This window comes from Desmodus rotundus, chromosome 2, assembly GCF_022682495.2.
Source record: "Desmodus rotundus isolate HL8 chromosome 2, HLdesRot8A.1, whole genome shotgun sequence".
In the NCBI taxonomy this organism is placed as follows: domain Eukaryota; kingdom Metazoa; phylum Chordata; class Mammalia; order Chiroptera; family Phyllostomidae; genus Desmodus; species Desmodus rotundus.
Window position 1 is genome coordinate 72,453,786 of NC_071388.1, and position 72,089 is coordinate 72,525,874.

Consider the following 72,089-nt stretch of genomic DNA (forward strand, 5'->3'; position numbering starts at 1 on the left):
TTTAAGAAGAAGAAAAAAAACAGAGGGACATAGTTATAAAGCATAAAATAGCAATAAATATGTGGCTATCAATAATCACTTTAAATGTAAATGGTTTAAATGCTCCAATCAAAAGACATAGGTAGCCGAATGGATAAGAAAACACCCACATACATGCTGTCTACAAGAGATCTACTTCAGAACCAAAGATACACACAAACTAAAAGTAAAGGGATGAGAAAAGGTAGTTTATGTAAAAGGAAATTAAAAAAAAAGAGGCTGGGATGGCAATATTTGTGTCTGAAAAGTCTGAAAAGTCGACTTTAAAACAAAAGCAGTAGTAAGAGACAAAGAAGAACACTGCATAATGACAAAGGCAGCAATCCAACAAGAGAATATAACACTTGTAAATGTCTATGCACCCAATTTAAGAAGACTGAAATAATACCAAGCATCTTCTATGACCATAATGATATAAAACTGGAACTCAATCACAAGAAAAAAGCCTGAAAAACACACAAAGCCATAAAGCCTAAATAACATGTTACTAAACGATGAATTGTTTAACAATTATATCAAGGAAGAAACAAATCAAAAGGTACCTTGGAAAAGATGAAAATGAGAAGACAACAATCCCGAATATATGGGACACAGTGAAAGCAGTCCTAAGAAGGAGATTCATAGAATTACAGGCTTATCTGAGGAAACAAGAAAAACTTTGAATAAAACTTCGAATGAGCAGAATAAAATCTACTCATTTAACTTAACACTTAAAAGAACTTGAAAAAGAACAACAAACAAAACCCAAATGAGTAGATGGAGGAAATAATAAAGATCACAGGAGAAATAAACAAAATAGAGTATAAGAAAATCCAAAATATCACTGAAACCAACAGCAGGATCTTTGAAAAGATAAATGAAATGGACAAACATTTAACCAGACTCATCAAGAAAAAAAGAGAGAGAACCACAATAAATAAAATCAGAAATGAAAGAGGAGAGTAAAAACCAACATCAAAGAAATGCAAAAGTTTGTAAGAAAATATTACCAAGAACATATGACAACAAATTTAAAAATCTGGGCAAAATGGATAAATTCCTGCAAACATATAATCTTTTAATACTGAATCAGGAAGAAACAGAAAATCTGAATAAACAGGTTAAAATTAGTGAAATTGAAGCAGTAATCAAAAACTCTCAGCAAACAAATGTCCCGGACTGGATTGCTACACAGGTGAATTTTAAAATCATTCAAAGAAGAACTAACACCTATCCTTCTCTATTCTAAAAAATTCAAGAGTAGGAAAGACTTGCAAGCTCATTTCACAAGGCCAGCATTAACCTAATTCCAAAACCAGATAGAGATACAACAAAGAAAGAAAATTATAGGCCAATACCCCTGATGAGTATAGATGCTAAAATCCTCAACAAAATATTAGCAAACTAGATACAACAATACATTAAAAAGACCATCCACCATGATAAGTGGGGTTTATTTTGAGGATGCCAGTTTGGTACAATATCTGCAAATCAAAAATGTGATGCACAACATAACAAAATGAAGGATAAAAATCACATGATTATATAAATAATTGTAGAGAAAGCATGATAAAATCTAGCATCCATTTATGATAAAAACTCTGTGCAAAATGGGAATAGAGAAAACATACCTCAATGTAATAAATAAATGGTGTTGGGAAAACTGGAGAGGTACGTGCAAAAAAATGAAACTAGACAACTTTCTAACACCATAAACAAGAATAAACTCAAAATGTATTAAAGGCTTAAAAGGTGGACTCAAAACCGTGAAAGTCCTTGAAGAAAACGTAGGCAGTAAAATCTCAGATATTTCTTGTAGCAATATATTTTTTGATATACCTCCTCAAGCAAGGGAAACAAAAGAAAAAATAAACAAATGGGACCACATCAAACCAAAAAGGTTTTCACAGTAAAGGAAACCATCAACAAAATGGTAAGACAATCCACTGAATGGGAAAACGTGTTCACCAATGATACATCTGATAAGGGTTTAATATCCAAATTTTGTAAAGAACTTATAAAAATCAACACCAAAAAATTAATCCAATTAAAACATGGGCAAAGGACACTTCTCCCAAGAGGACGTACAGATGGCCAATAGATATATGAAAAGATGGTCAATGTCACTAATCATCAGAGAAATGCAAGTTAAAACTACATTGACATATAATTTCACACCTATCAGAATGGCTCTCATCAATAAATCAACAAACAACAAGTGCTGGCGAGGATGTGGATAAAAGGGAACCCTAGTGCACTGTTGGTGGGCATGCAGATTGGTGCAGCCACTGTGGAAAGCAGTGTGGAGTTACCTCAAAAAATTAGAAATGGAACTGTCTTATGACCCAGCGATTCCACTTCTGGGAATATATCTGAAGAAACCCAAAACACTAACTTTAAAGAGTATGAGCACCCCTGTGTTCATTTAGTGTTATTTACAATACCCAAGATTTGGAAGCAGCCCAAGTGTCCATCAGTAGATGAGTGGGTAAAAAAGCTGTAGTACATTTACACAACAGAATACTACTCAGTATAACAAAAAAAGGCAACCTTACCCTTTGTGACAGCACGGATGGACCTGGAGAGAATTATGTTAAGTGAAATAAGCCAATCAGAGAAAGACAAGTACCATATGATTTCACTCATATGTAGAATCTAATGAACAAACTGAACAAACAAGCAAAATAGAGACGGACTCATAATTAAAGAACTGACTGACAGCTGTTAGAGGGGAGGGGTTTGTGGGGCTGGGTGAAAAAGGTGAGGGATGAAGTAAAAAAAAAATACAGACAACAGCATGGTGATTACCAGTGGGGAGGAGAGATGGGGAGAGCTGGAAGAGGGTAGAGGGGAGATAAATGGTGATGGAAATAGATGACTTGGTGTGGTGGACACACAATACAATAGACAGGTAACTTATTATAGGACTGTACACCTGAAATCTATATAATGTTATTAGACAATGTTACCCCAATAAATTCAATAAAAAACACAAACAAACAGAAACAAGTACAAGGGAAACACACACACACTATGCCAACTAAATAAAAGGTATTTGAAGACTGACTTTTCCATGTAAGTTCCTTATTTGAGACTCTTTTTGGACATTGAAAAAACACAAAAACAAATATTCTTCCTATTAAATGTTTTTCACATTATTTGAAAAACATACAAATTATTATACTAATTATAGAAAAGACAGAATTCTGAGAGTAGCTCTGGTCATATGATTGAGGGAAAGTGTCATGAAGGTAGTGACCTTGAAATCATTCTTTTTTTTTTTTTTTAAAGACAGAATAGGAGACGTGTATATACATAAAACACAAAAAAAATCTTGTTGGACTGTGTTCATGTGATTTTAAAGAGGTGCCTTAAGATGTAATTTTTTTGCCAAATTCTCAATAATGGGGGTAATAAAATCAATAATTTTCCAAGGCCAATATCAAGTGCAAATATCACCATGATAAAATTAACTTATGAAATATAAAAACAGATCTGAAATTTTACTTAAAATTTGTTAAATATTATGAATATTAAAATGTTTGGGAGTCAAATTTTATTTTATTTTATGTATTTTTTAAAAGATTTTATTTATTTATTTTTTAGAGAGGGGAAGGGAGGGAGAAAGAGAGGGAGACAAACATCCATGTGTGGTTGCCTCTCATGTGCCCACACTGGGGACCTGGTTCTAAATGAACTTAAGGCAAATTTTTAAAAAGCTTTTTCTTCAATATATGTATAGCAATAATTTAAATTACTTTTTAAAAATTTTTAAATAAACCTTTTAAAAATGTTTTATTGATTATGCTATTACAGTTGTCCTGATATTTTCCCCTTTGCCCCCCCTTCACCCAGCACCCCCAACTCCCTCAGGCAATCCCCCCACCATTGTTCATGTCCATGAGTCATACATATAAGTTCTTTGGCTACTACATTTCCTGGACTGTACTTTACATCCCCGTGGCTATTCTGTAACTACCTATCTGTATTTCTTAATCCCTTCACCTCTTCCACCATTCTCCCACACTGCCCTCCCATCTGGCACCAACAAAATGCTCTCCATATCCGTGATTCTGTCTCTGTTCTTGTTTGCTTAGTTTGTTTTTTAGATTCAATTGTTGATAGATTTGTATTCATTGCCATTTTATTGTTCAGAGTTTTGATCTTTTTCTTGAATAAATCCCTTTAATATTTCATATAATAATGGTTTGGTGATGATGAACTCCTTTAGTTTTTTCTTATCTGGGAAGCTCTTTATTTGCCCTTTACATGTAAATGATATCTTTGCTGCGTAGAGCAGTCTTGGCTATAGGTCCTCGCTTTTCATGACTTTGAATATTTCTTGCCAATGTGTTCTAGCCTGCAAAGTTTCTTTTGAGAAATCAGCTGACAGTCTTATGGGACCTACCCTGTAGATAACTGTTTTTCTCTTGCTGCTTGTAAGATTCTCTCTTTATCTTTAATCTTTGGCATTTTAATTATGATGTGTCTTGGAGAGGGCCTCTTTGCATCTATCTTGTTTGTGACTTTCTGGGCTTCCTGGACTTGCATGTCTATTTTCTTCATCAAAGTAGGGAATTTTTCTTTCATTATTTTTCAAATAGATTTCCAATTTCTTGTTTTTTCTCTTCTTCTTCTAGCACCCCTATGATGTGAATGTTGGACCCAATGAAGTTGTCCCAGGGGCTGTTTATACTATCCTTTTTCTTTTGGATTCTTTTTCTTCTTATTGTTCTGATTGGTTGTTTTTTGCTCCCTTATGTTCCACATCACTGAATTGATTCTTGGCTTCATCCACTCTACTGCTGTTTCCCTGTAAATTGTTATTTATTTCAGTTAGTGTATCCTTCATTTCTGACTGGGTCTTTTTAATGCTGCTGAGGCCCTCACTAAGTTCCTTGAGCATCCTTATAACCAGTGTGTTGAACTCTGCATCTGATAGATTGCTTATCTTCATTTTGTTTAACAATTTTTCTGGAGTCTTGATCTGTTACTTCACTTAGGCCATGTTTCTTTGTCTCCACATTTTGGCAGCCTTTCTGTCTATATCTATGTATTAGGTAGAGCTGCTTTGATTCTGTATCTTGGTAGTGTGGCCTAATGTAGTAGGTGTCCTGTAGGGTCCAGTGGCACAGCTTCTCCTATCACTCAAGCTGGGTACTCAGGGTGCACCTTTTGAGGAGGCTGAGTACACCCTCCTCTCCTGTAGTTGAGCCTTGGTTGCTGTTGGCAGATCAATGGGAGGGATTTACCCAGGCCAGTCAGCTGCAAGGACTGGCTGTGACCACTGACCACCAACCTCTGCCTGCCGTGGAGGATCAGCTGTGCAGGGGCAGAGGGCAGGGGCAGCTGTGGTTGTGCTCTGACATGGTCTGTAGCTGTCTATTGGGTGTGTTGGCCCTGGGGTTTCCCGGGTGGTACAGGCTAAGTTTGGCCCCCACCTGTGTTTTGCCTGTTGCTGCCCTGCCTGAGCTATAAAGCAATCTGAAGCTACTTATGCTGGGCTTGGAGATTCCCAGGTGAAGCAAAATTGTGAAGCCAGACTGGTTGCTTCTGTTGCCGGGCCTGGGGCTCAGTGAAGCCAACTGTTGCTTATTTGAGAGGATTTAGGAAGTTGTGAAGTATGAGCCAAGAGCAGCCATTCATAAGGAAAAGCAACTTGGGTGGGTCCATAAGTTAGGTGGGGCAGAGTCTCTGGGAATCTCCAAGGTGGGTCAAACAGTATTAGTCAGGTCGATGAAGTCTCAGATGTGGCACCACCTTGCCAGCTCAGTCTGGATGGATGTGGTTTCTTTAATTCGGTAGTTGTCAGATCTCCTAAACAAATCTTAAAACATTCTTATTATCATTTTAAAGTTTTGTCAGTGAGAATGAAATATAATTTGGGAAGTCTTTTTAACACTTTCCTCTTTTTTAAAAAAAATTTATATTCTTTATTTTGGATTTTTTTCTCTTTGTGCAATGTCTGTGTGGCAAAATTTACATTCTGATTTTAATTTATCCTCATTAACTAAAACATTTTCAAGAACATCTTCTTAAAATGTTTAAGGCTTCCTGGAATTAGGCAACCTGATAATTTTATACAATTCTTCCAGTTTAATTGATTTCATTTTAAAACTGCGTATACAATGAGCAATTCTACTAAGATTAGATAGGTTATGGGGGATGGTTCTTCCCTGACTCCAAGACTCTACCACCTAAGGCTGAAGATCAAGCTTTTCAGAATCCCCTTTGCTCTATGGTTTTGGTTAGAGTCTCAACAAGTAATTTGCATGAGAGTGGAGAAAGGAAGTTGAGTGGAAACCATGTTCTTGAGAAGTTGCTGTGTTCAGACGGATTGCTTTGCAGAACACTTTATAACCCCTCGCATCGTGGTCGTGGTCATAGTGGTTTCTCAAACTTCTGTGCAAGCTGCAGCTTCTCCACAGTCCAGCGCCTCAGGTTGACATCATTGGTAACTGTTCCTGAGCTCTTGGCTTCATCCTTCCAGACCTTCACTCCCCAGAAACCACTACAATCACGTAAATCCTGATTCCTACACTACACTCCTTATTTCCATAATTCTTGTAGTGACTCTCACTTTATGATCAAACTTAGATGGATATAGCGTTATTCTAATCTCTATTAATAAACTCTGTATTATTATTTATCTTTTATGAGCATTTTTATCTCCAAAGGAATATGTTTTTCCTAAATGTATTTAAGTAGTGAACTCTCTCAATATTAGTTTAGCTATCAGTCTATTTTCTATTCAAGTACTGGAAATGTCTTACATTTTAACCAGTTTCCCAGCTTTTATTGTCTATCACTGATTATTCTATCTGCAATTACTTTGATAATAATAATGAATGGTACTCCGGCTGAGTGACAGAATTTCAACGTATAAAGCCCACCAGGTTTTCTTTTGTTGTTGTTCAGGTTACTTCTAGAATGCTTTTATCTATATTTGAATGTAAATTCTGAGAACATGACAATAAATCTGAATGACATCTTATTTATAATACTGACATTGTTAAACTGATTAGATATGTTGGGAACTTATCAAACACCTGTAATTAATTATGCACAGCTTCAGGAATGTCAATAGTCCTTTAGTTCTATGATGGTCCGAGTGCCAAGGCTGAAGCTGAAATCAAAGAGAAGATTTTGGCAATATTCTGGGGAGAAGATGAATGGCGTGAGAGTGCTCTGCACAGAGGGGAACTCAAGAAATATTCACTTTTTGACTAGTTGAGGATATTAATTATGATTTACAAAAGCAGCTCAAAGACATAGAACATATATCGCCAACTATAAAAGTTAAAAATAGGAGGGTTTACTTCATTTTAGTCTTATTTAGAGAAAACTTACTTTAGTTTCCTTCTGAAGTTCATTGAAAAGGCTGTTTGGGAAACTTTCATAATTGGCTCAGCATTTCCTCAGCAATTACAATGCTAAGGAAGCACTTGTCACTTCATGTGGAAAACAACAGACATTTGAAAAAATAATGTTCTCTCATAATTTCAAGGTCACTCAATGATATGTAGAAAATTACATAATAAGTAAAGTACATTTTCATTTATAAAATGCCAGAAATGATTCATTTTTCTTTTCAGTTTTTGAGTCATCTCTGTGTAAACCTTCTGTAAGTATCCAGAGAAGTGAATTGTAATCATTTGGCAATACAAGTACTGTTTAGAACAGCCTATGATGTTACAATGGAACCTGAGAGAAAAAAGGTGTTTGAAGTAGAAGCATATAATCATGTATATAGAAATATATCAAAAGTGTACACTTTTCAAACCCCTAGGAGAAAATTCTGTTAATCTGCTTCTTTCCAGAATGTATTTAAGATAACGAGAATAGCCTTCTTTGACTTTGGTCTGCTGAAAATGGGTCTAAAATGTGACAGCTGATGCGCTCAGTAAGAGAACAGAAATATCAGTGTGGTTATTTACGGAAGTGTTTGTACCCAGGCATGTTGGGGACAGCAGGGCCCTACTGCCAAGGATTGTTTTCCTCAAGGACCTAAGTACTAATAAAAATTGGTCAAGACACATTAATCAAAAAGGAAAAGTTTTTAAAGAGTTTAATTTTGAGGTTTATTGTCACTGTTCTCAGGGAATTGATAATCTTAATTGAATATATTTGGAAATGGTCCAAATTCTTATTTGAAGATTGAATTGGTTTAGTGATTAAACAAAGTAACTGAGGTCACCACCCTATTCAATAAGATATTTTTTGGCATGTAATTAATTATAATCTCATTGTAAATCCTTTTGATTTAAAGATTAATGTTGATTCTTTGCTCCAATTATGCTATTCATTTGTATTTTTTAATTAAAATAAGGCACGCAACAGATCTCTGTAGAAGTTCTTCAGGATTTTGATACTACTCATTTAAAAAGCCTGTTTTATTCTTTTGTCAAAAGGCAATGGGTTTGGCATAACAATATTGATTCAGTTATATTGTATAGGGAAGATGAATAGGGATTACATAGTTAGTAATAATGCTTTTCATTCATAAACATTAGTTCTATTCTTTTAATATATAAAATATGATCAGTTCCTCTAAGTTTTTCTCCTAGTGCATACGAATCTTTATTTCATTTACTCGTCTACACGTCCTGTTCATGTGCGCACACTCACTCACACACACACAGACACCTGAAAGGACAAGGACAGTTGACTTCATTATTCCTCGGGCTCAGGTTAAGCCCTTAAGGCAAGCTCTTCCATGGTGTGAGGAACCAAATGAAACGAATGATTTTAAATATTTTCTTAGGCTCAAAGGTTTTATTCCATTTAGCAGCTTGCAACTCTTATTTTTGTATAAGATTTTTTCATAAACATCAAGAGGAATAATCCTAGAAATTAGAGATATAAATTAAGACTTTTTCAATATATGGGTATTATAGATTTTAATGTTTTATGTATTTGCTAAATGTAGAAATCTTGTAATTTAATATTTTCATGTATAAAATGAAAAGTTATATATAAGAAAACCAGTCTTATTCTTAGGACTGGTATACAGTATCTATAATTCTATGTAATACATATGTATAATAATATTTTTGAGATTATTTAAATATCATGTAGTCATAAGGTAACCCCTTGACCTGCCTCGGACCAGATGGAAGAGGCGGTGCTGGTGGTGAGCTTTAAGACACTAGTCATTGAAGGGCCATAAAAATCACTTGTACTTTGCTCATTGGAATGGGCTGTTTAATTTTCAACAGAGTGAATGCTAGAGACAAAGTAAGGCCAAGAGACTAAGGGGGAAGAGGTGCCAAACCACTGAGTAGAAAGATGAAAAGTAAATGACCAATTATGTGGATTTCAGAGTCAGTGGCACTAAAATTGAATCTCAGGGCGAGGCAAGTTCTGACCAGTAGGGCTTTGACCCAGGAATCTGGAGGTGCTTCTAAACCTTGATCTTTTTATTCTTAGCTAATGTCTCCCCTGTCCTGGGGGTCAAAGTAAAGTGTGGGCATTACTCTTGCCTCTATCCCCAGACAGAGCTCTTACATTGGTCTTTATTACAGGGGACCTGGGTCAAGTATAAAGGTTTAAATTAAGTCAATAGAACATAGATTATTGCAGAGTAAATAGGGTTTTGTTAGGTGACTTATGAAGGTGCATTTTAAATATGGAATGGTTTGTCAGTGAGGAAGAGAGCAGAACTTCAGGACTCTGTGAACGATTTAATCAGCAATCTATTTAAACCCTGGATGTAGCCCCCTCTGCCTGAGGCCTGAGAAGTGTCCACCTGATGAGGTTCTCTGGGGGCTTGTACACCTCCTTGCTAACCTTTCTGTCTACCTTAGGGCTCTCGGGCTCACCCAGTTTCTACAGATGTTGATTATGCGGAATAAACCCACTGTGAAGGTGCCAACACAGTTTACGTGGGATGTGACATCCTCACATCCACATCACAGGGTCTTCCATCTGCCCTGCACAGAGACATTTTCCAAACTGGTGCCTGAAGTGGGAACTAGACCTCAAACATACTCTTCAACGTTAGAATTTAGAACTAAACTTATAATTTACTCCCTTCAATGTTAAATCTTCTGCCTCAAAGGTATATAAAGAACTAAAAAGAAATCTTTTATTATGTCCATTTTACTTTAGGTTAAAATTTGCAGCTGCTATTATCCAGGCAAGGTACTCAATTCTTAAATAAGCTACTAAAACCAATTATCTGCTAATCTAGTGCTGTATTCTCCTTCTTATATAAGGTTACCACAGTGTTCACGAAGGTCTCAGTTTTAATGAGAAGTTAAGGAGAAAAGAGTATCATATTCACCAAACAGACATTTTTCTGGTTCTTAACATTCTAAAGTAATTTGACGATATTTGGGATCCTGAAAGTGGCCCAGAGAAGTCTGTTTTGTCAATTTTCTAGTTATTTAACTGAAGTCCGATCCTTTAGTGGAAATGGAATTGCCTATTTCTATGCGGCACGGTCTCGTGACAGTTAAAATTAAACAGAAATCACCATTGATCTTCCTCGGATGTGATCCTTCCTCCTTCACAAAGGCAGGATGTTTTGTAACGCCGCACATATACTGAAATTCCTAAACTCATCACGGGGTATGGTGTATGTCTCTTGTTTAGTTAGACACGTGACTGATAATGAGGTGAAAGACTATATAATATGAGGGAGAGTGTAAGTAGGAGAAGGGACCATGATCTCGGCTAATGTTAACCTATACAAACCATTGAGTGGGACATTAATTCTAAGTGTACTTATGTCTAAATTTACTTATGGGAAATATATCATTTGATTATGTTCTACTAGTAGTGGAGAAAGTCAACTAATTGTAATGATGAAACATTATTTATCAAGGTTTTTTTTCTAGGTTTTGAAAAACATTTTATTGTGGATGGACATAAAAAACCTTATTATTCCATCAACCATCCACCTACCCACACACGCTTGATACGTACATGCTGTAACACATACCTGGAGGGCCTGCAGAGTCACGTGCTCTGTATATGATCTGGAAACATGATAGTGAATTAGACAAGTACCTGCTCTCAAGGTGCTTATAGCCTAAATTTAGGAAATATTCGAGTAGCAGACATTATTTGATTGTCTCCCTAGCATCCAATTGTTTCCTCTTTTCTTTTTATACTGTTTTTCACAACCATGATGGTTGAAGCTGATGTTAAACTAACCATCAAGTTTCATTGCTCTTGTTCAGTTGTGGGCATGAGACCTAAGCTGGAAAAATCAGAGTCAATGTCTGGATGTTTGCTAGGAATTCAATTAATGGTGACATCCCTCCTAACATAATCCTCTAGGGTAGACAGGATGACAGGGTAGAAAACAGGTAAGACACAGGTGACTCCACCCAATGAGTGAACCAGATACCCTAGCACATTTGGTCAACCTTTCATGAGGTCACCCCATAAAATGGACACTAGACATTCTGCAATTGACTTCACTTACTTTTTAAAACACAAGAAGATGGAGGTCAGTGTGCCTTGTTTATTAGATTTAAAGAGATCCATTTATCTTAAAAATAACATGATCTGCTAATGGATTCTTGTTAATAAAATCTGGAGCAATAGTTCAACGTAAAATCACTGATTAGAGCAGGGCAGGAATTCATATCTTTGAGTTAACAGAAAGATAGTTTCATTCATTTATTTACAAATAAAGTTGTAACATATTTAAAGTGTACAATGTGACAATCTGATATATGTATATATTGTGAAAGGATTTCCACAATCGGGTTAATTAACACATTCAACACCTCACATATGTACTTTATTTTTTTCTTGTGAGAGCACAAGTTTTACCCTCTCATCAAATTTTAGTTGTACAATAGATTTTTATCGATTATGTTATAAATTAGATCCTCAGATGTTATTCATTTTATAACTGAAAGTTTTTATTCTTTTATCCACTTTTCCCAATGTGCCCTCCAGCTGCTGCCAAACCACCATTCTACGGTATGAGATTTGACATATAAGTGATATTATGTAGTATTTGTCTTCCTCTGTTTGACTTATTTCACTTAGCACAATGCTTTCTAGCTCCCTCCATATTATAAAAAATTGCAGCATTTCTTTCCTTTTTAAGACCAAATAATATTCCATTGCAGACAAATACCACATTTTCTTTATCCAATTCCTTTGTTTACAGATACTTAGATTGTTTCCTTACCTTGGCTATCGTGAATAATGCTTCAATGAAAAAGGGAGTAAAGATACTTTTTTAAGATAGTGATTTTTGTTTTCCCCAAAGTAGAATTGCTAGATCATATGGTAGTTTTTCTTTTTCTTAATTTTTTGAAGAACCTCCATACTGTTTTCCATAATAGCTGTCCCCGTTTACATTCCACCCACAGTGCACAAGGATTCCCTTCACTCCACATTCTCGCCAGCATTCGTTATTTCTCCTCTTTTTAACGATAGACCTACCAATAGGTGTGACGTGGTATCTCATCGTACTTCTGATTGATTTGCAATTTCCCTTATGATTAGTGACGTTAAACATCTTTTTATACATCTGTTGGCCATTTGGATGTGTTCTTTAGAAAAATGTCTATTAAGATAACTTGCCCATTTATAAATTGGGTTATTTATTTATTTTTGATATTGATTTGTATGAGTTTCTTTTTTAAAATTGTTATATTTATTTTATATTATTTTTTATTAAATGTATCAGGGTGACATGGTGAGTTTTGTACAGTTTAGATATTAACGTAACCCCTTTTGGTTACGTTACATGGTTACATGGTTTGCAAATATTTTCTCTCATTCCTTTCAGTTTGTTGATTGGTTTGAATAGTCCCACTTGTTTATCTTTGCTTTTGTTGTTGACTTTGCTTTTGGTGTCAAGTAAAAATAATAATATTGCCAAGACTGATATCAAGCAGATTATCACTTATATTTTCTTCTAAGAGTTTTAAGGTTTCAGGTCTTTGTTCAAGTGTTAAATCTATTTTGAGTTGATGTGAATGGGGTCAGATAGGCATTCAGTTTTGTTAATTTATTTTTTGCATGTGGATATCCAGTTTGCCCAACACTATTTATTGGAGAGACAATTCTATCTTTACTGTATTGTACATTCTTGGCTGCTTTGTCACCAACTGACCAATAAGCATGGGCATGTTTCTGGGCCTTTTCTCTTCTACTGACCTATGTGTCTGTTTTTATTATATACTAGTTTGATTATATAGCTTTGTAACATCATACAAAATGAGGAAGTGTGATGTCTTCAGTTTTGTTCTTATTTCTCAGGATTGTTTTGGCTATTAAGGAGCATCTGTGGTTCCATATGAACTTTTGGATTTTTTTCTGTTTTTGTGAAAAATGCCATTGGAGTTTTCATTGAGATTGCATTAAATCAGTAGATCACTCTTGGTAGTAGGAACCCAATATTTTAATAATATTAATTCTTCCAATCCATGAACCTGGATTCATGGATCAATTTATTTGTGTTTTCTTCAATTTCTTTCATCAATACTCTATAGTTTTCCATGTACAGATCTTTCATCTCCTTGGTCAAATATATTCCTATTTATTGTTGTAGATACTACTGTATATGAGATTGTTTTCTTAGTTTTTCTTTTTACCAATTAGCTGTTAGTGTATAGAAATTCGACTGATTTTTGTATATTGATTTTGCTTCTGGAGGATTACTAATTTCCTCTCCTTTCAACCTTCTGATGCAGGCTAATTGGAAGCCCAACATTTAGGTAGCAGCTGGGAAAGTCAAAATGTTACATATATACTCTACTTCCTATTAGGGAGAAGGGAGAAGCTGGCTGTTTCGCTTATTCTCTCTGTGCTGAGCCAGAGGGATTAGCTGCTCAGTGTGCTTGTGTGACTGAAAGAACTGCCTCTTCACCTTGTGTGGTCCCAGGGTGATTTGTAAATTCCAAGGCCTATTAGCTCCCAGAGCTAGGTTATTTGGGAGTCAGTCCCTGGGGTGGCAGCTCTAACAGTTGAGTGCTAAATGTGTGGACAAGCTTCTTCCAGGGAGAAGCTTGGTTTTATCATTGGAGTTAGTAAGGAAGAGAGAGATTGGAGTGCCCATCAGCTCTCTCCTGGGAGGATCCCTGTCAGCTTCCATGTGCAGGCTGATTAGAAGTCAGGACCTCGGGCAACAGCTGGGAATGTATGCAGTCAAATCCCTTCCGGAGAAAAACGGGGAGATGGGCTTTTTTTCTGCTTCCTCTGCTTCCTCCAGGGGAGATATCTGTAGGAAGTGCTTGAATGCCTGTTTGACAACTGTTGTTTTTTTGTTTATTTAATTAATATGGTCCTGTGGGACTCTTGAACGCTGGGTCCTGTTGCTTATTAGAACTTGGTGATTTGAAGGCCTCTCCCTCAGGTGACAGCTGTCAAAGTTGAGGGACTAGGCATATGAACAAGCTCCTTCCAAAGAGAAACTGGAGACTGGGATTTATCGCTGGAGTGAGCAGAGGGAGAGAGCAGGAAAAGTGCCCACTGCTATGCAGGAAGCAGCTGGCAGAGTATGCAGTCCAGTCCCTCCAGGAAAAAACTAGGAGGTGGGTGTTTTTGCCTGTTTTCTCTATGCTGAGCCCAGGGCAAATAGCCATTGACAGTATCCCTTAACAACGGCTTCTTTGTTTGCTGTGGTCCTTTAGGACTTGTGAATGCAAGCCCCATCGGCTATCAGAGCTAGGTGATATGAGGGCCCATCCCTCAGGTGGCAACTATAAAAGTTGGGGTGCTAAATGTATAGACAAGCTCCTTTCTTCTAGGATGAAGCTTGTGACTTGGTTTTACTGAGAAAGTGAGCCAGAGGAAGAAGGTGGGGGGAGTGACCTGCTCTTTTGGGCTCCAGGGAGGATCTCAGTCAGCTTCTAGAAGTGGGCTAATTAACAGCCAGACCCTCAGGCAGCAGCTGGTGACTTTTCAACAAACCTCTTTTAGGGAAACACCAAGAGAGGGAGCTTTTGTCTGCTCCCTCTGCAGGGAGCCTGGTGGCGATAGCCAGGAGGAGTGCTCAGGTGTCTGTTAACTACTTCTTTGTTTGCTAAAGTCAGGTGGGACTTGTGATTGCAAGCTCCATTAGCTCTAAGAGCTAGGTGATTTGGGGCCATTCCTCAGGGTACTTAACAGTTGGGGCACTGGATGTGTGGTCCAAATCCCTTGTGCCTCAGGGAGAAGCTGAAAGTTCTGGGTCCTGCCCTGACTGTTGTGGCTCAGTGGATTGGGTATTTTTCTGCAAACTAAAAGGTTACCAATTCAATTGACAGGGCACACGCCTGGGGTACAGGCTAGGACACGGTTGGGGGTGTGCGAGAGGCAACCAACTGATATTTGTCTCACGCATTGATGTTTCTTTTCCTCTCCTTCTCCTTCTTTCCTCCCTCCTCTTCTCTCTAAATATAAATAAATAAAAATCTTAAAAGAAAAGAAAGCTGGGGGTCCTTCCTATGGAAAGGCACTGTGGCAAGGGTGGGGCTTATGATGAGAGTGTGTATTAGCCTTTCCTCCCCATTTTGATGTTGGTATTTTCTCAGTCCCCCGATGTATAGGAACCACTAGTTCTGGGTTTCTCTGAGGAAATTGATCTATGTGTATTGGTATGCATCCATTCAAAGAGGTAAATTCTGGGGCCTCCTATGTCACCATCTCGGTGACCTCTTCAGAAAGGTTGAATACACATAGAAATCATCTTTAATCTACTTGTTTTTTATTATTATTCTGTTACAGTAGAATGAGCAGTCAGAAGGGAAATAAAGGCAGGAAGGAGGGAAGCCCTTGAAATTCTATGTATGGTCTCCACTATCTGAGAAAGAAAGCCTTTGAAACTGTGCTTTCATCCCAAGGCCTGAAAGGCCAGAAAGGGCTCATAGTCCCTAAAGGAAAAAGCCCATTAACACTTTTGGGCATTCACACCCTGCCGCCCATGAAAGCTGGCATCATCTTTACCTGTCAATCAATATGGTAACTTCTTCACCCCATCCCACCAACTATATAAGTCTTCAGAACAAAGGACTCAGGGGCTTGGCGCTCTTGAGTCTCTGGCCACCTGGCCTCTGGCCACTCATGTGCTTGCCACCCTGGCTTTTGGCTGTCCTTCCCCTGCTTTGCCCTGAACTTATGTCTCCACCACCCCCGACCCCCAACCTCCACAAGGCCCATTCTCTTCCATGTGAACATATCACCAGTGAAATCTGCTTGCACACTAATGGATTTGCTGATCAGTAACTTTGTATGACATTGGCAAGAAGAACCAGGTCTCTCCCAGCAACAATTCTATTACAGTTGTCCCAGTTTTTCCCCTTTTGCTTTCTTCCACCGCCCCCCAACAATGCTCCCACAGTCAAATCCCTCACACCATTGTCCATGTCTATGGGTCATTCATACAAGTTCTTTGACTAGTCCCTTCCCCTTCCTCCCAATATCCTCCTTCCTCCTCCCCTCTGGCTACTGTCAGTCTGTTCCATGTTTTCATGTCTCTGGTTCTATTTTTCTTATTAGTTTATTTTGTTCATTAGAATCTACTTGAGAGGTTTTGATGCAGGTGTTGTGGTGGTTTGTGGATCCGAGGGCCTGAGATCCACTGTGGGTACTTGGCTTTGTGTGGGAAAGAATTCTAAGATGAGCCGCTGGAATTTAAAGTGAAAGAGAGTTTATTAGTGAAGCAGTGAGAAAAAGAGTGGAGTACCACAGACAGAGCAGCCCCTTCCAGTGGGATTTACTTTTTTATTGAGGCTAAGTTAATGAAGGGTAGGGTATTCAATAAAGGGGAGGAATATTCAGGATCTTTCTGAGGAAAGGGGTGAAGACTTCTCAGAAGAGCCCCCTTGGCCATTTTCTGCCATTATATGGGCTTTCTGTTTCTGAATAGGGCAGGCAGGGGTGGTTCATTTAGAATGCTAATGTATTACAACGAATGTATAATGAGTCCAGGGGATACTATAAGGTGAAATTAGTCACCATATTTGACTGAGCTGGTCTTCTGCTGGTTCTAAGCCATAAATTCACTGGGAGTTGACCTTACTATGTCCTTGAAAGTTTTTGTTTATGTCACCACATACTCTGTCTCAGTTTAACTACCTGGGAGGAAAGACAGAAGAGGGAGAAATGGAGGCAAAAGACTCAAGCAGTATGGAATAGGAAGCTAAGAGGGTAAGTGAGAATTATAAGACTCAGCAGTTATTTAAAATTAAAAGAAATTTAACTGCTTTTTTTAAAGACTAGGTCCCATAATTTTATTATTTGTGATGATAACTGTTGCTTTTCAGGGCTAGAGTTACACTTCTTTTCAACAAATTGTCCCTGCTGGTGGTACATGGGATTTGGAATGTAATGTCATTCCTCTTGGTGTGGCGAACTGACACACCTCACCACATGCTTGGTAAGCTCCTCTGCAGTTGTGGGGGGCAGCGTGAATAACACTGGTCCCCCTTTCTGAGATGGGTTGTATGTGGAGACCAAGACTGGACTTGAGTAACTCATAGCACTAATAGGACACATGGAGAGCATCAGTGGTGCACACTGGGCCACATGGAGTTGCACTCACTTATGGAAGAGATCATCCTGGAGAAGTTTATTAGTAGATTAAAACCAATCCTAATGATAATTGGATTTTATTATCAGTTTGTATAGAACAAAGCTAAACTCTAGGTGTTTATGTTACAATGGCTATAGGCCCCTGGCTGTTGAAACCTTATGTACTTATTTTTCCATTTCAGTTATAGAAAAACAAAAAAGAAGAAAGAAGGCTAGAATAACAAAAACTGACCAGAACTGGACTGAATAAAGATGGCACTAAATCTGACCTCCAGGAGACCCTGAACCTCATTATATCTTGATTACAATATATTAGCATGCTAGCCCACACACCCACCTGTACTGTGACAGATGTGACTCAGACCATATAAGGGGAGGAAAGGGGTGATGCCCCAATTGAGGGAAGAGACCAGTTCATTCCCTGAAAATTAATGCATATGCCTCTCCCTTATTATGTTTCTCCCATAATAACCTCCCCCAGACCTCTCTAGAAGGAGACGCTAATCTGTGATTTTGACTCCTGCTTCTCTATTCTCTGGCCATTGAATAAAGCATGTGCTGCTAAATGCTCAGCTTTGGCTTTGTTTTTGGCTTGGTGACACCAAATGGAGAAAGAACCTTGAAAGGACAGAGGGTATCTTCTGGGGGCCAGGTCCCCTTAGTGGGGGTCTGGGTGATATAAATTGGTAACATTTGGTCTCTTGGCAAAGTTGAAACATATTTTAGAATAGAACTTCTTAAACTATCTTTGTGAAGTCCAGATCTTTGCTTTTTTTATGTCTATGTGTCTATTTTATTTTGGATTGATACTTTTGTAAAATACAGTACAAATTAAATATAAGTCATGACACCATAAAAGTCCTAGAGGAAAACATCAGCGGGAAAATCTCAGACATACCACATAGCAACATCTTCACTGATATGTCCCCTAAAGCAAAGGACACAAAGGAAAGAATAAACAAGTGGGACCTCATCAAATTAAAAAGCTTCTGCTAAAGAAAACAGCATTAAAATGAAAAGAGAACCAACTATATGGGAAAATATATTTGCCAATGATACCTTGGACAAGGGTTTGATCTCCAAACTATATAAAGAACTCACATGACTCCACTCCAGGTAGACAAAAAACCCAATTTAAAAATGGAAAAGGGACCTGAACAGACACTTTTCCAAGAAGGAGATACAGAAGGCCCCGAGACATATGAAAGGATGCTCAGCATCACTAGCCATCGGAGATGCAAGTTAAAACCACAATGAGATACCACTTCACACTGGTCAGAATGGCCAATTTAAACAAATCAACAAACAACAAGGGCTGGTGAGGTTGTGCAGAAAAGGGAACCCTAGTGCACTGTCAGTGGGAATGTGGACTGGTGCAGCCACTGTGGAAGACAGTATGTAATTTCCTCAGAAAACTAAAAATGGAACTGCCTTTTGACCTGGCAATTGCACTGCTGGAACTATACCCTAAGAACCCCAAATCACCAATTCAGAAGAACCTATGCACCTCAATGTTCATAGCAGCATAATTTACAATAGCCAAGTTCTGGAAGCAAACTAAGTGCCCATCAGTAAATGAGTGGATTAAAAAACTGTGGTACATTTATACAATGGAACACTACACAGCAGAGAGAAAGAAGGAGTTCCTACCCTTTGCAACAGCATGGATGGAACTGGAGAGCATCATGCTAAGTGAAGTAAGCCAGGTGGTAAGGGACAAATACCATAAAATCTCACCTTTAACTGGAACATAATCAACAAAAGAAAAAAGCAAACAAAATATAACCAGAAACATTGAAATTAAGAACAATCTAACAATAACCAGAGGGGAGGGGGGAGGGGACAGTGGGGAGAAGAGTTTTCAGGAACTACTATAAAGGACACATGGAAAAAACCAAGGGGGAGGGTGGAAGCAAAGGAGGGAGGTGGGTTTGGCTGGGATGGGGGAAGTGGAGGGGGGTGAAATACAGACAACTGTAATTGAACAACAATAAAATAATTTTTAAAAAATTCCAGGAAAAAAAAGAAAATTTAAAAACAACCCTGTACTTTTAAAATTATATGCAACAGACAGAAAATACTTTATCACCTTGCTATAAAAGTTTCTAAATATCAAGTTAATATATATATAAATACATGTCACATGTATATATAATTCTCAAGTGTAAATTAAATGTTTTTTTATTAACAAGATGAAATAATTCCATGTGGTGGTGGTAGTATGAGAGAATCTCAAATAAATTTTTTAAAAATATCTCAGCTCTGGGGCTCTATTACTTCTCAAGGAAATTGGTATAGTACATGGAGAAAATTCACTTAGAACCTTTTTGGGGGCAATACCCAGGTGAAGAATATATCTTTGTTTAAGGGGGTCATGGAGAGCCTGTGACTGCCTATTGACCTACAAGCTGGACCTGAGTAATAAACACTCCTCACCCCCCTCTCTGTCCTTTGGAATGTATGCTCTTCACACCATGTCACACAGTGGGAGTCATTTTCAAGGCCAAAGCCTTGAAGAGAGTATTGTGTTGCTGGGTCGATATGGTCTTTACACTGACTGAACCCAGTGAAGGTCTCTATATAAACTTTTCATGCTATTCCTTTCTCGTCTGAAATGTTCTTGTTGAGAAATTAAATGACATTCCAATCAGAGCTCCCCTGAAGGTAACTAATTACTTTTCTCTTGTGGCTTTTAAGATTCTCTCCTTATCGTAAAGCTTTGCCATTTTAATTATATTGTATTTTGGCATGAGCTTCTTTGGATTCACCTTGTTTGAGATTCTCTGCACTCCCTGGACCTGTGTGTCTTTTTCCTTCACCAGGTTAGAGAATATTTCATTCATTATTTCTTCAAATGGGTTCTCAGTCCCTTGCTAACTCTCTTCTCCTTCTGGTATCCCTATGATGCAGATGTTATTACGCTCCATGTTGTCCCAAAAGGTCCCTTAAACTCTCCTCATTTTTTAAATGTATTTTTTCTTTTTACTGTTCTGCTTGGGTATTTTTTCCTACCTTGTATTCTAAATCACTGATTTGATCCTCTGCTTCATCTAACCTACTGTTTATTCTTACCAGTGTATTATTTATTTCAGATATGGTATTTTTTTTTCTGACTGGTCTTTTTTATGGTTTCTATGTCTTTTTTCATGCTGTTGAACATCCTTATGATCACTACTTTACACTCTATATCTGATAAATTGCTTGCCTCCATTTCATTTAGCTCTTCTCAAGAATCTGCTTGTTCTTTCATTTGGGGACTGTTTCTCTGTCTTCCAACTTTGGCTGTCTCTTTGTGTTTATTTCTATGTATTAGGAAGATCTGCAAAGACTCTGCTTCATGTCCATGTCAGACACCACCTGTGACTGGTCTGGAGCAACCTATTTGGAGCTACCAGCAATCCATTGCTTGTGGCTCCCTCTGCTGGAACTCCTGGGTGTATGCAGAATGAAATAAACCACACCAAGGCAGGCTTTTACCAGGAATACACACACACACACACACACACACAGTCACACACATAACTGAAATAAGGTCCTTATCACATTTTATTTTGTGCTTATTCTAATAGTATGTGGCTGTTTCCTCCACTAGAGAATTCTACAAATTGCCATTTTGCTTTTCATGGAAAGCCTATTTGTGTGCCCCAAGATATCGGTGAATCTGAATTTACTTCCAGCTCTAATTTTGTTCTAATAGTGAATTTGATGAAAGATCATCTTGCCCTTTCACACATGATCTCTCAAATTATAATGGGCACAGAGCTGTGTCTCTGTATCTCCTCTATTTCATACGGTATTTGGCACACAGCAGTGTTTCAATTTGTGTTGCCTGGACAATAGTCACTGGAGTCAAGTGCTTAGTCTATGGAGCCCATCCTTACTCATCTGGTCATAGCTATGTCGTTCTTCCTTTGCCTGAACCCCCCAAACAGATTTAGAATAGGCTTTTAAGTATAATAGTATAAGCACATCACCAAGAAAATTTTAAGTGTAGTTACAATTTGATGCTTTAAATAATTCATACTTATTAAGAATGAGTATAAGTGTTAATACTATGTCCTCAACATTGATATTTTTGAAGGAATTGATACTTTCTCTTATCTTCCTAGTGTGCGATTCATTTTGCAACACACTTAGAATTGTTCCATCTGTATTAAGTTTAACTTCAAAAATATTTGGGATCTGTTCTGTATCCAACTCCAAGAGAAAACTGCTCTGGCCTTCTGCTATTATCTATTATTATTATGTTTTCTGCAATGCATTACACCATGTGTAACTAATACTTTAAAATTACAGAGAAGCATCTGCTTCTGTTTTAATGTCTTGATAAAAGTGTTGTAAATATTGTAGATGTATAAGATGCCTTTCCTTCAAGAATCTGTTTTATTTCACCTGGAAACTATCTTAATTCTTAAATCCTTCACCCAGATGCTACATCTAGTAGATGAAGTTCATAGCTTTTAATCAACTTCTTTGTTACTTAGTAATGGAAAATATTCAGCTTTACATTTTCAAGAAGTGGTGTTAAAAGTCCAAGATAATCAAAGAGCCAGTAATATAACATGTATTCCTGTACTATGCAATTAACCTTTAGAACATAGTTTTTATATTCATTTAATTACTCAAGGCATGAAAATTATACTTTCAAGGCATAAATAACTGGTTAGGGCCAGCACAGAGTGCTGACCACATAGCCAGTGACTTTGTTCAGAGCGTCTTGTCTTTTGGAGAGCCACCCTCCATGTGACTGCCTCCTGATGCCCCTTGGACTCAGTAATGATCATTCCAAACAAGCCCATGGGGACAGCTGGAGGGTTGCCCTTTCTCCATTAAGGCATACATCCCAGCGGGAACAGAGGGCAGTTAAGCATGTAGCAATGAAACCCAGTTGGGCTGTACTCAGTTTGTTGCTTTTCAGTTGGGGGTAAAGGAGCAGAGGTTAATTTACTGTGTTCTTCCGGGAAAGCCTTCATTTCACAGAATGTTCAAGCTTAAAGAGCACCTAGATATCATCTAGTTTAATAACTTTCATTTTGTGAGAAAAAATGAGAGTTTCATAAGTGTTAATCATGTAACTCCAAGGAAAAATAATGTTATTCTAGGTTAAGATTAACAGAAACTGCCATTTTACTCTTTATAAAAAGACTGTAGGGGTGCCCGAGATTTTTGTAAATTATCAAATTTATCTTTAGCCCCAACTTTCTGCCCATACTGACTTCGATAAGAGATCACCCGGCTCTCTCAGAGGTGTGTTCCTAACTCACACAAGAATTAATCACTTTTCTTAATTTTTCCACACAATGTAGTTTCTCTAACCTCCTGCCATTCAGTTGGCCCTGTTGTGTCCTTTGTCTGAAAATTCTTTTTTTTTTAAGATCCAATACAAATATTTTATTTTTATCATCAATTAAAAACAATTACATACGAACAATGAGTAGAGGTACGGCAGATCTGGGTGCAGTACCCTGAGTTCTCAATTAGCCTTGAACATCCTAATTTCTGGAATTTGATAAACTTGAAAATCTGGAAAAATCTGAAGTAGTATTTTGAGGCTCAGTTGGGCTCAATTTTCTTTATTTCTATCTATGTCTAAACATTATAATTCGATTTTCATGTGGAGAACTTTATTTCTTCTTGTAGTTGCCTTCCTCCTTAAGTGGCTTATTAAATTTTTTATTTTACTAGACAATGTCCCCTTGTACAATAGAAGGTGCCAGATGTCAACTATGTATAATGTTAAATTAATAAAAGCCAATAAATAACTATAACTACAAATAGAAAATAAATTTATTTTAGTAAAATTTTATTGTTGAGTAAAGTTATACATAACGTTAGAACTATTCCTTTCCATTTAAGAGATTGTTTTTGTTGTTGTCGTTACACACTGACTGTTTGCTCTTCCCTTTATCTGTGGTATTTGTCTGGTAAAACCAAAATTTTGGCTCAGTATGACTCTCTGGCTCTCTATACCTGCCCCTAAACAACTGAATGTGGCTGGAAGAAAGTCACCAACCATGTTGAGTGATTTTTCATTAGTTCAGGACTCCGTGGGCCCTTGGCAGTTGGACTTCATGTCCTACCCATTGACTCTCCCACTCTCGGAGATGGCTATTTCATAGTTTCTTCTTTCTCCTCAAACATCCATTACTTTCTTCTCTCTTGTTCTCTTAGCTGATGAGTCTGCTTCCTATTTCTTCGCTGAAAATATAGCCCTTGTGCACCTGTACCCACAAACCCTGCCAACTCTGTTGTCAATATGGATGTTTGCACCTAAGGCTAGCCTTCCACTTATGCACTGTTGTGTCCCCAGTGCTTAGAGTTGAGCTCAGTACATGACGGTTTTGCAATAAATACTTATACATGAATGAATGCCACACTTTCTTCATTGAGATAGATTCAAGGGCTGTCCAATGAGTAAAAGGCTGACCTTTATTTAAGTATTGCTTCTGTAATCTTTTCCGTTGCACTGAGGCCTCCATGCTTCTTCTCTGGGTGCAGATGGGATGTGGTGCCAAAAAACTGAATTCTCTTTGGTGGCAACAGAAGTTCCAAGGGCTGCACTAGGGGATGAGGACAGGATAGGTAGCACGGCAGTGTCTCTGTTGTCAAAAAGTTTACATTCTAGTGAAAAGAAACATCATTCAACTTCAAAATTAGTTAAGAAGCTTTAAGATATTTTGAGTCTTTCCCTAAGTTTGTTAATTAATTATAATATCAAATTAATCCAGAATAGATGAATATTCTCTTTCTCTACTTGTCTATGAGCTTACTTATTTGTTTCATGAATATTGTTTTTCTGTAATGTCTTTATTGCATTTTTTTTCTACTTGAATTCCAACCACTGCAGCTACTTTCCCACTGTACTTTTTACCCCATGATGTGTAATCAAGCTGCCTATCTTCCTGTAATTAAAAAGGTTAAATAATTGATTTTAATCATCACTCTCTGAGGAAAAGCAGCAGGAATAAAATTACAGATGAGTTTTTTTTTAAGCAAACATGTTTAATATGTTTCTTTTAAGTGAATTTCAAGATTTGTGGAAGAGACCATCTTACTCATCTCCAGGTTTTACAGTAGAATGGTAAAATACTTTGTTCAGTACATAGTTTTCTTCAATAGTTTTAAAATAGAAGAATCTTTGTTTATTTTTCTCTTGGTTTTATGTTTATACATTTTTACCTTTATAAATTATTTTTCATATGTATTATGTGGCTCTTTTCAGCAAAAATTTAAGCTCAAGTTTTTTTTTTCTATGTTTTAAAGGCCATTACTTGTGTTTAGTTTTTTTATTGTTATTATATATAGTTGTCCTAATTTCCTCCCTTTGCCCTCCTCCACCCAGCCCACCCCAAGCTCCCACAGTCAATCCCCACACCTTAGTTCATTTCCATGGGTCCTTCATGCATGTTCTTTGACTAATCCCTTCCCCTTGTTTCCACCATTATTCCCCTACCTCTCCCCTCTGGTCACTGTCAGTCTGTTCTATGTTTCCATGCCTGTGGTTCTCTTTGCTTGTTAGTTTATTTTGTTCATTAGATTCCTCTTATAGGTGAAACATTATGGTATTTTTCTTTCACTGGCTGGCTTATTTCCCTTAGCATAATATTCTCCATTTCAATCCACACTGTCGCAAAAGGCAGAAGTTCCTCCTTTCTTTCTGCTGTGTAGTATTCCATTGTGTAAATGTACCACAGTTTTTTTATCCATTCATTTACTGACAGTCACTTCACTGTTGTAAATGATGCTGCTATGTACATAGGGGTACTTAAGTTCTTTTGAATTGGTGACTCAGGATTCTTAGAGTATGTCCCAGCTGTGGAATTGCCACGTCAAAAGGCAGTTCCATTTTTAACTCATGGTGGTTTTAATTTGCATCTATCTTATGGCTAGTGATGTTGAACACTTTTTCATATGTCTCTGGACCATCCGTATATCCTCCTGGAGATTAAACCCTTGTCCAATGTATTATTGGCAAATGTTCTCCCATATAGTCAGTTCCCATTTCATTTTGATGATGGTGTCTTTAGCAGTGCAGAAAAATTTTAATGTGATGTAGTCTTTTTAATTTATTTTTCCTTTATTCCCCTTGCCCTAGAAGATAATATAGGCAAATGTATTGTTGTGTGGGATATCTGAAATTTTCCTGGCTATATTTTACTCTAGGACTTTTGTGGTGTCATAACTTGTATTAAGTCCTTTATGCATTTTGAGTTTATTCTGGTGTATGTTGTAAGTTGATGGTCTAGTTTCTTTTTTTTTTTCAGGTACCAGTCCAATTCTCCCAACACCATTTATTGGAGATAGGTTTTACTCCATTGTATGCTTGTACCCCCTTTGTCTAATATTAATTGACCATACAGGCTTGGGTTTATTTCTGGGCTCTCTATTGTGTTCCATTGATCTATGTGGCTGTTCTCATGCCAGTACCAGACTGTTTTGATTACAGTGGCCCTGAAGTATAGTTTAATATCAGGTGTTGTGATCTCTCCTAGTTTGTTCTTCTTTCTCAAAATCACTGAGGCTATTTGGGGTCTTTTATGGTTCCATATAAATTTTTTGAACATTTGTTTGAGATCTGTTAAATATGCCAACGGTATTTTAATGGGAAATGTGTTGAATCTATAAACTGCTTTGGGTAGCATGAACATTTTAATGATGTTAATTCTTCCAATCCATGAACGTGGTATATGCTCCTATTTCTTTGTATCTTCCTCAGTTTCTTTCTTCAGTGGATTGTAGTTTTCCAAGTACAGTTCTATTCCTCCTTGATTACATTTATTACAAGGTACTTTATTTTTCTTGTTGCTATATTAAATGGGATTTTTTCCCTAGTTTCTCTTTCTGATATTTCATTGTTGGTGTACAAGAATGCCATGGATTTCTGAATATTGACTTTGTATCCTGCTGCTTTGCTAAATTCACTTCTTAAGTCAAATGGCTTTTTGGTGGAAACTATTTGGTTTTCTAAGTAAACTATCGTGTTGTCTGCATGTGAGAGTTTTACATTCTCCTTTCCAATTTGGATGCCTTTTGTTTCTTTTTCTTGTCTGATCACTGTGGCTAGAACTTCCAGTACTATGTTGAATAAGGATAGTGAAAGTGGTCATCCTTGTCTTGTTCCTGATCTTAAGGGAAATGCGTTTAGTTTTTGCCCACTGAGTATGATGTTGGCTGCAGTTTTCTCGTATATGGTCTTTATTATGTTGAGGTATGCTCCCTCTATTCCCACTATGCTGAATGTTTTTATCATAAATGGGTGCTAGATTTTGTTAAATGCTTTTCCAACATCTATTGATATGATCATGTGATTGTTGTCTTTCCTTTTGCTTATGTGATGTATTACACTTATTGATTTGTGAATGTTATAGCATCCTTGCAATCCTGGGGTAAATTCTACTTGATGGTGGTGTATGATCAATTTAATGAATACTGGATCTGGATTGCCAACATTTTGTTGGTAATTTTAGCATCTATGTTCATCAGCAATATTGGCCTGCAGCTTTCTTTGTTGTGTCTTTACCTGGTTTTGGAATTAGGATCATACTGGCCTCATGAAAAGAGTTTGGGTGTCTTCCCTGTTCTTGAAGTTTTTGGAATAGTTTGAGAAGAATAGGTGTTAGTTCTTCTTTGAATGTTTGGTAAAATTCAAGCCATCCAGTCCAGGGCTTTTGTGATTACTTTTGATTGTTCAGGTTATTTGTTAGATGATCAGTTGAGAATCTGAATTGGGGGCAAGAGCAAGTGGACTCAACTTCCACCTACTTGATTGCCACCTTCAAACCCTGCCCCCCCTAAGCTCAAGGTTTTATCAAATATAAGATTAACCTCGTGTATTTAATCCATCTGACTTCCTTTCTTGTGTACTAGTAGATCCCTCATACTTAGAGCTGTGCTTGGTGCATAATGTGTTTGCAATAAATAATTTCATTTCTCTGAAACTTTCTTTTAGACTTCTTTCACAGCATTCTCTTTCTCATTACTTTTCTATATACATAACTATCAAAAAGCAAAATATCATTCTGCATATATTTTAAAACGAAATTTTATTTGGGCCCACTACAACAGTTAAATTACCATTCCTGAATTTTTTTTAAAGTAAAGTTTACTTAAATGGTCTAGGAGGGGTATTATAATGTCTAGGACACTCTGACTGTATTAAAGGGCTTATAATTATATAAGAAATACAAATTTAAACAAATCAGTATAACCATGAGAATGGACTTTGGAGACAAACTATTACTAAGTCATGAAGAACTGGTTCTCCTCTAGCCTAGTGGGGAGACAAAATGTGAACATAAAAATTACGGATCATCAGTATTTGACTTTGTATTAAATTATGTGTTATTGATCAGGTGTTGCAGGGATCTGGGGACCAGAGGGTTTGCAACCCACAGTGGGCTCCCAGCTTCACAAAAGAAAGAATTTAAATTTGAACCAGCATAGTGTTTAAAGTAAAAGTGAGTTTATTAGTGAAGTAGTGAGACACACAGTGGGCTACCCCACAGACAGAAAAGTCCCCCTTTAGCAGACTTCACTTCCTTTATTGATGTTTATCTACCCAGAGGCTAGGCATTCATGAGGTGGAGGAATATTCAGAATTTTATGGGGGCAGGAGGGGAAGGAATAGAGATTTCTCAGAAGAGCATCCACAGCCATTGAGTGTGTCATTTAGAGTGCTAATGTATCACAATGAACATATAATGGACATACAAATGTAGTGGCTTAAAACAACAGAAATGTGTTCTTTCGCACTTGAGGAGGCTAGAAATCTAAAAATCAAGGCATGAGTGGGGCCATGCTTCCTCTGAAGCCTCTAGGGAAAAATCCTTCCCTGCTTCTCCCTAGCTTCTGATGGCTCCTGGAATTCTTCGGTGGTCCTGGACTTGTAGTTGCATCACTTCAGTACCTGCTTTTGTCTTCCCATGGCCTCCTTTCCTGTGCCTCTGTGCGTCCTTGCCTCTTATAAAGACACTGGCCATTGGATTTAGGGTCCATGTTAATTCAGTATGGCCTCATCTTAATGCATTACATCTGCAAAGAAATAAGTTTCCAGTAAAATCACATTCTGAGGTGGACACGAATTTTGGGGCTGAGGCACTATTCAATCCCCTATAAATGGTTACAGCACAAGATGTGGTGTAGGTACCATGCTCCCTGAGGAAAGGGAGTAAGTGGGAGATTTGTGGGGGCGGGGAGAGAATGTGAGTTGTACTTTAAACTACATGAGTTTGAAATAACATTTTTGGATATGTTTCAATGACAATATGAAACAGCTTTATTTCCTTGGAAACATCACCCATTTCTAGGGTGATTTCTAGGTCCTATGAAGCATTTGGTTATTGCCATACAAGAAATTAAGTAGGTTCTTTGTTGAAATATATTTTCACATTTTTCATAAGTTTATATCCTGTAGTTCTTTCCCATGCATCTTCTGCATCTTTGATTTCTTCCTCACAATTAGCTATGACACAGAAAGGAAAATATTTACGGAGTACCTGTTACAGTTCCATCACTATTCTAAGTCTTTACAGTGATCTTTACAACAATCCGATGAAAACTGCTCTTTAACCTTTGATAAGTGAGGACACTGAGAAAATTTTTATTTCAGTGGTTTATTTTAATGAAAATGGAATAATCATGGTTTATTTTACTTCATAATTAGTAATGCAAATTTTAGATAAAGTGTAACTACTTGTGCTATGAAGATAATAATCAGATGACTAGATCCCTTTTGTACTGGATAAGTTCTCAAAAAGCTCAGGAAATGGGAAGGTTTCTTTGACTTGGAAAACAAGATAAAATCACAAAATGCTGGAGCTTCAAAACATAAGTTATAAAATCAAAGATGTGTGATAGGTCCGGTCTGTTAGCTCATAAATTGTGCCGTGAATTTCTTTTGGTGTCATAGTAATGGGAACTTCAACTGCTGTTTCTTACACGTGTTGTTCGGGAAGAGGTACTGTTGGAATAGCTATTTTATGCCTCTCTTTCTCAAAGGCTTATTCTAGAAGGTTGGCTAAGGACAATAACACTGGAATCTCTCCTGACATTTAGCTGTATAAACTTTCTGAGCCTCAGTAACCTCATGGAGAAAAGGGTCATTAACATTTGGGTGTATTTAAAAAATTATATATATTTGCCTATAACAGTGTAAGTTCTAAATTTGTTAACTAAAATTTTGTAATGAATAAAGAGCACACATTTACTTGATTATTTATGAGGTTACACTGAGGGGCTCTTTTTCGAATGCTTGAGTTGTCAGTGGATGCATTTTAGCTTACCTTCATTCAAGTCACAAAATTAAATGTAAAATTCTTTCAATTTTCAAATGTGGACACTAGGGTAAGGGAATATGAAAGATTTGATTCTTATAATTGTTAAATTATTGGTAATAAATGTATAATTGTTTTTATGGATTGCTAGTTAGGCTTGTAAAATATGTAGTGCATATTAGAGTTTGATGCAATCAAGTGAGTTGGCATTTCTAAAAAAATCATTTGAAAAAATATCCATATTATTATTAGGCTACTGGAGTAATTAGGCTACCTGGTATTTCAGGTAGCTCTTTTAACTCTGATAATGACCCAATAATTTCCTATATCCCAAAATAATTTATTGTCTTCTGATTCAGGTATGCTTATTCATAATTTTTCAGAGTAAGATTTAACCACTTTTATAAATAGTTTTTATATATAAATGAATTTTGCTATTCCAATTATCAAATTTATTATGCATGGTGGCATCCTTTTTTGATTCCAAAATTTCTGATTTTGGAATCAAAATATATATATATATATTCATACCATATATATATATTCATACATACATATACACACATATATATGTGTGTCTGTGTGTGTGTGTGTTATGGTGTATCCAGAATGTATCCAGCAATGTAATATGAAAAATAGAGACATTTATTGAAGAAGATATAAGAAACATTGTACATAGGACAATGACACCTCAGTCCCCTTCAAATAGGCACCTTGGCACCTCACAGTTCTCCCAGTGTCTCTTCCACTATTCAAAACACTCTGGTTCATTGGTAGTGGCTTGAATCAAATCATTAGCAATTGTAGCATGATGTTCCTTCTGCTCTGGTAGCAGAAGCCATGGAATGAATTTTGTGATGACACATTTCATGCCAAGATCCTGGGTCAAAATCTAGGACAGACTCGCTTTGGGAATCCCCAGATCAGCCACTAGTTCTCGCACCATCAATCACTGATCTTTGCTGATTGCAGTCTGTACACAGTGAACATTCTCAGGTGTTCTGCTTTTAGCAGACCTTCCAGAACATGGATCACTTTTAACAGATTCTTGACCATCTTTGAAGCACTTGTGCCACACTTTTATTTGCATTGCATTCATTGCAACAACCCCAAAAGCCTTCTGAATCATCCTAATAGTTTCTACAGAAGAATGTTCAAGCTTAATGCAAAATTTAATGTAGATTTGTTGCTTTTCTCACTCAGTCATTTTGAATGCATCAGCCACACAGTACACATGCTCACTCAACAGTGTCTACAGCCCCCAATGACTAGCACAGTGAAGTCATCATTGTTCATGCATGTGCATTCCAGTCCCCTCTCCTTGGATGACCAGGTTACATTGGTGTCACGCAAACCATTCTCATTATATTAACAATGGCTGGATTTTTCCCAGACAGACATCACACACACACACACACACACAAACAGACATATACATATACCTTCTGTGCCTTTAAGGAAAAATGGGTAATTTGCAATTGGATGCCTACCCCAAGATGCCATTTCCCAAGTGATTAACTTAGTTTTCAGTATCTTAGGAGTCAGAGGAAGTAAAATTCTATTAGGTGACTTATTTTAATTTCTCTCATAAACCAATATAAAACCTGTGGATATATGTTAGATCAAAAAGTGCAAGGAATTTACAGAGAGAAGCTAGAAATCAATAGGGATAAATGTTTATTTAAATGTATACTGGCTAATGACTTTAACATTCTATCAGGGTTTGTGTTTGTACTGCTAGTTATAAAATTATCTATTTTTTAATAATAAACTCAATGTAGACTATAAAAATGTAATACCTAATTTGTTTTGAAGTTTCCATAGATCTTCATTTTCATATGTTACCAGTTATTCTTTCAATTTGACATCTCATATGTGGGAGAAAGACTGAGTAAATTGTTTTTAAAATACTAATATATAAAAGTCAGTTGCTTTATCCTAATTTTGATTTTTAAAGTAAAATCTCAGATTATAGACATTGTAAATTATTTATTGTTTACACTTGTTTAGATTTGTTTTTAAGGACAATTGTTAAATAACATTTTTTACCAATATATGCCTTTCATGAACACAACTGTGAAGTACAAATAATTAGATTTTGGGTTGTTTAAATATTTGATCCACTTGTCAAGATCCACTTGACAAAATAAACTTGTCAAGATTTGCTCTGTAAGGATGGTTTTCTAAGTCATATCAATGAGGATACAAAATCACTATACTTTATTCATAGGAAGTGCAAGAGCGAGTATAGATCATTCATATGTCTTTGGATGCACAAAAGGTATTGCTTGGCTGAGTTTGGGTACAGGTGCTGGCAAGAACTAAATTCTCTGTAAGAAGGTAGAAGAATCTCTCTGTTCTTCAGAAAGGGTGGGCAAAGAGAAGAGCAGAGAAGGGAAGGGGAGTGAGAAAACAATAGAAAAAAGGGCTGAGTTACATGATAGGTACTTAAGAGGCACTTAGAAATAGGATCTAACATTGAATTTTAAATTTTTTTTGCTTCAAAGTACAACTTCGCCCTCTCTCCAAGCTGTCATGTGTAGGGAGAAATGTCTTTTGCTTAGGTGTATAAATCAAGGAGAACTGCTAGAGGTGAAGTCATAGTTTTTTAAAATTTAAATTAATTCCCTCATCCTCTTTAATTTTAGAATTGAAGTATTCTGCTTTTTTAATCTCTTAAATTTTGAAATAATCACCAATCGGACAGTGTTCCCAAATAAAACACTGTGATCTTATGCCATTTTCAAGCAACACAGCATCATTTTAAGGCCTCCAAGGAATGCCTGGCCATGGCAATACCTTAGATCTCTCTCTACACAGTGTTCACGTAGCTGGTCATCAGCACCCTCCCTGTGGCGTGTGTCCAAAGTCAGAGGGGTGTTCACAGCTCTGAGTGCATATTTACTCAGTACCGTAATGACAGGAAAGTATGATCCATTGGTAATTCATGCACTGCGTTCGTGTCCCTAAGGAGTCACCATCTGATTTATAATGTGCACTATTATCATCCTGTCACATAATATAGAAGTTAGGCATCCGTTTGCATATAGGGGCTGTGCAACCATTTGCGTTCAAAAAGAAAAGAGGGTATCAAGTGATCTTAATGGTACTAGTGGTAATATTAGGCTGCACAAACTGTTCTTTTATTGGTTTTTAATGTGCCAAGGAAAAATCATACAATCTCTTGAAACTGGGGCTTAGTTGTGGTGAGGTCAGTGTGTGTCCTTCGTATAATGTGGTCCAAAGTTCATCTCACTTCCTGCAGTGTAACAAAGTTAGAATGGAATTATCTTTCTCATGCAGAATCCAAGGATTTCTGCTCCTTTTCAAAATGCAAATCTCGGGAGATTACAGTTAAAGACTATGTTATTGACCTAATTTCTCTGATGGTTTAATTTCATTCATGTTTTCATCTGAGCAATTTTATGCTTGTAATTTTAAGCTGGTGTAATGTGCCCTATATTTTAGTTCCTGGCAACTTTGTTTCAAACCATCCCATTATGTGACCTGGAGGGTTGTCTGAGTAATTAGAACATTAGTTCTATGAATGCCTGCACATGCGTGTATGCACACATATTTAACAGTGAATAAACAAAATGCCAGTTTTAATTTACATTATACAAATGATTGTACTATAGTTTAATTTTCTACTATTAAATAAAATAGGCCATGTCATATTATGGTTTAAGATCATTGAAAATATTTTTAGGACTTTGTGGAAAGAGTGAACATACAGAAACACCTTAGAATACAACACTTAAGTTTATCATAACATTTGGTAGCTGTACAATTGTACAGAGGGGTTTAAACTATCTACGGTATAAATTATTGGATAATTTATTTCCAGTTCTTGTTAACCAAATTTCAATATGTATGTCAAAGCTAATGTTACTCATTTTTCTGAGCTAAAGATCTTTTTTCTTTCCATTAACGCAACAATGGAATTTTGTTAATAGTACGATTGCATTAGTTTAGATCTTCTTTATTGCTATAATTTAGTTTAGGAAGAAGATGACTAGGAATAATTACAAACTCTTAGGGAAGCATACATTTACATGGTGATGTATTAAAATGACACTAGCTCAATAGGAATTTGAACAAATAGTGTTATATTTGGTGTTCAATTTGTGCATTCATATGTATTCACAGAGGGCTCACCATGGAAAGTTCCGTGGGGAAGTTTGGTTGATCGGCTAGTCTTCCGAGGATCACTTCCTCCAAGAGGTTCATTCCTGATGCTCCACTGCTCCCTCTCCTCTCAGATACCTTAGCTGGCAAATGGCACAAATGAGCGAGGCAGGTATTATTCTGAAAGAAAAACCATGCGTTATTTAGTCAAATATGTCAATGTTAGAAAGTGAAGCAGAACATATTTCTGTGATTCTTGGACTTTTTATTGGCTCAGAACACATTCTTTTTTTGTTTTTTAAATCAGTGCCTGTGATTAACCTAGCAGGTTAGTGAGCATATTTCTATTTCTAACCTCTTTCTTCATTATACTTCCCCTGGGAATCAGAAAAGTATAGTTGCTCACTTTGCCAGCCCCTCTTGTGGTAAAGGGTCACTTTGGAACACAGTTCCCAAGTTAGGCAGAGGTGTTCTGGGAAAGACTTAATGGTGGTGCTTCTTCTCTGTTCTCACCTGCGATACTGATAAAACGTGTGGCAGTCTGGTAACCCTTCTGTGTACTTGAGGTGTTACACGTGAGGGCAACACCTGCAAACTAGGAATCCAACCCCAGCAGCCGCTTCCCTCCCCTGTGTGGTTCAGTGTTGTCACTAGCCACTGGCTGCTGAGTACTTGAAATGTGGCTAGTCTGAATTGAGAGATGCTGTTAATATAAAATGCATACCAGATTCAAAGACTTAGTATGGAAAAAAGAAAAAATGTGTCATTAATATTTTTAATATTGATTTCAGGTTGAAATGATAATATGTTGGATATATTGGGTTAAATAGAATATATTATTAAAGTTAACTTTGTTTCCTTTTACTTTTTTCTTAATGTGGCTCCTACAGCCTTGCTATTACATGTGCCATCTGATTTTTTCCTCACGTTATATTTCTATTGTCTAACATTGCTCTAGACATTTTTTGGTGTGTGAGAAAGATGGCTTTAACCCAATAAAAACTGAGCTGTTACTTATGGCTGAAAGCTTTCCTTACTGATATTAAATGCCATTTCCAATTATTGAATAAGATCATGGAAGTTGTTGGTTGAATCTTTCCAACACAGATACACATAGTTTAGTTTTGATTAAACCACAGTGTAAGTTTACCACTTTTTTGCTCATCTGCTACTACCTTCTGGTTATTATTCCTTTTAAGTGCATCTGTATTTTAAGCAGTGAGACAGACCTGGATACACAGCCTTGCTCAGCTCCTTGTTGTCTGAGGACACTATGCAAGTTATTTAACCTCCCTGAGCCTCACTTTCCCTAGTTTTAAAATAAACAAGATAATGTCTGACTTGTAAGACTGTGTGAAGGTTAAGGGATACAATTTATATGAAATGGGTAACCCAGTGCCTGCTACACAGATGTTGCTTAAAGTATAGTAGCTCTTCTGATAAAAGGGTAAATCTCAATCTCTAGCAGTGGGTGGGTCATGAGTGGGTGGAGAGAAAGAGTTAAGAAAAAGTGTGAGTGGTTGTAGTATAGAGGGGTAAGGGCTGCATGGAAAAGGCTGTGTATGCAAGATGGGGTTTGAGCAGCAACTGGGGGCCCTATCTGAAGCCCTTCTCCTAGCCTCTGCTATCACGGCTTCCATTTTCTCTTCCTGAGTCCAGTGAAAACTGGGATCCAGCCTGAACAAAATCTGAGAATAGTGACAAAGCACTAGTCAGGAAAGAACTAGCAGTGTACTTGTGAATTTATAAAAATGAACTTGTTTGACTTAGAAAATAGGCACGATTTGATTTGTTTTTTAGTATGTTTGGTTTTCTAGAGTTTGTGATGACAGAGTGATTAGCAAGACAGTTTTGTCATTATCTTAATTTTTGTTAAAGGAAAGGGGAAGGATAAAAGAAAAGCAGAGTAGCACGTAGGACTGTTACTGCTGTGGGAGAGAAGAGGGCCTCTGGCAGGCACTGTTGGAAAGAAAAGGGAAAACACAGAAATATGAATGCACTGTCCACTACACCACACACTCTAAACGTGGCTGGAAAAACATCCAAATGGGTAGCAGTCACGCTGTTGAGATACGTAATGTAATAGGACAGTGAGTGCAATTGCAGTCAGTATTTCAAATGTGACATTCTAGGAGGAGCACAATTGGGAGAGAGAAGGGCTTAAAATGAATTAAAATTTAAACAATTCCTAATCAAATGAAAATGTTCTGGGAATAGAGCCAGAGAATATTGTTGAATTGGTTTGAAAATAAGTAGTCTATATTTAATCAGCTGGAATTATTAGCATTTTTTGAAATTATATATGTGGATATGTTGTACGGGTATTTAAAATACAACATTTAAGACTGGATCCAAATGGCAGTGGAATAGGTAGAAGGTATAGTCACCTTCTCCCAGGCCCAAACTGGAATTATAACTAGAACATAGAGCAATCATCCTGAATAAAATCAACTGAAGACTAGCTGACTAGGTTCCACGGGGGGCATCTTATAACCAAGGACATACAGAAGAAGATACACTGAGACTGGTAGGAAGGGTGGAGACGTGACAGGGGCTGGCCCCACAACTCCACGTGGCAGCTGAGAACCAGGGGGCATATCTCAGCTGCAAAGATTCCCCTTGTGGAACCTTGCCAGGCTCCCCAGCCCAGAGCACCAGAGCTGGGAAGAGGTAGCCACATAACATCTGGCTGTTAAAATCAGTGGGGATTCTGACTGCCAGGAAGAGAGAGGAGTTTGCTAGATACCCAGGTGCCCACTTAAAGTGGTAGCACACAAAATCTCATTCACGGCTTACCCTGGACTCCACTGGAGGGAAGGCAGAGTGGGTGAGAGTTATGTGAAGATAGACTGAGTTTGGTGGCTCTGGGGAGGGAGCCGGAGGGACAGCAGCCAGGATCCCTGTGCTGAGTCCTTCTCCCACACCATGGACACTATCTTTCATGGGTGGAGCATTCACCTCTTTATGGCATCAACTGGGGGGAATGCAGTAACCCCACACTCTGGACTCCCTGTTGCCCCACCCTGCAGAGCTCATGCCCTGCTGAAGAGTCAGCTGCCAGGGCCAGGTGTAGATGTCTGTGCAGATTCAGGGGGTGTCAGTGACTGAGTTGTGTGGCTCTGGGGCAGGCAGGGGACATTCCCCCTACTTTCATGTGAATCTGACTGGTGGCACCACCCCTACAAGGCAGATCCCATAACCTCATACTCCAGGCTCTTGGTGGCTTCACACTCTTAACTACCAGCTGCCCACTCTGCTGAGCTCAGACGCCCGGAAAAATCTGGACAGACTGAGTTGTCTGGCTCTAGAATGGGACCATTTTTTCCCTCACATGCCCAACCAGTGCAAAGCTTTCCCTTCGCACAGCAAAATCTGGGTCTATTTGGGCCTGATAAACCCTGCTGGCTGCACCCTGATGACTCAATCCCTAAAACCCTGCCCTATGATAAAGGTATATAGGCACCCAACGGGTGACACTCAGACTTGGTACACCCTGGGACTTTTGGTGAATGGCCTCAGACTCAGCAATGGTGCCAAGTTTGAACCTGTATCAATTTGGTGAATACCACTTGCCCCTACCTGGTGACTCACTGAGAACCAACCTCACGAAACTTGAGTGCTGCCAGAGGTTCTTTCAGTGACTGAACCTAACAGGCAGCTGACAGATGGAGGCAAGTTGTGGTGAATCTTGGATTGCCATGAGCCTTCTGCTGACCAGCCCCTGGGCTCAGTGCTGGTGGAAGACAGATTTGGTGCACAGTTTGGTCCTTCCCACAAACATCAAGGCTCAGCAGAGGCAGCTACAAAATGTGGATCACTTTGTAGCTCAAAACAGGTTGCCCAGGGACAGTCATGGGAAGCATCTGACATTGATCTGCACCACAGTACCTCCCTAGAGGCCACAGAACAGACATCAGAGCAGAGTCCAATCACCCTCACAAGCCACGTATCCAAAGGAATATCTTGGCAGACACCAGAGCCTGCTGAGGCAAATTCCAATTCATGTGATCAGTAGCTGCACAGCAGCTTGTACACTGTGGTCAAGGTTCATCCTCACAGTTGAGCAGCCTGAGGTTTGAACACATGCATAAATGAGCCAATAGCAATCAAGGCTAAATTATAACAGGAGGGTTCACATAGCCTACACAAGGAACATTCCTGAAGCACCCAGCTCAGGGGATCAAAGAGACTGAGCTACAGGGTCACACAGTACACATACTATATAAAGCCACCTTACTAAGACTGGCAGACATAATGGATCTACCCAATACATAGACACAAACACAAGAGGCAGCCAAAAGAAGGAGACAAAAAAATGCCCCAAATGAAAGAACAGAAGAAATCACCAGAAAAAGAAGTAAACAAAATGAAGGCAAGCAACTTACTAGTGAAGAGTTTAAAAAATGGTAATAAGCATGCTCAAAGAACTTAGAGAGAATTTCAACAACATAAAAAAGACATAGAAACCATAAAAAAGTCATAAATGAAGAATTCAAGAGCTAAAATGAAGAATACACTGGAAGAATAAAAAGTAGGATGTATGAGGCAGAGGATTGAATCAGCAATTAGAAAGACAAAGGAGCAGAAAATAGCCAATCAGAAGAGCAAGAAGAAGAAAGAATTTTTTTAAAAAATAGGACTAGTATAAGGGATCATTAGGACAACATGAAGCATAACAACATCCACATCATAGGGGTACCAGAAGGAGAAGAAAGAGAGCAAAAGATTGAGAACCTATTTGAAGAAATAATGCCTGAAAACTTCACTAACCTGGTGGGGGGAAAAGACACACAAGTCTGGGAAGTACAGAGAGTCCCAAACAAAATAAACACAGAGAAACCCACACCAAGACACAGCATAATTAAAATTACAAAGATTGAAGGCAAAGGGAGAATCTTAAAAGATATAAAGGGGACTCCAAAAGACTGTCACTTCATTCTCAACAGAAACATTTCAGACCAGAAGGTATTGTCATGAAATTTTCAAAGGAATGAAAAGCAAGGACCTACAACTAAGACTACTTTACCCAGCAAGACTATTATATAAAATTGAAGGAGAATAAAGATCTTCTCAGACAAAAACAAAAAAAAATTAAAATTAAAAAAATGAAAAGAGTTCAGTACCGCCAAAGTAGTATTACAAGAAATGTTAAAGGGTCATTTTTTAAAAAAAAATTTTATTGTTATTCAATTACAGTTGTATGCCTTTTCTCCCCATCCCTCCACCCCGCCCCAGCTGAACCCACCTCCCTCCCCCACCTCCACCCTCCCCCTTGATTTTGTCCATGTGTCCTTTATAGTAGTTCCTATAATCCCCTCTTCCCACTGCCCCCCCCCCCCGGCTATTGTTAGATTGTTCTTAACTTCAATGTCTCCGGTTATATTTTGTTTGCTTTTTTCTTCTATTGATTATGTTCCAGTTAAAGGTGAGATCATATGGTATTTGTCCCTCACCGCCTGGCTTATTTCACTTAGCATAATGCTCTCCAGTTCCATCCATGCTGTTGCAAAGGGTATAAGCTCCTTCTTTCTCTCTGCTGTGTAGAATTCCATTGTGTAAATGTACCATAGTTTTTGGATCCACTCATTTGCTGATGGGCACTTAGGTTGCTTCCAGTACTTGGCTATTGTAAATTGTGCTGCTATGAACATTGGGGTGCATAGGTTCTTTTGGATTGGTGTTTCAGGGTTCTTAGGGTATAATCCCAGCAGCGGAATTTCTGGGTCAAAGGGCAGTTCCATTTTTAGTTTTCTGAGAAAATTCCATATTGTTTTCCACAGTGGCCTCACCAGTCTGCATTCCCACCAACAATGCACTAGGGTTCTCTTTTCTCCACATCCTCTCCAACATTTGTTTGTGGATTTGTTTATGTTGGCCACTCTGACTGGTGTGAAATGGTACCTCATTGTGGTTTTAATTTACATCTCTCTGATGGCTAGTGACACTGAGCATCTTTTCAAATGTCTCTTGGAGAAGTGTCTGTTCAAGTCCTTTGCCCATTTTTATTGGGTTGTTTGTCTTCCTGGAGTGGAATTGTGTGAGTTCTTTATATATTTTGGAGATCAGGCAAAGGGTCATCTTTAAAATGATGATGAAGAAGAAAAAAATTAGATAAACATAGTTATAAACATAAAATAGCAATAAATGCATACTTATCAAATAACTTGAAATGTAAATGGCTTAAATGCTGCAATCAAAAGACATAGGGTGGCTGAATGGAAAAGAAAGCAAGACCCATATATATACTGTATATAACAGACCCACCTCAGAACAAAAGATAACAGAGATTAAAACTAAAGGGATGGAAAAAGATATTTCATGCAAATAGAAATGAAAAAAAGCTGAGGTAGCAATAGTTGTATCAGGTAAAATAGACTTTAAAACAAAGGCTACAGCAAGAGACAAAGAACACTACTCAATGATAAAGGGAGCAGTTGAACAAGAGATTATAACCCTTGTAACCATTTATGAACCCAATGCAGGAGCACTTAGATAGGTAAAGCAAATTTTGATGGACATAAAGGAAGAGATTGGCAACAATACAGTCATAATAGGGGATTTTAACACCCTGTCAACATCAATGGAGAGATTTTTTAGACAGAAAATCAACAAAGAAATGGTGGCATCAAATGACACACTGGATCAGATGGATTTAATTGACATCTTCAGAGCATGTCACCCCAAAGCAGCAGAATAGACATGCTTTTCAAGTGCACATGGAGCATTTTCTAGGATAGACCACGTGTTTGGGTGCAAAACAATCTCAATAAACTTAAGAAGATTGAAATAATATCAAGAATTTTTTCGACCATAATGGCATGAAAGTAGAAATCAATCACAAGACAAAAACTGGAAAACAAGCAAAGACATGGAGGTTAAATGATGTGTTACTAAACAGTGAATGGGATAAAATGAGATCAAGAAAGAAATCAAAAGATATCTTGAAACAAATGAAAATGAGAAAACAATAACCCCAAATCTACCAGACACAGTGAAAGCAGTCCTAAGAGGCAAATTCATTGCATTATAGATCTGCCCCAGGAAATTAGAAAAATCTCAAATAAACATTCTAACTATCTTTAAAGGAACTAGAAAAAGAACAACCAACAAAACCCAAAGTGAGTAGAAGAAAGGAAATATTAAAAATTAGAAGAGAAATAAACAAAATAGAGTTTAAAAACAATACAAAAGATCAATGAAATCAAGAGCTGGTTCTTTTCAAGACATACAAGATGGACAAACTTTTAAGCAGACTCATCAAGAAAAAAAGAGTACTCCAATAAACAAAATAAAAAATGAAAGAGAAGTAATAACTATCACCACAGAAATAAATACAAAAGGTTGTAAGTCTATTATGAACAACTATATGCCAACAAATTGGACAATCTGGATGAAATTTATAAATTTCTAGAAACATACAATCTTCCAAAACTGAATCAGGAAGAATCAGAAAATCAGAATAGACCAATTATAACCAATGAAATTAAAGCAGTAATCAAAAACCTCCCAAGCAACAAAAGTCCTGGGTCGGATTGCTTCACAGGTGAATTTTACCAAACATTGAAAGAACTCACACCTATTTTTGTTAAACCATTGGAAAAAAGTTTGGCAAAGGAAGAAAGACTCCCAAGATCATTTCATGAGGCCAGCATTTTCCTAATTCCAAAACAGATACAGACACTACAAAGAAAGAAAATTATAGGCCAGTATCCCTGATGAAAATAGATGCTAAAATGCTCAACAAAATATAAGCAAACTGAATCCAGCAATACATTTAAAAGGTCATACACCATGATCAAATGGAAGCACATACTGTGTTCATAGATAGAAAGCATTAACATCATTAACATGTCCATCCTATTCTAAGAGATCTATAGATTCAACACAAATCTTATCTAGATACCAATGGCATTTTTCACAGAACTAGGATGAATATTCCAAAAATTTATAGAGAACCACGGAAGATCCTGAATAGTCACAGCAATTTCAGATAGAAGAATAAAGTGGAGAAATTATGCTCCTTGCTATCAAACTGTACTGTAAGTCCATAATTATCAAAACAGCATAGTACTGCCATAAAAATAGACATATTAATCAATGGAACAGAATAGAGAGCCTTGAAATAAATCCATTATTTTATGATAAATTAATATATGACAAAGGATGCAAGAATATGCAATAGGGTAAAGACAGTCTATTCAATACATGGTGTTGGGGAAATTGGACAGATACTTGCAAAAAAATGAAACTAGAACACCTAATACCATACACAAGAACAAATTCAAAATGGATTAAAGACTTAAATGTTAGTCACAAAACATAGTAAAATCTCAGCATTTCTTGTAGCAATATTATTTCTGATATGGCTCCTAGGGCAAGAAAAGCAAAATAAAAAATAAACAAATAGGATTACATCAAACTAAAATGTTTTTGTACAGCAAAGGAAAACATCAACAAAATGAAAAGACAACCCACAGAATGGGAGAACATATTCACCAATAATGCATCTGATAAGGGGTTAATATCCAAAATTTATAAAGAACTCATATAACTCAACACGGAAAATCAAACAACCCAATTAAAAAATGGGCAAAGGACCTAAATAAACATTTCTCCAAAGAGGACATGCAGATGGCCAATAGATATATGAAAAGATGCTCAATGTCACTATTCATCAGAGAAATGCAAGTAAAAACCACAATGAGATATCACTCACACCTGTCAGGCTGGCCATCATCAATAAATCAACAAACAAGTGCTGGCCAGGATGTGGAGAAAAGAAACTCCTTGTGCCTTGTTTGTGGAAATGCATTTTGGTGCAGTTACTGTGGAAAACAGTATGTAGTTTCCTCAAAAAAATTACAAATGGGACTGCCTTATGACCCAGTGATTGTATTTATTGCAAGTAATCCACAGAAACCCAAAACACTTATTCAAAAGCTTATGCACCCCTATGTTCATTGTAGCATTATTTGTAATAACCAAGATCTAGAATCAGCCCAAGTGTTCATCAGCAGATGAGTGGGGAAAAAAAAAATGCAGCGATACATTTACACAATGGAATACTATTCAGCCTTAAAAAAAAAGAAGGAAATCTTACCTTTTGCCACATCTGGAGAGTATCATGCTAAGTGAAATAATCCAGTGATAGAAAGACAAACACCATATGATTTCACTTACATGTGAAATATAATGAACAAAATAAACTAACAAAATGGAAATAGACCTCCAGAAATGGAGAATAGACTGACAGCTGTAAGATGGAAGAGGGATTGGAGAGCTGGGTTAAAGGGCTGAAAGGATTAAGCGAAAAGAAAATCTTGTAAGCACAGACACCAGTATGGTGATAACCAGGGGGAAGGGGGAGTGAGGGGAGGCAGAAGAGGGTAAATAGGGGATAAATGTTGCTGGAAAGAGACTTGACTTTGTGTTGTGAACACACAATACAATATACAGATGATGTATTATAGAATTGTACACTCGAAACCAATGTCACCCCAATAAATTCAACAAATTAAAAAAAATACAACATTTATTCTTTTGAAAATAATCTAAGCTTGTACTTGGTGACCTAGGCATCAGAGTATATAATATATTTAGAATGTAAAATCACTGATTTTTAAGATGAGACAGAATCTTTTGGGTCAGTGAATACAATTCTGTTGATATCATTCTGTGAGTACAATTTCCTGTTGATAGGGAAACACACTGAGGGAATGGAAGCTTGTAATTAGCAAGTGAGTAGCTAAGTCAGGCCAGGAACCAGCTCTGTTCACAACACCCAGCTGCCTTCTCAGCGAACACTGTGACACGCTGCCTCAAGCCCGCTTTCTGCAGAAACAGATGGGCTCTTCTGTTTCCCTTCTGGGTAACAGATGTGCATCTTAACAAGGGTTTAGGGGTAAAAGCTTAATCTAGAGTAATGACAAACGTGGAAGACAACAGAAAGCACTGCCACAGGCTGGAGAGGTTGCGTGAGGAATTACCTCTGATGTGGGGGCTGTCTCTGTGGAAATAGTGTGAAGGCTGTATAACGTGTTAAGTTCACTCCATGGCCCGTCTTGGTAAATGACTGAGTGATTGATGTTGAAAAAATAAAAATAGTCCACCGTGCAGGGTTTTGAGGGTTGTCTTCCTGTTACAGTTGAGAAATAATAACAACAACAATAATATACCACCTCTACCCCCTCTCTTATGTAAAGAGAAGTTAATTTGTAAAGGAAGAGACAATTAGACAATAATACGAATTATGTATGCTTTTTTTGTGTCTCTGCTGGCAGTCCTGGCCTCTCAAACACTTTTTTAAGTCCTGTTTCACAGTCTCCGCTAAATTCAGCTGGCAACCCTCCCCCAGGAGGCAGATAGAAAGGAAACCAGAGTCGGATGCCTGCTGAGAGCTTAGTACACCCATTTCATGTCCTACTCTACAGAAAAGTTGGAAAGCCCTATTTCAGAGGGGCTGGGAGCTACAGCCTCTGTGCCGCTGAAGGCTGAAGGCCTTGGATTGCCCTAATGGTGGTTAGTGGGACGGCAGAGGAAGGCAGAGGGAGGCTAGTGGGTGGGACAGTGGACAGTGCCCAGTGCCCAGAGCAGGAGAAAACATTTTGGTTGCTGCCAATACTAGTGATGGAAGCACTGTTAAGTAGGCATAGTATAAGACAAGTAGAGGACACTATTGGCTAATCTGAATATCAAGTAAACTTTTAAAAGTCTAGCAAAATATAGAAAAGATAGGAAATAAGAGTATAAATTATAGACCTCATTTCTAATTTCAAGTGGCCTGATCCTCTTTTAGTCTAAGAGGACTAAGAAACTAAGTTTTCTTCCCTAACTACGGACAGGCATTATTTTACAAGGACCCAATTCGTCCGTGTGCATGTGTGTGTAAACACGTGAGCATGTACAATTTTGTGCATGTGTGTATGTATGTGTGTGAGTATGCATATATGTGACCTGTGTGAGTAGTATGTGTGTGCAGCAGTGAGTAGAGCCCAAGAGGAGAAAGAGCTGGCTTTCCCTACCCAGCGCGTGTGCTGGGTATCGCAGGCAGAGACAATCTAAAGGGGCCCTTGTTTAAAAGCAAAACAACCTGAAGATAGAAACCAAGGTCGGAAGAAAATGTGCTGGTTAATCTCCTAAGAGTATGATAATCAGATATTCACCTACCTGATTTATTTATCTATCTGTTTATTTATTTATATCTTTGAAGATAGGGTAGTCTTTAGCTTGTTTTTGCATGTCTGACAGTACCTACTGTAATGCTTTGTGGTATAAGTACTTGGTCAAATGCATTAACTTTATTCTTTCCATTCCTCTGTTCTCGTATTCGGAAAGTCTACAATTACAAAATATGGTATTGGCCTTATTTCACGAGCTGGACCCTTCCAGTTTCAGACTCAAATCCCTCAGTTGTGGGAAATGTTTTGAATCATTTTTTGAATTTCATTTTCTCCAGTCTTTTGTTTTTCTTTCCAGACCTCTTACAATTTGTTGAATTCCCCGTATTCATATTTTATTATTTGTACCTCCCTTTTCTTATTTCTTTTATTTTCTTGTTCTGTTCTTGATATGGAAAGGAAAACATTCAATCTTTACCATTAAGTCTGATGTTAGCTGTAGGATTTTCATAGGTGCACTTTGCCAAATAGGAAATTCCCTTTAATTATGAGTTTCCTAAGAGTTTTTTAAAAAATTTTAATCAGGAATCAATGCTGAACTTAATCAAATGTTATTTTTGTGACAGTGTATTTAATCATATGATGTTTCTTCTTAAGTTTGTTAGTTTATTAAATTAAGTTGATTTTCAAATCTTAAAATTGCCTTTGATTCCTAGGACAAACCCCACTTGGATATAATATATTATCTTTTTATACATTGTTATAATCTGTTTGCTAAAATTTTTGTTTAGAAAGTTTGCATTTATGTTCATGAGGGATATTGATCTGTAATGTTCGTTTCTTGTAAAGTATTTGTCTCGATTTGGTATCACAGTGATACTGACCTCATAGCACAGATTAGGAAGCATTTCTTCCTTTTCAATTTCCTGTAGCACTTGAATAATTTCTTTTTAAATATTTAGCAATTACCAGCAATTTTCCTTGTGGGAAGGTTTTTAACTATAAATTCAAATTCTTTAAGGATTATTGCAGTTATCTGCCTTCTTGAATGAGCTTTTATAGATTTTGTCTGTCAAAGAAATTCTTCATTTCATTTAAGTTGTTGACTTATAGGCATAAATATATTCATAATATTCCTTTATCTTTTTAATATCTATAGAAACTATAGTGACATCATGTTTCATTTTGATATTGGTAATTTGTATATTCTCTTTTCTCCCAATCAGTCTAGCTAGAGTTTTATTAATTTTATTGCTTACATTAAAGGAGCAGCTTTTTATTTTTATTTTTTTCCACCTTGACAGAGGCCCATTAATTTTGTATTCTTTTTAGGATAAGGTGGGAGCTTTCTGAAAGTTTTTTCAATTTTTTTAATTGTATATTTTTTCCATTACCATTTAGTCCTCTTATACACTCTTTCCCCCACAATTGCTACACTGTTATCCATTACAAGAAAATTGAGAGAAAGGTACAGATTTCTTCTATACTCTTACTAAATGGTGTCTGCCACTCTCCTGACTAGTACAGTGAAGTCATCATTATTCACGCATGTGCATTCCAGTCCACTCTGGGGGCTGCCAGGTTACATCAATGTTGTGCAAACTGTTCTCGTTATGTGAACAATGGCTGGACTTTTTCCGGACAGACCTCATATATCCCCAGTTGAAGAGTCAGTCATTCAGCAAATGTATGGTGAAGGTTGTGCTTTGTGGCGGCTACTGGTAGCAACAAAACAATATCCTCTCTCTCAAGGAGTTATTTTATTTTTGTTTTAGTGGAATAAGAATTTAAAAGATGAGGTATGGAGTTAAGTTAAATAGCTCACTAAAGATAACATAACTATACATGCTAAACTCTAACCTTTCAACCATAATTTCAGGGTCTCTTTCTTATACTATAAATTTCAAAAAATTTTTAATTAAAAATATAAGGATTTTTATAAAACATATGCACATTATTAAAGCAGAGCCATATAAAGAACCCTCAACAAAACTATAGACTCTTATTTGCTCATGCTGATTTGGAGTTAAATAAGTCTCCCACAATTGATTCATGAGAAGAGATATACTGTAGTGTTAATATCACCTGACTGGGAAGAGAACTATTCCAACAATACATTCATTTTGAGCAAATAACTTTACTTTCTGGTTTTCAGTTTCCACATGAAAAAATATTGAGGGTAAAATAATTTTTCACATTACCTCTAACTTTCAGATACTAAGAATTTAAATTTTAAATATTTATTGAGCATTCACTACTGTGCTCTATTAAGGATTCAAAATAAGACGCAACACTTGTACTAAAACAATCTAGGTTAAGAGATAAAAATATACATCCAACATATTTTTAAATGCCAACTTGAGTGATACAGAAAATAATGACCTGGAGCAATGGGGGATGATTTTGCCTCTCCTAGGGTATATTGGGCAAGGTTTGGAGACACTTTTCCTTGTCACTATTGGGCGGTGACTTCTACTGGGGAGAGTTACCAACAGAGGCCAAGAATGCGGCCAACCATTCTGCAGTGCCCAGGACAGCGTCCCCCACAAAAGATACCTGGACCTAAACATCAGTAGTGTTGAGGTTGAGAAACTGCTCTAGAAATTCCAGGGGAAAATTCTCTGTGGGAAGGAAAGGTCAGGGAAGTTTCACCCAGGAGCTATGTTTCCATGAACTTCTAAGTTGGTCACATCTGGAGAAACAGCATAAACAAGGTCATGGAGAAGGGAATTGGCATTGTTTATTTGGGAACAGTGAGAAACCCAGTGCAGTCACAGTGGAGGGCTCACATGTCAGATAAAGAGTTAGATCGATGCCGTGTTGTGGAGAACCTCAGATGCCAGCATGAAGGCTTCTTACTTTATTTATGAGACAATGGGGAGCCATTCACTGGGCATACTTCAGAGGAAGCATTGTTGTAGTTACAGGAGTCTGGCAGTGGTCTGAGGATCCGGTGTAGTGGAGACTCTGGAAGACAATCAGGAGGTCACAACAATCCAAGTTTGAGGTGCTGAGTATTAATTCAAGCAGAACTTGGCTTAACCATGATGCTTGTACTTCATATCCTTGTCTAAATGCAATTATGGATTAGGGTAAAGCCATTCAGCAGCAGTAACACTAAATCATGCTTTCACACAAGTGCATAAATGATGAGCTCTAATTTATAAGTGATGTGGGTTTTTCAGACCTTATAATTTTGCTCATGTATTTATAACAAGAGAGTTTGATAATGTTTAAAAGTTGTGAATTTATTTCACAAACTGAAGTAATGACTCATTTGAGAGCATTAGCTTTTATCACTTTAATTTTGGGTTCTTTCTGTCCCTGATCCCTGTGTTCCTTCTAGAGTAATGTTCCTTCAGTGTTGGGTTCTGTGAATCACAGTGTACAAATGCTTTGCTTTGTACCATAAGTTTGCCATCGCATTTGGTTCCACTTTTCCAGGCAAAATAAACAACCACCCAAGAAGTTCATCCCTCAGGATTCAGTGGAAGGTAAAGTGAAAATGTTAGGATGTTTATTTAAAGCTTACAAGTTTTAGCATTTGGGTATGCAGACAAGCCAGCAGCCACAGTGTGCAAAATGGTGGAATAGGAGAATCAGACCTAAATTTGACCTAAAAATGTGGAGCTAGTCAATAGTCTAAGGAATATTGTAGAGATGGATTTTATACTGTAGTGTTCTCACAGGGGCTCTTGTAATTCTTTTTTTTTTTTTTAATTTTTAAAAGACTTTTGTTTCAGAGCAGTTTTAGGTTTATAGCAAGGTAGGTACAGAGATTTCTCATCTGTCCCCTGACCCCAAACATGCATAGCCTCCCCCATTACCATCACTCACCAGAATGGGACATTGTTCATTTACCGATGACGAACCTACATTGACACACCCTGATCACTACAAATCTATAGTTTATATTGTGTTCACTTTCAGTGTGGTAGATTCTACAGGTTTAGACAAAGATATAATGACATATATCCATCATTATAATATTCTACATAGTTTTTTCACTGCTCTAAAAATCCTCTGTGCTCTTCCTGTTTATCTCTGCTCCCACCCCAGCTGGTCTCTTGTTATTTATGCAGACATTAAAGGAAAGTTGTTGAAGATGGGAAGATTTGGGGAAACTTGCTTATATGAATACCCAAGAAGAGAGAGGAAAAGAGAAAAAGGGAAGGAACAGAACCCTTAGTTATAGCATTTTGTCTTTCTTCTACCTACTCAAAATTGTATAGGTTACCTCACCTTTCATATAGGTTAAATCAGGTTAAAGTCAAGCCAGGCACAGCCTTGAGAGAAGAAAAGTATTAAAAGGACGAAGTCATGTTAGTTAAGAAAGGATGGGACTATGCACTAGATCCCTCTGCAAGAGGTTGTGTAACAATTCAGGCTTTTATTGAGCACCATCTAGCAAACTCACATCTTCTCCTGCAAGTCCTGGACCTTTCTTAATCTTCTAGTTTTAGTGCCCTCCAGGGATGTCCCTGAGTGGAACACTCTCTAACAAAAATGATGCACTTGACATTTTTCTGAAGCTAGAGAGGAGGGAGAAGAGATGCAATCATACATAATAGATCATCAGCCAGTGGTCCAGAGAGAGAGGACAGCCTTACAGGGATAGGAATATAGAAGATAATCTGGACCGATATCCTTAACATTGCCCAAAGGAATTGGACACTAGGGTGGGATTCGAGAAGACAATTTTAAATGTGCATCATCCATTTAAGTAGCTGTATTGGAGTGTCTCTTAATGAGGCTCAGTTTTCAAGAAGAGAGCTGATAATATGGCCATCAACTTTTAGAAGATAAACATTATTCTGGAACAGAAGCCAACATGAACCTTTATCTATAACCTGGAAAATGTAAGCCCCTGGGCTTTAGTTTCCTCATCTGTGAAATAAAGAGATTTGAATAAAAGATTTTTTAATGCTTCAAATTCAAAATTTTAAGATTTGATCAGGTTAATCCTAGAGAATTTATTAACACTGAAGTGCTAACTAAATTCACGGCCCTCTGACAGATTCTAGTGATACAGGAATTTAAGTGTGAGCTTTGTGTTTAAGTATTATGAAAGCAGTTGAAAAAACATTATGTAGGAGTAATTAAAAAATATAAATGTCATTCCATAAACTCAGTTTCATGAAAAATAAGGCAACATGTTGTTTTCTAAAAAGCAACTTAATTTAGTATGAAAAAATTTAATCTCAGTTTTTTGGGGGCTTTCCTATCCGTTTCCAGAGTTGTGCCACACACAGTTCTGGGGGCTCATACATGCTAAGCTGGGGTGGAACCTGGAAGGCAGTTATTGACTCATATAAGTTAATCTAAGAAATTCAGGGTATTACTCTGCATGGTCTCCTCAGATCCCGTGATACTCTGTTGCTTCCTTGTCATGTTTGGGACACTGGGAACTTCTTCAAGACTGCTTGTGCCCATCCGTGACATCTACCCACAGGCAACGCTGTTGAGTTTGTGAGGGTTGGCAGGGTGCCTACAGGGAGCTGTGTGCTCTGAGGAAGTACAGGCGTTGCCTAGCTCTCCTTGTGCAGGGTGTATTCCAAGTCTGGGGTGAATCATTTTCGCATCATGCTTCTTCAAAGCTACTGTGTTTATTTTTTTGAACTCTCTAAGTTCTCCATTGGGTTTTGGCTTTTGAAATTTCAAAGTAAGACTTTAGAGCTACTTCTTGGTCTGCCTCCCCTAAACCAATGAATCACAGAGGCTGCTGTCTTCTTTGAAAAGGAAGGAAGAGAAAATGGAAAATATGGAAAAAAGAGTATCTCAAATAATTTGATTTGTTAATAATTAGAAAACATAAGAGAATGATCTTTCCTACTATATCTGCATTGTTTTATAAGTGCATTTGAATACTGTCTTACTGTAAATGTGAAGGAGGCCACTGGAGGATGCGAGAGAGGGGGAGCATTGTCAGCTTCTTCTGGGGCTGGGTGATGTCCATCTTCTCTACTTTTCAAATTAAGAGAAAATTAGGAGCATTCTTTCCAGAGAGGAGGTAAACGAGTATGCCCGATGAGGGTGGGTGGCCCAAGGAACCTGCTGCTGTTGGTGTTGGGAGGGAAGGAAGGGCGAGGGTGGGGTAGGGGAGATGGGCTAAGGGAGGGATGGGAACATCTGCTGGAAAAAAAATTAGAAGTTATAAAACGAGGAACAAGGGCTGCAAGAAGAGATGCAGGCAGCGCATCACATGAGGAAAGAGACTTCTGGGAAGTGGTGCTGCTTGTCTGAGGCCATGAGGTCACTAGACTCTAAACCAGCAATTTTTAACCTTTTTCATCTCACAGCACACGTACACTAATTACTAAGATTCTGCAGTACATGATAAAAACATATTTTTTTTGCCAATCTGACAAAAAAAGGTATAATTTTCATTCATTCACATTGGATGGCTATTGTTGTCACTTAAAATTTTTTTTTTTAATTTGACAATCTAAGGAAAAAGAGGTCAGTGCCCCTGACTAAATAGTCAGGTATTGCATGATTTAAAAATTCCTGTGGTACACCAGTGGGCTTCTTAAGGCACACAGGTTGAAAATTGCTGGTCTAAAGTATGGGTTCTGAACATGAGCTTTAAGGGTCTGTGAGTGCCTGCAGAGAGCTTGCGATATTTGTTGCGTGTTTGTTTTCCCTTAGACTCTGCTAAGTGAGTGTTTGAATTACGGGAGAAAGACTGGTGGAGAGTTGCCAAAGGTATGGTGACTTGCCAAAGGGCAAAGAAGTTTTTCTCAAGGCCCAGAAAGTCAGGACTCGGTTTTTGTGCTGGGGTAGCTATCCAGACGCAAGGCAGGAAAATCTGAAGTCAGAGGAGACATTGAAGTGGCCCAGGACACAGAGAGATGACCAGCACAAAAGCTCCAGTGTGAGCATTCTTCAAATTAGGCTTTTGGCATCTGCTGTAGACAGAGTTAGTGAGGACAAGAACCATGGGCCCGTATGTCAAACTGGTATGTGGTTAGACCAAATTAACATGATGGTTAAAAAATGTGTACTGTAAAAAAGACTGTTTTATGATTATGTTACTATGTTGTTGTTGTAGCTTTTTCAGTTTTGTTTCTCCTTCTGTGTTTTGCAGAGCCCCGTTTGAAAATTCTAGGGCATCTCAACTGAGCTATGGGATAAGGAGTTTCTCCACATACCTACACGTGGGGAATGCAGGGTCAGTAAGAGGGTCACAGTTGCCCAGCAGACAAGTGGCAGGAAGACATGCTGGGGCTAAGAGCGCACTTGGTGCTTCCGAACTGAGGGCAGAGTGTGCTCCGTGCTGAGCACGTAGTTCTTAAACCGGGTGCTGTCGAATGTCCTGGTAGGGAGACATTGCTGTGGCTGGTTTTGCAGGGAAAGATTTCATAGAAGAGTTTTCATTTAACTTGACCTTGAACTATGGGTTAGGACTCAGAGAAATGTACTTAGGTAGGAGCATACCTTGTCTTTACATATTAGTTTTAACACTGAATTCACTGAACACGGTGTGTTCCAGGGGCAGCCTTCTGAAGGCGTGTTCTTCACATTCTGGAATCTCGGGTTTAGCAGTGTGTGAATTAGGAAGGCAGATAAGTTACTTTCAAGATTATGACTGTAAAGGAAGTTGATAGTAGATTACATGAAGATATATGGAACGTGCTATAGAAATTCATTTGTAGGAAATATGGAAATATGGATGAATCATGGTTTTAATATCTCCTTATATGAGTTGTGATGTGGAAGATAAATTTTAACAGATGCAAATCACTGTGCTTTAGCCTATGGTTGAGACATCCGACCTTACCTTTCCTGGCTCTATGTGTAGTGGGCAAGGGTAGAAATTCATTTGATTAGTTTCTTGTTCATCTGTATATTTATGCAAGATTTCAACTGAGAAATTGATACTGAACTATTGATATAAAACAATGAGATGATTTGTTTAGGGAAAGAAACTTTCACTTCAGAAAAACTGCCTTTTAGATCTTAGGTTACTAACTAGCACTGTGACCTCAGGCTAGATACCTAATCTCTTTTCACGTTTGCTCATTTCGCGAGTTACGTTATGTCAGGGGTACTGGATCTTTTTCTGAGGAGTCATTTTTCTTCCCCCCTCTCTGAGAGCTTTCAGTCTCCTAAAAATCTCTAAATGCTATTTTGGTTCTGAAGATGGCTAACAAAGAACTGTTTGTGACATGATTTTATAATTTAAGGTAACTTGTCCGGTAAAACTGTAAGCCTTCCATATACGTCAGGGTCTCTGGGATTAGAATTTGGAAACTGAGAGAGTGTGGAAGTGTCTGTCATTAATAAAAGTCCTGAGTAGAATTAAGGAGTGGCATCACTGACTTCTTTGCTGGAAATCCTAGAAGTTACAGAAAATGGCCACTATTGTCAAAAATCTCATGGGCCTTTAACCATTTACATCCCACCTGTGCTTACTTTTCAGAGCAGGAGCCTATTTATTCTGCACTCGTTTACTTTTCCATCTTCTTAAAAGATTCTATAATCTACTCGTATCTGAATATGAAATAGGTTACAGCTCCTAAAGATCTCCATTCCCCTTTTCATTTTAAGGTTTTTACAACCGTCACCCGGGGCAAGGGCTAAACTAAAAGTCTCAGATCACTGTAGGCATTGCCAATAGGCCCTGTTCTCCTGGCTACAAGTTCCTTCTTTGACAGTTCTGGATTATGGACCTGGGATAGTCAGGCTGAATATTTTGTCCATTCTATCTCTCCCTGATATGAGTTCTACCTTCTAGATTCTTTGGGTAAAGAACACTTTCAGTCTGTTCAGTACTGATTATATCCAGGGGTTGGCAAAAGTAGGTTTGAATTCAACCATCTCAGAAGGCTGTGGAGCTGACCCAAGCAGGTCCCTGAAATTCAGGTTTGCTTACTGATTTTTGAAGACTACAAGAATGTGTAAATAATGAAGGCTGGCAATTTGAGTGCTTAGAAGATTGTACCTAAGTGCACTGTGCCATTGTACCATTCTTCTGAGTTAGGAAAGCTATTGTAGTAATCATAACCTGCATGTCATTTTCCATGTAAACAACTGTAAACCTACTTTTGCCTACCCCTGTATAATTTAGTTTATACATATAGTGTCTATATATTACTTTTCCTGACATTTTCTTGCTTCCAGTTTCCAGAATTTTCTCTGCCACCATAACTTCTTAGTTTGGACCTAAGCAATCAGTACATAAAATGGATTATCTCATTATAAGGTAACTGGCTTCTTTTAAAATCTAAAACCATCACTCTTTTTCTGAAGTTTCTCTCTCTGATTTCAGGCAAGTGCTCCCAGAAGGCAATTTTGTCCTATCTCTTGTCTCTGCTACAACGCCCAGGTAATGAGGTTTCTGTTGTTTCAAGTGTCTAAGTTCCTGTTTCTAATATTCCACACCTTCAGTGCACAGTTTGTGGAGCCCAGTGACGGACACAGCACACTGTACAGGAAAGAATTTGGCCTTCCCCCCGGAGAAGTGACTCTTTTTCTGGCTCCTGGGAGGTAACTTCTAAATCCCTGGAATTTACTGAGTGGTAGGGTGTCTGTTATTCCTAGTGGGCCCCTTGGGCCGTATTTGATATATTATGCTAATGAGGTGACTTAGGGTGGTGCAAGTCACTCCCAATAGTCTTCAGGTAGGGGATGGCCACACTGGAAAGATCATTTAAGGTGGAGGCTTTGGGTCATGCAGTATTTGTTACATTAGAGACTAAGTTCAATGACACGGATCATCAATCAATCAAATATGCCGAGGTAATGGAGACTCAGTAAAACCTGTGGATATTGAAGATGAGTTTTCAGGGTTGGTAGTATGAGTAGTCTGTGTGTACTGCCACATATTAATGCTGAGAAGAGGGTGACATGCCCTGAAGACAATGGGAACTTGGTATCTGGAATCCTTCCAGAATTTGCCTTAGGCATCTTTTCCTTTGGCTACTCCTAATTTGCATCATTTCCGTGTAATAGATGTAACTGTGAATATTTGGGTTCAGTAAATTCTGTGGGTATTTCTAGTGAATTATTGTAACTGAGGGTGGTCTTGGAAAATCCCTGAACTTGCAGTTGGTGTCAGAACTGAAAGTAGTCATCTGTGGACTCTTCCTTTTAACTTTGCACTTGAACCTGTTTATAAGAAATACAACTTAACTGAGTAAATTTAAAGATCTAATTGATGGGATCTAAGATTTTTGTTCTGTGTTTCTTTTTTGCTCCAAGTTTTATTTTTTATTTTTTTAAAATATATTTTATTGATTATGCTATTAAAGTTGTCCCATTTTTTTCTTCCCTTTATTCACTTCTGCCTTGTACTGCCCCTCCCACCAGCATTCCCCACCTTAGTTCATGTCCATGGGTCATACATAAAAGTTCTTTGGCTTCTCCATTTCCTATACTATTCTTAACCTCCCTCTGTCTATTTTGTACCTACCATTTATGCTTCCTATTCCCTGTACCTTTTCCCACCCTCCCCCCAGCCCCTTCCCACTGATAACCCTCCATGTGATCTCCATTTCTGTGAATCTGTTCCTGTTCTAGTTATTTATTTAGGGTTTTTTTTTTTTTTTAAGTTTGGTTGTTCACAGTTGTGATTTTCTTGTCATTTTACTGTTGGCACTTTTGAGCTTCTTTTTCTTAGATAAGTTCCTTTAACATTTCATATAATAAGGGCTTGGTGATGATGCACTCCTTGAACTTACCTTATCTGGGAAGAACTTTATGTGCCCTTCCATTCTAAGTAATAACTTTGCTGGATAGAGCAATCTTGGATGTAGGTCTTTTCCTTTCATGACTTTGAATACTTCTTTCCAGCCCCTTCTTGCCTTCAAGGTTTCTTTTGAGAAATCAGCTGACAGTCTTATGGGAACTCCTTTGTAGGTAACTGTCTCCTTTTCTGTTGCTGCTTTTCAGATTCTCTCCTTCTCTTTAATCTTGGGTAATGTAATTATGATGTGCCTTGGTATGTGCTTCCTTGGGCCCAACTTCTTTGGGACTCTGAGCTTCCTGGACTTCCTAGAAGTCTATTTCCTTCACCAGATTGGGGAAGTTCTCCTTCATTATTTTTCAAATAAGTTTTCAATTTCTTGCTCTTCCTCTTCTCCTTCTGGCACCCCTATGATTTGGATGTTGAAACATTTAAAGTTGTTCCAGAGGTTCCTAAGCCTCTCCTCATTGTTTTGAATTCTTGTTTCTTCATTCTTTTCTGGTTGAATGTTTATTTCTTCTTTCTGCTCCAAATTGTTGATTTGAGTCCCAGTTTCCTTCCCTTCACTGTTGGTTCCCTGTACCTTTTCCTTTATTTCACTTTGTATAGCCTTCAATTTTCCTCTATTTTGCAACCACACTCGAGCATTTCTGTGAGCATCCTAATTACCAGTGTTTGAACTCTGCATCTGATACGTTGACTATCTTTTCATCACTTAATTTTATTTTTGGAGCTTTGATCTGTTCTTTCATTTGGGCCATACTTTTTTGTTTCAGTGTACCTGTTATGTAGTAAGGGGCAGAGCCTTAGGTATTTGCCAGGGTGGGGCAACCCACGTCACTGCATTGTGGTGCTGTATGTGGGAGAGGGATCAGAGAGGGAAAAATGCAGCTTACTCAGCTCTCATTCAGCTTTCAGTCACTTCCCCTGCTACCCACAAGCAAATTGGGCCCTTCTGGTGCTGATTCCTGGGTGGGTGGGTTTGTATACATTCCAGTACCCTGTGGATCTCTCCAATGAAGTCTCCTGTGAGGCTAGGAATTTTTCCCACTGCCACAACCCCCCCACAGGTTTTTACCACTAGACGTTTTGAGACTTTACTTCCCCATGCTTGGACCCTGGGTTGCAATGTCTGTCTAGCTCTCCAGTTGTACCTCCCCTTTATCTGCACACAAATGTGGGACCACCCAGTTCTCCAGCCACCTCCTTGCTGTGCGTCCTCTCCTCCCCAGCTGCCTCTCTCTGCCCCTCATACCAGTCTGGATGAATGTTTCTCCTTTAACTCCTTGGTTGTAGGACTTCCATACAATTCGGTTCTCTGGCAGTTCTGGTTATTTTTTGTCTTTAAATTTGTTGTTGTCCTTCTTTTGGTTGTGCAAGGAGGCACAATGTATCTACCTACACCTCCATCTTGGCCAGAAGCATGACGATTGTGTCCTGTGTTTCCATGTCAGGAATGCTGTATGCTAATATAAAAATTAGATATAGATAGGAACATAACATGACGTTTTAAATGAAGGTAACGTTTTTGTCTCACATTCTTACATTTTTCTAGCTTACTTTAAAAAGCATGTGAATTAGTTCTAAGAGAGGAGTGCATTGAAATCACTACCTTTGCCCTATTTGACCTCAAGTTTTGAAACTATTTAGTCCTCAATATAGTCAGAATTTATAACTTAATTATATTTGAAACTTGATTATAAACTGAAGTCACATGCTCATTCCAGAATTATTACATATTTATACTGTACAGAATACATGATATTTATAGTTCTAATTTAATAGCAAACACAGAGTTTCCATGTTGCAAATGACTATTAAAATTACAGGAATCATGTAAATTAGATTTATTTGAGTTTCAGTGGCTGCCTGAATTCCACAAGATAAATGCCATATTATTTTTTATTGCCAAAACCCATACTTAGGAAAACCATAAAAAACTTGGAATTTCCTAATTGTCACAAAGATACAGTTCAATTTAGATTCTAAAAAATGTATTATTATGCAGTTTCCTCTTCTCTGACTATGGATTACTAGATTTTTTTTATTAAATCAAAAGTCATAACTAAATTTTTATTATCTTTTAAACAATATTTTATTTACTTTTTAGAGAGAGGAGGGGAGGAAGAGAGGGAGAGAAACATCAATGTGTGTTTGCCTCTTGTACACCCCCCTACTGGGAGCCTGGCCTGAAACACAGGCATGTGCCCTAGAGTGGGAATCAAACCGGTGACCCTTTTATTTGCAGGCTGGCAAGCAATCCATTGAGCCATACCAGCCAGGGCTAAATACTTATTATCCTCATTGTATTTTATTCTTTGGTCTAGATTCTTTAAAAAAAATCATTTTGTTTTATTTTTGGACTTTAAATAATTTTTTATTCTTCAATTACAATTGACATACAATATTACATTAGTTTCAGGTGTAAAACCCAGTGATTAGACAATATGTAACTACTAAGTGATTATCCTGATATCTTGTACCCATCTGACACCATACATAGTTATTAGAATATTATTGACTATATTTCCTATGCTGTATTTTACATCCCCATGGTTATTTTGTAATGACCAATTTGTACTTCTATATTCTTTTTCTTTTTTTCACCCATTCCCCCAACCCTCTGCCATCTGGCAACCATCTAAATGTTCTCTGTATCTATGAGTCTGTTTCTGTTAAGCTTGATTGTTTACTTTGTTTTATAGATTCAATTGTTTTTTATTTTTAAATATATTTTCTTGATTATGCTATTACAGTTGTCCCAATTTTCCTTCCTTTGCCCCCCTCCATTCCCTCCAGCATTCACTAACCTTAGTTCATGTCCATGGGTCCTGCATATAAGTTCCTTGGCTACTCCATTTCCTATACTGTTCTCAACATCCCCCTGTCTATTCTATACCTACCAATTCATTCTTCTTAATCTCTGCACCTTTCCCCCCGTTCTCACCTTTCCCCCTCCCAAATGATAACCCTTTAAATAATCTTCATATCTATGATTCTGTTCTGTTCTGCCAATTTGCTTAGTTTCTGTTTTAGAGTCTGTTGTTGATAGTTGTGAATTTATTGCCATTTTAATGTTCATAGTTTTTATCTTTTTTTCTTAAATACGTCCCTTTAACATTTCATATAATAATGGCTTGGTGATGATGAACTCCTCTAGCTTTACCTTGTCTGGGAAGCACTTTATCTGCCTTTCAATTCTAAATGATAGCTTTGCTAAATAGAGTAATCTAGGTTGTAAGTCCTTGCTACTCATCACTTTGACTACTTCTTGCCAGTCCCTTCTAGCCCGCAGTTTCTTTTGAGAAATCAGCTGGCAGTCTTATGGGAACTCTCCTGTAGGTAACTATCTGCTTTTCTCCTGCTGCTTTTATGATACTCTCTTTATTTGTAACCTTTGGCATTTTAATATGATGTGTCTTGGTGTGGGCCTCTTGCATCCATCTTATTTGGGACTCTCTGTGGTTCCTGGACTTGCATATCTATTTCCTTCACTGAAATAGGGAAGTTTTCTTTCACTATTTTTTAAAATAAATTTTCAATTTCTTGTTCTTTCTCTTCTCCTTCCAGCAACCCTATGATTCTAATGTTAGTATGTTTGACATTGTCCCAGATACTTCTTAGCCTATATTCATTTTTTGAGTTCTTTTTCTTCTTGATGTTCTGATTGAGTGTTTTTTTCTTCCTTATGTTCCAAATCATTGATTTCATTATTAACTTCATAGACTCCACTATTGATTCCTTGTAAATTTTTCTTTATTTCACTTAGTTTAAACTTCATTTCTTCCTGGGTCTTTTTTATGCTGTTGAAGTACCCAATGAGTTCCTTGAGTATCCTAATAACCAATGTCTTGAACTCTGCATCTGATAGATTGGTTATCTATATTTCATTTAGTTCTTTTTCTGGTGTTTTGCACTGTTCTTTTATTTGGGCCATATTTCTTTGTCTCCTCATTTTGGCAGCCTCCATGTGTTTGTTCTATGTATTAGGTAGAGCTGCTTTTACTTTCTGTCTTAGTTTTGTGGCCTATTGTAGAAAATCTGACTCGAAAGTTGAATGGGGTGGAGCCTTAGGTAATCACCAGGGTGGGGCAACCTATGTGAATGGGGTTGATGGAATCTCAGATATGGTGTAGCTGCTCTGTGGTTCTGTGTGAGTCAAGGCTTAGAAAAGAGACAATGGCTGGTGCATGGTCTCTGGTTTTGTCCAGGAGGAAGCTGTCTCCTGGTACTTGTCCTCATGCCGGGTACTTCAGTTTCTCCATGTATGCCACTGGTGCCCCTCCAGCGGCTGCCTTGGTGCTGGAGCCCAGAGAGAGTGAGTATGCATAAATCCTAGGACTGTTGCAGGCCTTTTAATAGGAGATGCCTGAGAATCCCCAATTTCTTCCACCACCCCAACTTTCACTGGTTTTTACAGCCAAAAGTTATGGCCCTCTTCCTGGCCCTAGAATCCTAGGTTGGGTAGTCTGGTGTGGGGCTGAAATTCCTTGCTACTGAGGTATCCCTTCCAAATTTTATCTACCACATGTGAGTGTGGGACTACCCATTCTGCATCTCCATGTCTCTGCCCCCCTACCCATCTGGATGAATGTGGCTTCTTTAATTCCTTGGTTGTTGGGCTTCCACACAGCTTGATTTTTTGATGATTCTGGGTGATACTTGTTTTGTAATTTAGGTGTAATTTCTGCTGTGGTTGTGTGAGGAGGAGAGCCATGTTTAGCTATGCCTCCATCTTGACCAGAAGTCCTCAATTGTTGATAGATACGTATTTATTGCCATTTTATTGTTCATCTTTTTGTCTTTGTCTTCTTTTTAAAAAAGCCCCTTTAACATGTCATGTAATACTGATTTGGTGGAGTTGAACTGTTTACTTTTTTCTTATCTGGGAAGTTCTTTATATGGCCTTTGATTCTAAATGATAGCTTTGCTGGGTAGAGTAGTCTTGGTTGTAGGCCCTAATTTGCCATCCCTTTGAATATTTCTTGCCCATACCTTCTGGTCTAGAAATTCCTGTTGAGAAATCATCTGGAAAACTTATTGAAGGTCTTTTGTAGAACAGTTTTTTCATTGTTTTTTTTTGTTTGTTTGTTTGTTTTGACAGAGAGGAACGGACGGGGAAGAGAAAGAGAAACATCAATGTGAGAGGGAAATGTCAAGTCAGTTGCCTCCATACGTGCCCCAATCAGGGATTGAACTTGCAACCTAGTTATATGTCCTACCTAGAGATCAGACCTGCAACCTGTTGGTTTTTGGGTTAATGATCCAATTAACTGAGTCACTCAGACCAAGGCTTCTCTTGCTGTTTTTAAGATTCTCTCTTCCTCTTTAACCTTTGGTAGTTTAATTAACATGTGTCTTGGTGTTGGCCTCTTTGACTTCATCTTGTTTGGACTCTGCTTCCTGGACTTGAATGCCAATTTCTGTTACCAGGTTAAGAAAGGTTTCCCTCCTTATTTTTTTTTTTACATAATGTTATAATTCCTTGCTCTTTCTCTTCTCCTTCTGGCACTCCAATGATGTCAATGTTGGTGTGCTTGAAGTTGTCCCAGAGATTCATATACTATCCTTAATTTTTTAGATTATTTTTTCTTTTTCCTATTCTGACTGGGTATTTTCTGCTTTCTTACCTTCCAAATCTCTGTGTTGATACTCTGCTTCATTTACTTCATTGTTGATTCCCTATAATGTATTCATTTCAGTTAGTGTACTCTTCATTTCTAACTGGTTCTATTTAATGTATTCTAGTTCTGTTTTTATTATTTTTATCTCTTTGTTGAAGTTCTCACTAAGTCATCTATTCTTTCCCTAAGTTTATTGAGCATCCTTAAAACCAGTGATTTGAACTCTTCATCTGGTTGATTGTTTGTCTTCATTTTGCTTAGTTCTTTTTCTGGAGTTTTATTCTGTTCTTTCATTTGGGACATGTTTCTTTACTCATTTTGGCAGCCCCTTGTGTTTGTTTCTACGTATTAGGTAGAGCTGCTTTGACTCCGTGTCTTGGTAGTGTGGTTTAATGTAGTAGATGTTCTGTATGGTCCGGTGGCACAGCCTCCCCATTCACCCAAGCAGGGTACTCCAGACGTGCCCCCAATCCCTGTGTGGACTTTGTATGCCCTCCTGTTGTAGTTGAGACTTGATTGTTGTTGGCATGTCAGTGGGAAAAATTGACCCCCAGGTTGATCAGCTGTAAGAACTGGCTGCAACCACCAAGAAGGATCAGCTGTGAAGCAGCTGACCCCACAGAGCAGGACTTATTTCTGCAGGGCTCTTGTGCCTGCTGAGTCTTCCCCTTGAGTATCTTGCTTCTGGAGGGGGTCGAGTGGTACTTTAACATGGTCTGAGACTGTCCATTATGTGTGCTGGCTCTGGGGCCTCCCAGTAGGTGCAGGTCAAGGTCAGCAGTTGCCTATGTTCTGCTTGGATCACTTGGCATGAACTACAAAGTGATCTGAAGATGGCTGCTACTTGTGCTGGGCTTGAAGGTATCCAGATGAGGCTAAGCTACTGACCAAGGCTGGCTGTTGCTAGTGCCTGACCTGGGGCTATGTATCAAGAGATATGGGGAATGCTGAGGCCAGATTGCTGCTTATTTGAGAGATTTCAGAAAATGTGTCAAGACAGGCCATTCTTATGGAAAAGCCACTGGAGACAGCTTATGTGGGCCTGCAAGTTAGGTGGGGTGGGGTCTCAGTGAATCACTAGGGCAGGAGGAAAAGTATGAACCAGGTTGGTGGAGACTCAGATATGTCACCCACCTGCCAGCTCTGTGTGTGTGTGTGTGTGTGTGTGTGTTCTCAGAAAAAGAACACTGGCTTCTGCCAGAACTTCTCTCTGGGAGAAAGCTGCTCCCCAACCCAGCTCCTGTCCTGATGTTGGATAATTCAGTTCTTCTCTGTATGTCCATGGTTCCTTTCAAGCTGCTTCCCCAGTGCTGGTGCTTAGAGTGAGTGGGTCTGAGTAAGTTTTTACATTAAACCTTTAAGAGGAAGTGCCTGGGACTCTAGAAGACCTCCGTCTCCCTCAGCCTCAGTCTCTACTGATGTTTACAGTCAGAAGTTTTGGGGACTTCTCTTCCTGGCCCTGGATCCCTGGTCTGGGAAGCCTGATGTGGCATTGGGTCCCCTCACTTCTCAGGGGTGATCTCTGCAGCTAGGTATCCCTTCCACAAGTGGGTGTGGGATCAGCCATTCTGCATCTCTGCCCCTCCTACCAGTCTCAGTGTTGCTTCTTCTTTAAATACCTAGTTGTAGGACTTCTGTTCAGCTGGATTGCAGGAGGTTCTGACTAATGGTTGTTCTATAGCTTAGTTGTAATTTTGTTGGGGTTGTGTGAGGATGAGAGTACCACATTTACCTATGCCACCATCTTGGGCTAGATTTTTAAGGAGGGATTTCAAGCTGCATATGTCAATAGATATTTATAAATCACTTGCTATGAGTTCAAAACTCTCCCTAGACTGGCGAGCATACAGTAAACTCTTAGGCATTATTGGTATTTTCTGCTAGTGGCAGATGTGGTATAGGAGGGTGGGCTCCCAAAAACCCAGAATTATCTTCTGGAGGGTAGACCCTTGTAGTACAGGTTTTCCCAGGTTTCCCCCACTAGGTGAGTGTTCTAGGAACCCATCTGTGTCAGTGTACTAGCTGGCATTGTTGTGACAGGCTGTGTTCAGCCCAGCAAATTATTTTGAGGACTCTTTCAATACACTTGCCTATTTCATGATGGGTGATTTATAAGTGCACCTGCCCACACCGCGCTGAGAGTTCAGCAGTTTTTGACCAAAACTGGCATGACCTGCATGCCCCACCCTCCCTATGTGCTTGATCTTGCCCTGAGAAACTTTTATGTTGTTTCCCCAGATGAAAAATGTCCTCAAAGAAACTGTTTTGCCAACATGGAAGAGGTGAAACAAAAATGGCAGAAACATTAAAAGGCATCAAAATTGGTGAATTCAGAAACTGTTTTGAGCAGTGGAAAAGAGTCTCAATAGCTGTCTTGCACTGCATGGAGAGTACTTTGAAGGTGACTGAAGCTTAAACATATAAGAAACCTCTAGTAAATTGACCAGAGGACTGCAGACTGAGGAATCAGATGCACTGAGGGCTACTAGTAAGTTGCAGAAATCGAAGGGACACAGTCTGGGGTTAAGAGTTCACGGTAGAGCTAGAAATTTATTTGAATAGAGACTTCATATGTGCATTTTTTCTATGTCATTGAACTGTGAGAGGTTTACAACAGATGCAATAGAAATTATCTGTAACTTATAAGATTTGCTTGTGTGTACGCATACATACATGAAAATACTAACCATCAATCGTCTATGATATCTATTATCTAGCCACACGCATACACATAGGCAAGTGCACACACATGCAGTGGAGGGCAAAAGTAGGTTTACAATTGTGATACAAATAAATAACAGCATTTAATAAATAATAATACAAGATAATAATATGCAAAATGCTGTGTTTTGCATATTCACAGTTATAAACGTACTTTTTGCCCACCCCTGTATATAAACACCCAATTAAATAGACTATCTTGATCCTAATCTACACTTTAAAAGTGTCTGGGGATATTTCTGCGGCAATATATCTATTATTTGTCTTTCACTTTTCAGATTGCTGTCCTCATAGACATGAGTGACTCCTCTTGCCTGAAGATTTCCAATCTTTATGCACGTTATTTATTTCTATGGACTGCACTGTGCCTTTCAACCTCATTTAGATATTCCACATATCATTAGTAGGAAACCATAGTCAATGCCAACTCTTCTTTTTTACAAGCTCTTTCTGATTTATTTTTGACACATTTATATTTTTCAGTGATTCCTCAGAGCATCTCAGCATTTTATCCATAATTGTGTGGTAGAATCAAGTCTCTGCCTTTCTCCTCATTGCTACATTATTTCCAAACAATGGAGTTTTAGGATATATAAACATTAATTCTGGTTGACCACTTTTCCAAGGTCATATTTTTTTACTTCAATTAATATTGCATTTGAATATTTGCATATCCCATAGTGTCTCTGGATTAAATAGAAAACATGTGATTAATTCCATCGGTAGCCACACCACTGCTCTAGAAACCTTATTACCATATAAATGATTCAGTTGGAAATGGAACGTATTCCCACTGCATTTAGTCACAATGTGGTAATAACCACCTTGGTAGTAATATTTCCCATGTATCTCTCTCATCCCTCATCTAACATCCACACCTTTTTTTTCTCTGATACCTATTCTTGAAAGACCCTTACTGATAAATATTAACTTCTTCCTGTGCTCAAAACTATACCTTTTGCTTTTTTAAAAATTAAGTTTTACAATAAAATAGATGAAGGTTTATATAAATATTAGCCTGGCTTTTTCTTTAAGGAAACCAAATCTAATCCTAAATAAATGGTCACTAGTGTGCATTTCAGGAAGGGTTTCAATTTTGATTGGTTGTGCTGGCTATGAAATGAAGAACCTGCACAGGAGGTCAAGATTGTAATGCAGTCCTTATGCTGGTTATGCTGCGTGCCCTGGCCCGGAATTAGCAAGGGGCATCTGGAAGTCCTCTTGGAGAAATAGTTGCTAAAGTGACCTGAAGGATCACAGTTAGCCAAAACGAGTGGGAGGTAAGAGAATGATAATGAGGAGAGAAAATAGATTGTAGAGAGAAATCAGACGGTGAGTATGTTAAGGTGTTGTAACTGAAGACATTTAATGAGGCTGTCTCTGTAGAAATCAGCTCAGACATCTAAGCAGAAACCAGCTTTGAAAGGCCTTTTGTATTAGTTAAGAGTTAGGTGAAACAACCCATCAGCGCGTCAGTGTGTTGGGAAATTAACTAAACAACACGGCCATTAGACTGAGGTGGCTCTAATGCCATGGGGCCTATGGAAGCAAACCAACACAAAATCTGGGCCTGTAAGTACCTCAAGTCTATAAAACCAAAATGCTGAGGACACACTCAGTGAGGCTTTAAACTATTGATAATCCAATGATTTTCTTTTTTTTGCTTCCACACTTCCTCTGTATAAAAGTCTTTCCACTAATTTTTGTTGGTTAAGTGCTCTTAACCACTTCCAATTTGGTGCTGCCCAGCTGAAGTAGATTTATGCTCAAATAAACTCTAAAAATGTGTAATATGCCTCAGTTTATCTTTTAACAGTTCCTAGATAAGAATGCTATTTTAGTCTCAATAATATTAAGGTAGTGCTATATTTTCTCTTAATGGCTGGTGACTGTTTTAACATTCTGAAAGTTACACCAATAAATTAATGCACCAATTTAAATCAATGCAACATAAATCTTTAAAACAAAAACACTCCATCTAAGGAAATTATCTCATTTTGGCATTTCTTAAAATCTCTACTATGGATCTGGATAATTTCCCTACGTTTAAATGTTATCTAGTGTAGTTCTAAGGATGTGACTGGTATGTAATAAATTCTTAACTTAAATAAGATTTCTGAGTTATTCATGCCAAAGAAAATTTTTTAGGAATAACTTCTTTTTTGATACAAGCAATATAACTAAGAGAAAGGAATTTTCCACCCTATTTTTATATTTTGATATGCAACACCAATATCATGGAAACATTTATAAAAAAAACAAACAAACGCGTAAGCCAATTATCTAGAGGAAAGGTTGGGAAATAGTTTAAAGCCCTTGGAGGAATTCAGACACTTACATGGTTATAAAAGGTAAGAAATTAATCACTGCAGAAAGAGTCCCTCAGGTGTTTGGAATGCTCAACTGTTTTAAATAACAAAGAAACAAATAAAACCCAGAAATAATTTGAAAACAAGGCTATTGAGCATAAACATTTAAAAAATTGTCCAAAAAAGTTACCACTGCAAAAATTACAGAAGAAAAAATAACCAGCCTCCACATTTTTTGGATCTAGCTTTCAAAATCAGCTTTTATCAGATGAAAGTCAAGATATGTACAAATTTGTAAAGAAATGCAGAGGAAAATAAGCAAAAAAAAAATGTGAGTAGAAGGAGATTAGAAACAGACAAGAGAAATGGCTGCAGAAATTAGAAACAATGATAGCTGCTGTGAAAAATATCATAGGATGAAAAAGGTGCCGTATGTGAAAGAAGGCAGAAACACTGACCATAGAAATGCTAAACTGTGGGGACATGTAGCAAAAGAGAAAAATCATAATTAATTCAAAAATTCAGATCATGTTTCTTTGCAACATGTAAATGCTACAGTAGTATTTGATCCTTCTAGGGATAAATTTAAAATTCTCTCAAATACAGGACAGTATGGTACATCTATTAAATAGTCCTAATTCATTAAGAAAAGAGCAGTATGCTTGCTTTCCTTAAATACAATAAGAAATAGTGTAATATATTTTAGAAATGTTTTCATAAAATGATTTAAAAATATCCATTCATCTGAAACTCAGTTTATCCAAATAAATCATTTCTAAGCTCTATTCACTCCATGACTGCACTTGTCTTGATATTAATAAATCAAAATTTGTCTTAATTATTCAGCTAATTTTATTGCTGCATTTCACCCATCTCCTCATTTCATCTGGGTAGAAACAGCCTGATTTGGGTTCCTATTCCTAAATTACTTCTTTTCTGTATAACTGGTTTAATACAATAGAAGGTCATCTTAAAAATTGTTTTAGAGAAGGATATAATCACTTGCTTTTTCAACTGTTAAAAATTAGAAATCAAGGTTTCAATAATACATTATATGTTCAACTGGAATCTAGAGCGTTCGCTGTTAATGAAAATTATAATATGAATCCCCTGTGCGTTAATATACTGCCTGAGGATAAAATGAAACAAAATGCAAATGCTGGGCCTTTTCTACAGTCAGAGGGTTTGGACGTTTTGCATTTTTATCTGCTCAAACCACACTGCCGAGGGCTGCCTGGGTTTTCTTATCTGTAGTTTCATACCTGAACTGCATGCAGTTAGTTGTTCTTTCCATTTTCAATATGCGATTCAATTTTGAGAACTTCTTAAAAATAGTCTAGGGATTGTAAAAATCTTTGGAGTGGGGCCAAATTTTCCCGAATTAATATACACGCTTCTCTGCCCTCCGTTACGCGTGACTGCTATTGACATTCGCTGTGCACCTTCCGCACCCATCGCTGACGTGCCGCGTGGACGCCGTGGGACTTTTACATTTCTCCAAATTAGCTGTAAGCAAGCAGTGTTCTCTTTCATTAACGCATGATGATCTTAACAGGAATGTGTGATCAGAATCTAGTACATTAACAGAAAATATGCAAAAGCAAATTTTAGAATGTCAGCCGTTTCTTACTGCTACACACATCTTTGCAGTTGCTGGTGATTAAAACTGGCATGCGTGTCAGCAGGGATGTTTTGTCTCATTTCAGTGTCTCTGTTTATTTGTAATCGAGGAGAAAAAATTCTTTGGGGGACTTAATTTTATCTCAAATGTTTTCTGATACCCCATTTTAGAAAATACTTGGAATACTTGTTTACATTAATGCAGTAATTCTAAAAAGATACTAAAATATGGTGGAGAGAGCATTTGTATTTGTTTCATATGTCTATCCGTGTGCGCAAGTGTCGCACCAGTATTAATAAATGTCTTCTTACAATAATGTTTTCATGGGCTGCAAACCTTCAAAATGCGTCTGTCCTAAGATAAATGCCAAAGAATATGCTGTTCTACCATTTATTTAGTTCCAAGTGTCCAGGACAGATTGCAAATCCTCACACCGACTTAGCAGCCATGTAAGGCCTTTAGCCTGATCTGTGAACTACCATTTATATACTGTAATGTGTGGTGAAGTTAATGAGGTCCAAATATTAGTTATAACACAAAATAAAAAAAATAATAAAGAGAACATACTTTATAGTAAATGTAAGGAATAATTATTCTAAAGAAATATTCTTTGTACATATTTGTAGGGGACTTGGTGTCCCCTCCAATTATATTAATGTGTTATTAGAACTAGATGTCAAAACACGATTTTCTCCTGTTTGATCTGCTTAGAAGTGTCCTTTGGAAGAACTAGTGCGTCGTTCCTGAAGCAGGGTGCAGCCAAGAGGAGGGCCCCAAGAAAGGATTTGTAATGGGGTCCAGAACTCGAGGTGTCCAGAAAATATTAGAAAAATATATATAGGATGTCCTCACCCCCACAAACCTGAGCCAGGGGGGATGGGACACATGGAACAGGGCCATTCAGAGCTATTATGGGTAGCAAGAGCTTTGCAGCTAACCCCTGGCACAGTCATTGAACATATCTATAACCTTTAACTGGTTTCATACATATGTTAAATAGCTGTGGACATGCTTTGAGCCAGGGGGATGGGAGCGAATTCCACCCAAGATGGGACTGGGAAGCAACTTCCCCTGGTTACAGGGCCTGCGTGAGAGCTTGGAGATGATTGGCTCCACGCCATGGGGCCACACCTGCCCAGACTTACTATAGCAGCCCTGTAAAGCTGGAAGAATACGAGGATGCTGGCAGGTGTAACTGACTGTAGGAGGAGTCGGAAATGGGGCTGCAAAGCAAGATGGGCACTGGGGTTTAAACCTACGCGTGGCAGCCATAGAGAAGGAGAACCACGAGGTTCTGAAGCAAGTAAATAGAGAGAGGGCCACGCGGTTCTGGAGTGAATAGGGAGGACCATGCAGTTCTGAGGGGAAAGGAAGAGGACCACGCGGTTCTGAAGGAGAGTAGAGAGGATCATGTGGTTTTGGAGTGCTTCTTTTTGCCACACGGCTTAGGCAGCAGGAGAGACTTTGCCGAGTAGAAAAGGGGAGAAAGAACTCTTGCTGGTGGGCTGTGAGAAGGTGCCACATGGTTTTGGATTAACTGGAGATTGCAGCAGCCACACAGCTGATGGTGCCGGGAGCCTGAATCACTGACTTCTACTCCTTTTCCTGAGATACGGTACCCCGGACTGGGCACAGGGAGAGGGAAGGACTGTGCATCTGTGGGTATTGTAGAGGACTTTAGTATCTTATTGAAGACATTAAGCCATTACTCTAAGTTTGTGTAACTTTTAAATAAATAATTTCTTTCCTTTTCACCAGTCTCTGGCATTGAGAGATGTCTTTCCTCTGGTGGCGGGCATTTCGAACCTAGCAGGTGTGTGTGTGTGGGGAACCTCCAGAGACATAAAGGGGAGGAGCCTTTCTGTAATAATTTATCGTGAACCACCCCCCCCTCCGCCGGCTCTGTAACACTCCTACTGCACAACAGCCCTGCAACTCACTGAAGTCCTGGGTGTGGCTTTGCAGAGTTAATAGTTACATATATTGCAGGTAATAGAAGACACTCAAATATGTCAGGTTAAGAAGCCAGTTCCTCATAGTGTAGAGCTATAAATTATTGGAATAGGAGAACAAATAAATATGAGATAGAAAAATATCTCTAGATAACCTGTTTTTGAAAAGGAGGTTGTGCTGCTGGTGTGTGTGATCTTGGTGAAGTGTGCAGAAGTTGGTGGTGTTTTCCCCAGATTCCTCCCAGAAGCAAGTGCCCATGGTTCAGCTGCTGTGCGTGTTGGCTACTAGAGGATCACAGTTATTTCCATTTACAGGGAATTTCCTTCCTGTGGCTGACATTAGCTTAGCTGTGGCTTGCAGGTGGAGAGGGAGGCTGTGCTTCCCACCACCCTTGTCTTCCAACCCTCGGCAGAGTCCAACCAATGACTAATACAGAAGTCAAAAAGCCCAGCCCCCTTGGCTCAAAGGGACAAACTCTGACAGGCTAGTCATGCTCTAGAGCCTCTGATGAAGTCAGGCTGAGGACAGGACTCAACTAAAAGTGTACCTTTGCCTGTTTCCTTATTGCCCTGCAGGCTTCTCCTGAATGCACTCAGAAGGCTCTCCGGTGAATCCCTTGCATGGAAATCCAGTTCCAGGCTCTGAGTCAAGGTAACTGAACCCAAGACAATGTTGATTTCACTCCTCCAGCTCTAGGATTCTTATTTAACAAATAACTATTGCAGACATGCAAAATTGAGTAAGAACATTTCTGCTCTCGAGGCACTCTGGGTCTGTTGAGGGGGACCACATATGACCTTTTAACTGTGATAGAGAAAAGAGCAAGAAGTCTGGCATGAGGTGGGGTCAGGAGGCTTCACAGAGGAGGTGATAAATGAGCTGCATATTTATTAGTAGGGATTTGTTAGGCAATAAGAGGGAAAGACAAAAAAATTCTTTTTTCAAAGACACAGAAGCATGTCTTTGAGAACCCATTGTAATCTCGATGTGTTTAGAAGGTGTATGGAAGGACAATGGAGAATGAGATATATTTAGGCAGGGGTACAGACTACATGGGGCACCAGTGCAAGGAGGTTAGACTTTATCCTATAGGATATGGACTTCTGAGGAATGTCAACATGATCTTATTGAAAATTAAACTATATTTAAGATAAAAGCCTACAGAAAGAAGAAGATGCACTGAGAAAAAGGAAGAAGGGAAGTGAGAAACATTGGCAATGCAGGTAGTGGCACAGGGAATTCTTTGAGGATGTGAGCTATGAGAGATAGAATGAAAATATTTAGAAGAATTTGATAATTTATTAAATGTAGGGGATGAGAGAGAGAGTCTTGGATAAATTTGGGGGATCTGGTGTCAATAACTGGGTATCTGATTATTCCAACAGCAATACAACAGAAAGATCTCTTGATTCTAACAGCCATTTTTTTTACTTTTATTGTCTTGAAAATGTTTAATAGTTTTAAAAGATATTGTATTTATTTACTTTTGGAGAGAGGAGAGGGGAGGGGAAAAAGCGGGAGACAAACAACAATGTGTGAGTAATACATCAATCCGTTGTCTCTTGCACACCCCCAACTGGGGATCTTGGCCTGCAACCCAGGCATGTGCCCTGACCAGGAATCGAACCAGCTACCCTCAGGCTCGCAGGCCAGCACTCAACCCACTGAGCCACACCAGCCAGGGATAATGCTTTCTTATCAGGGCAAATTCACTGGTATCTGATAGATAGGAGAGGAAAAATCTGATGATTTTCAACTTCTGAAATTTTTTAATGTCTCTCTTTGAAGTTGCTAGTGCTTCCCTAGTTGGCAAATTTAATTTTTTTCCCACTCTTTATCCAACTCAACCTTTCCTGAAAACTGAAAAATATTACATACCCATATCCTCTGGAAAACCTTATTTCTCTATTTATTTTTAACTGTATTAAGAACTAAAAATTATGTTTCTATTTCCTTTGCTGATATTGCTCTGCTTAGAAGACTCTTTGTAAAAATAATATCCTTTTATAGCTTTCAACATAGTGTTAGTTCAAATGGTTTTGACTGAAGATAGTAAAGCAGTGGTTTCTACTACAATTGTCCCAAAGTTTCTTCAAGGGCATGTAATAGAGGATTCATGTGCATATTTCTATGAAGTTTGTATGGTGCTTAT